This window comes from Panthera uncia, chromosome B1 (genome assembly GCF_023721935.1).
Source record: "Panthera uncia isolate 11264 chromosome B1, Puncia_PCG_1.0, whole genome shotgun sequence".
Classification (NCBI taxonomy): Eukaryota; Metazoa; Chordata; class Mammalia; order Carnivora; family Felidae; genus Panthera; species Panthera uncia.
This window is the reverse complement of record NC_064811.1, coordinates 195035550-195107638: the sequence shown is the minus strand read 5'-3', so window position 1 is coordinate 195107638 and position 72089 is coordinate 195035550.

Genomic DNA, 72089 nt, shown 5'->3' with positions numbered 1-72089 from the left:
GAAATGAACCCACAGTATATGGTCATTTAATTTTTCACAAAGCAGGAAAGAATACCCAATGGGAAAAAGATAATCTCTTCATCAAATGCTGTTGAGAAAACTGGACAGCAACCTGCAGAAGGAAGAAACTGGACCATTTACTTAGACCATACACAAAAATAAAGTCAAATGGATTAAAGACCTAAACGTGAGACATGAAACCATAAAAATCCCAGAAGAGAATGCAGGAAGTAATTTCTCTGACATTGGCCATAGCAACTTCTTTCTAGATATGCTTCCAGAGGCAAGGGAAACAAAAGCAAAAATGAACTACTGGGACCTCATCAAAATAAAAAGCTTCTGCACAGCGAAGGAAACCATCAACAAACCTAAAAGGCAACCCGGGGAGTGGGAGAAGATATTTGCTTTACTTTAAATATCTGGTTTTATTTCCATAGGAAGTTAAATTTACTACAAGATACTCTGTTGTGTTTTAAAGCAAGAAATAAACCAGTCTTCTACAATTAAATTTTGTAGCGGAAAACTATTTTGTTGGACTGACATTCGCATTCCGCACCTGTTCCGCACTCAGCATGCCCAGAACTCAGAAATTGAGGAGTAGAATATGCCACCCCCAAATAAGACTGTAGGACATACCACCCCCAAATATACCACTTTGGTACACTGGATATTTTGAGCTGTAGGCACTTGAAAAACGCCAATGCAGGGAGAAGCTCTCTCTGTGCTCCGTTATCTGTCTGAAGACAGATCCTCCATAAAGAGGATTGTCATAAACCAACTGTCATAAATCCCCTCCCTTGAGTGTCACCAAACCAAGGAGAAGTGATTCTTGTCACAGGAGAGGAGCCTAAAAATTAGACGTCAACACCACACTCATACATACTTTTCCACAAGCCATCACACCTCCCAACTATTCTCACAAGGGCCCCTTCAAGTTTCCTGAAACCCATTTCAGGAAAACCATTCTCCCCTAAAAGGCCAACCTTTCTTCCCCTTTCCCTATGAAGCTGGGATTTATGCCTGAATTCTAAGCCACCTTAGGGGGTAACTCATTTCCCCCTGAGCATCTCTCATACACACATGAAGTATACAAGTTATCAAATTTCTGTCCCTCTCTTGTGAATCTACCTTTAATTACAGCACTCTCAGCCAAGAATTCCAAAGAGGACAGGGAAAATATTTCTCCCTCCCCTATAAAATAAAGAAAATTAAAAGAAAAATAATGATCAATACCTTTTGGATGATATTCTGACATTTTGTTTCAAAATTGTTTCATGGAATTTAAACTTTAGAAAGGGAAACAGTTATCTTTCCAGCCTGACCTGCCCTGGTTTCATCAACACACCCACAAATACAATGTTCTACACAAACACCAATGTTCTCACAACACACAGGCCTCCTGCCTGCAATTCTGATAGATGGGAGTTCAGAAAAAGTAAATAAGAGGTGTTGAAAGGTAACACTGAAATACATTAATAAAAAAAAAGAGTTGCAAAATTATACCATATTTTAGCATTTGATATGCAAGAGACAGTGATAGCCAACATTTGTAAGCAAAGCCTCTGAAAGCAATTACCCAGGGGGAGAAAAAAAACGCAAAGGAAATCATATTCTCTGATGCTAATTGATTTCTTTTCATTCTGTTTCCTAATGTGTCAAATTCAAGGTGATAATAGAGAACAAAAGCTGCTTGATCACAAAGTCATTGATCAGTGAGAGAGAGGAGGTCCAGTACAACCAACCCATCTGAATGGGTTTTAAGTAAATCTTAATTTACAACCAGAACTCGGAAATGCCCGTCTACAGAAACATATTGGAAAAACCTATGTTAAGTAAATGTCAGACTTAAAGTTTAACTAAAAAAACAAAGAAACAATGTTACAAACTTCGAGAGCAAAAATTAACTGCAGGTTTTCTGATATACGTTGTTCAACTTCCATTAACATGTCTGTTTAGATACACACAAAAATCTGAACATGGATATAGAACTATAAACTCCCTTGGCAACTCTGTACCATCTGGCTTCTGGTGCCATCACCCTGTGAGTTCCCTAAAGTCTCCAAAGACCCCAAAATATCATCAGGGGCTGTCTTTGGGTGAAGGGCTGGGTGACAGCTGTATTGTTCTGATTTGTGTTTGTCTCTATTCATTACAATGGGCTTCTAATCAGAACACGTATGTAAAAACAATGCCGCCATTGTTTTAAAGGCTGCATTAAACATTTAATGCCACTAGGTCAATTAAATGACTAATATAGATAAAACTGGGATTCTAGACTTCATAAAACTGGGTATCTAGACTCAGAGGATATTGTCAAAGAGATAACTCAGAGATTAACATCAATCATCCAACGAAGCATATCAGTAAATAAAGACTCAACCATGAGGATTCATTACAAGAATTGAAATTAGAACAAACAAAACAGGATGAAGAAAACAAGATTAAAATACAAATAAATGATGGGCTCCTGGGTGACTCTTGATTTCGGCTCAAGTTATGATCTCAAGGTTCCTGGATTTAACGAGGGAACATGAGGCAGGCCAAGGGGCAAAGAACAATCTAGCATCCCCACCCCCACCCCAGGTGGGATCTGTGTGATATTCCTCAGACACTTCTGGCTACCCAAGAACAAAGGAAAGGGGTTTATGTGTTTGCCATGGTAATGAGGGAAACTAAGGCAAATGAAAAATTAAATTCCCATACTGCCTACAGCCCATTGACAAGTCCTTGAAACTGGCATAGTGACCTCCCTCGAGGAGCTCAGCTGCCTTGATGATGACACTTTGCTGGGGGCAAAAGAGAACCTTAGCTTAACATGATCCCAACCTTGAGGATCCTATAAAGTGTACTTCCTTTATCTCAACTGCCCCAAGATAATTTGGTGGCAAACATACTCCAAGTTTATGGCCCCCCGATAGGCATCTAAGGCTCTTGTGACTGAGGTTTTATTAAATGGTAATAAATAGTGTTTCGCTAGCAACAGCTAGCCCCTTGAGGTCCTGGAAACCTTGCTTCCAAATTTCCTTAGAGATTTTATCCCTGATCCCATCCTAACCTGAGGGTACATCACGAGTTACCAGTCAGGACCCCAGTGCAGCTCTTTCTGCCCATGGATCCTGTCCCATGCTTCAATAAAATCACCTTTTTGCACCAAATACCTCTTCAAGAATTCTTTCTTGATCGTCGGCTCCAGACCACTCCACCATCACCTCAAAACTTCATCAGGTCAAGCCCTGGATTGGGCTCAGCACTGACAGTGTGAACCCTGGCTGGGATTCTCTCTCTTTCTCTCTCTGCTTGTCCCCTGCAAGGGCACTCGCGCTCTCTCTCTTCCTCCCTCTCAGAATAAATAAATAAACTTAAAAAAAATACAAATAAATGAATTGAAACAACTTAGACCTTGAACTAAGAAAAGGTAGAGAAAATGAAAATACGCAAAAATAAGAATAAATGAATTTTATAATGAAGGCAATAGAGATTTGAAGCAACACAATAGAGCCAATTGGATGAGAACTTTAAAATATCACTGAAGTTGTTACTACATAAAATGCACACATGTAAGTCTCCCTACTTTATTGATGTAAGTATTTATTTCAGGGGTGTGTGTGTGTGTGTGTGTGTGTGTGTGTGTGTGAACAGTGGCTCAGGAATACAAACCATTACTCGCAGAGTTTTGAGGCGGCCAGGCCATGATCTCAGCATTCAGTAAGCATCATCTCATTTAATTTCCAAAGCAGCCCCAGGAGCTGTACTTACTGCCACTGTTTTACAGTCTAGCCCCTGAACCCACTTCCTGATCATGCACTTGCCTGGATTCCAGGGGCAGATCACCGCCAGAGAGGATGGACAAGAAAGCAGACTGTTTCCCTTAGAAATTCTGGATCATCAACCACAGGACCCTCGACACCGCCACCAGTGCAATTCCGCTCGATCTCTCAGGTCACATCACTCCTCTCTGTTCCTCAAGGGACCTCTTCCAAATGATCCTCCCCTCCTCACACCTCTGACCACCTGATCTCCACTCACTCTCAGATGCTGACGCCCACCTCTCACTTGAAAGAGAATAATCCATCGGAAACAGCCTCTCCTTCCCAATAGCACATCTGTTTCCCACGTCTCTCTGCCTCCTGCACCAGACGGGCCGATTCTTCCTTTGGGACCAAGGGATTTTCACCCATGCGTGAGAGTCTAACTACTCTCATTTTATCAGTAATAATATGATCTTCTTTGCCCTTTTCCACCAGTATGTTTAATGTTTGTCTCTCACCTGGACACTTTCCAGTGTATTATTCACCACACAAGACACTTCCATTCAGACAATCAAAACCTTCCTCAATTTGCATGTGTCTCTGGTCACCGCTCTGTCTGTCTCCCCACGTCATGGGCAGAATCCCAGCACAGCCGTGCGTGTTTACCGTTTTCTGTTCCACACGGGACCCTCACTCCTCGGCTGCCTGCCCCCTGCCTGTGGGCACCCTCACTCCACGGCGACAGCTTGTGCTAGAGTCCCCGGAGTGGCCAGATCCACAGGACGCTTCTTTAAAGAACTCTTACTGCGTTTTCCTGTGATACAAGTTAAACATGATCACTGTAGAATTTTTAAATAGGCAAATCTGCAAATAAAATAAAATATAAAATAAAGTAATAGGCAGATAAGCAAAATACACACATACATGCCCTCACTCTCCTGATTATATCCTGTTAGGTGATTTCCTCTTGTTCGGCTAAAATTTTAGCGTGAACTTCTTTTCCTCTTAGTAAATACTTTGCTGCAACATCACTTTTCATATCAGCGCAGTAGAGGAATCGTCACACTTCCATTATAAAGAACGGCACTGCCGGTGAGTACTCATGTCCCCGGGTTACTTTCCCATTCTTGGACCACTCTTACATCGCGCCGCAATGCGCCTCTCATCAGAGTCCCTGCTGAGCCTTCCCCCAGGAACACTGTTCCCTTCATGGTCCCAGCCCGGTATACTTAAGTCTGTTCTTTTTCAGTGACTGTTCTTTTCTTTTCTGTAGGCCTAGAGTTCTCCATTCCTGAATGACGTTTCTGTTGCTTCTCCTCTTTCTACTTTAAATTTTCTCTCCAAGCCTTCCATGCACACCCATGTGGTTTCACAGACAAATTTTCTGGCATGTTAAATGAACAGATAATTCCCGTAACGTATAATCTGCTTCCAGTCAGAGGGAAACATTAAAGGTAACTAATTTTAAAAAGCCATGAAATCATCATCTAAAATATTTAGATAACATTGCCTAAATGAGAGAAACAAGTTTAGATTAAACATGTGGCTACTATTTTAATCTGAGCTTCTGTAGCTAAGTCCACAACTCATATTCATCTCATGAGGCAGGTTTTATTTCCAGAATGGTTTCACTTAGGAAACTGCTATTGTAATACTTGCAAAAACATGCTAAATAACAAAGAAACTGCCGCTGTAGTTTCTGTAAAGGCATTCCACAAATTCTGATGTTATTCTTAATTTTTAAGAACATATATATGTTAGGTACAGGAAGATACTTCCTTAGCCTGTAAATTTTCCTCTTCATTGGAGCTAAATTCAATGTAAAAGAAAGAGCAATTCTAATTAAAGAATAAAATAATTATGACTCTGACCATTATAGTTTATGGTGTTTTGAAATTTTAGCTAGGGTATGAGCTTAAACATCAGAAAAGAAATTAGAGACACATTTATCATAATTTAGACATGATACTTAGTAACTTAGAAAACAGAAGGGAATTGACTAAAATTTTAAAACTAATTAAATAATATGCTATTTAAACTATTAAATTAAATAATATGTTATTTAAACTAATTAAATAATCCAATAATATGACCCAATAAAAAATATAGAGGCAAAAATCAGTAACTTCATTAAACACCAGCAACGGTTTGTTTTAATTGGTATCTATTTTTCTATTCTTTTTTATAATAAGAGATAAAAATGTAAAAACCCTAATAATAACATTAAGAATAAATATTGAAGGGTGACTGAGTGGCTCATTCAGTTGAGCATCTGATTCTTGACCTTGGCTCAGGTCATGATCACAGGTTCCTGAGATCAAGCCCCGAGTCAGGGTCTGTGCTGACAGCACAGAGCCTGCCTGGGATTCTCCACCTCCCTCTCTCTCTTCCCCTACCTGGCTTGTATGTGCTCTCTTTCAAACTAAACAAAGAAACTTAAGAAAATCATCGATATTTAAAAAAAAAAGAAAAATACCGAAACTATATATGTGGACATTTTAAATATTTTACCGAGATACACTAAATAATGTTTTAATAAAGTGAGCAAGGATTAGTTCTTTATATGGCAACACTGTAGTATAAATGTGAAGATTCTTAATAGTCTGCATCAATAGCTACTTATTTCTAAAAACATGACAGAATAATTTTTTCTTGAGCTAGGATGAAACTTCCTTAATCGTGAACACAATGAAGAAAAAAAGAACTATCCCAAAGAAGAACTAAATAAATATTTTTGAATATATAGTGATATGAACACAAACATAGCTGTGAGAATATTCCTCCTAATCCTTCCGATAGAGGAAAATCAGAAAGATCTGAATGATCAATGAGAGTTTACTGATGGTGTAAGCTCATGTACATCCAGGTCATGAGATGCATTTTTACAAATGGAAATCATATTTTCGAAGCACTGATTCGGTGCTGTACTCATTATGATACAAATTTTAGGAACAAAATCATCATGTTATTCGATCACCACTCAGCAACACTTTTCCATTTGTTGTTGCGTGTTCAAACAGGACATGCCTATTGTTTTGTGGAATGAGGGAAAAAAATATATTTTTGTTGATTTCAACTGCATTTGGGGACGTCTGAGGACATAATACCCATATTCTGTTGGCTTTTTTTTTTTTTTTGCCTCCCTCTGTATGCCCTTAGCTCTTGTCCCTGGTTAATGCTGATATTGCAGAATTAATGACCACTTTGGGGGAAAGTATGGGGCAAGAGCAAGTAGAAACATTGCAAACATCTCTCATCATCTTCAAGTCACATTTTCCCTGACTCAGTGTTTACTTTGTCTGCTCTAAACCTTTGATTGTTTTCCAGAGTTCTGACAAATTTGATCCTGACAATTTTCTGCTTATTTTTCAATATTTTCAGTCTTTCTCTAAGGAAATGAGAGCTTGGAGCTGTCTACCCTGCCACGTTGCTGATGTTGCTCTTTGGATAACTTTTGAAACACCATCATTGCTGGTTGGGGTCCCTGGGAAACAGATTCAGACTCAGAGAACAGCACGTGGGAAGCGTATTAATGCGTGTTCCGGTGTCAACACCAGTGCGGGAAGAAGAGGTCGCAGGACTGGGTAGGAAGGGCTTGTACTAAACTTTAATAAAATAACTTTAATAAAGCACTCAGGGGTGACACAGGGAACTGTTAGGCTGACGTGGCCCAGCGAAGCTACCTGGACATCAGATGAGAGGAGAGAGCGTGTGTACTCCTGTGTGGGGCAATCAGTATCTGCCAGCTGCCAATATAACTCTCTTCACAAGAGACCAAAACTTAGAATGAGCTAATGTCTGACCTGCCAGCCTGAAGGGCTCCCTACTGTTCAGTGAATAAGTGCTTAATTCCTGAAGCAGGATCTGGACACGTATTATGGTACCAACTCTCACCCATCCCTTGAGCTTCTCACATTTCCTTTTCCGTACGATCTCCAGGAGTGGCAAGACCATTGTGCCTCTCTTCCCAAAGGGCAACTCAGAAAAGCCAGTAGAATGAAATGTAGCTCCCACTCCCGCATCTTGTCCCCAAACCATAGCTGATGTCACCCCCTTCTCTGCCAGCTTTTCTAAAGTGCCCTCACTCTCAGCTTCTATCTGTGGGGTCTGAGTAAACTCATGCTTTGTTCCAGATCTTCATCGTGAGCATTCTAATCCCCTCGTAACAATACTCTTCATAGGATATGATAGAAGCACCCTGTCTCCTCCTGGTCACCAGTGACAATTATCCCTGCCAGGAGAGTGACTCCTTTTGTCTGCTTATTCTTGGTGTAAAATTCCAACGTACCTGAGAAGTCATGTGAAGTCCAGGGGCTCTCACTGAGTTCCCTGGTTCTCTTTAGGAACAAGAGAACCTACAGACCCCACGGTTGGAGAGGGAAAAAGAACAATTACCCCAAATGGCTCACTGGGAGTGACATAAGCAGACCCACACCTACTTTCATTATTGATTCCCAGACCTATTCATGTAACCTATTGGGGGTCCCACACCACATGGTGGTCACTGATTTTAAATATATATTGCATCTCAGAGGATAAGGTCCTATTCTCACAGGATGTCACCTCTGAGCTGTGAATTTCAGCTATGCCGTCTGTAAGATAGCGCATCCCTTTTCAGACTGGCTGCCTCTGGGTGGCCCAGTCTGTGACAACAATGGCGAGTTCAGTTGTCCGGTGCCCACAGAAGCATTTACTTTCCTATAAGGTAGATCCCTTGACCTGACTCAGTGTGAAATGCGTTCCATATTGGTGGCTGAATCACACTGAACTCTTGGGTCATTTTGGTCACTGAGGTCCTAAATAAAGTAGAGAAAAGCAAAGCAATATCCAGAATATGTTTCTTCTCCGGTCAAAAATAAGTCACAGTCTTTTTACAGGTGGAAGTAATTCAATGTAGTCAACTTTTACTCAAGAGCTGGATGTCTTCTCAAAAAACAGTGCCAAACTGGGGCTCAGGGTTGAACTGTTTTTCTTTCAATTTGGACATTAGGAACATCAGTAGTAAATTTGCCTCAATGAGCAGAAGACCACAGTAGTGTGTTCGTGTATGTTGAGCCTCGAAACTACAGCCCTGGAAATTCTGCTCGTGTACCCACTGTGGCAGTACTGGGTCTGCTGCACGACAGAGAAATGCATTATTTTTCCTTCTTTGTACAACGCATCGCAATACAACTGGTCACCAGAAGAAATAACTTAAAATTATCTTGGTATATGTAGTTTCTCAATTCTGTTTTTCCTCCTCCTCCTCCTCCTCCTCCTCCTCCTCCTCCTCCTCCTCCTCCTCCTCCTCTTCTTCTTCTTCTTCTTCTTCTTCTTCTTCTTCTTCTTCTTCTTCTCTCTCCTGCTTTTTCCAACCCTCCATCTCAAGTGATGCTGAGTATTCATTTCAAGGTCTTGGGATGGTGTCAGATCAAAGATACACACCCACACGCAAGACTTCTGTGATGGTAAGTAGCATAAATAAGAAAAAAAGTCACCCACAAAATGTCAGATAGTGTTTCAAGCTATTGCTAATATTATAGGCTTATAAAGTCTTGACTCTTCCCTTGATAACTTTATTAGGGAGCAATGAGGTTTGCTCTACCAGCTCTTTTTACGTATTAATAAAAACACATATGACAAACACATAGTAACAGTAACATGAAAAATAAAGCAGAAGCTATTTGGACAACAAGCAGGTAAAATTAGTGAGTCTAATATAATAGCAAAGTGAGTTTCTGGAGATGATTTGAATATAAGTGAAGCAGGTACCTGAAAACATTCAAAACCCAGGATCCAGACATGAGATAGGTTATTCCTGTTGATTCCATGAACATTACATATTATCTACAACTCTATGTCTACAGACTTAAAAACCTAGATGAAATAGACAAATTCCCTTAAGGATTTAATATGCTAAAATTAACACAAAGGAAAATAGACCATCTGAATGACCCACATCTATTAAAGAAACGTAATCAGTAATTAATAACCTTTTAAATGAGAAAGTACCAGACCCAAGTGGTTTCACTGGTGAATTCTACTAAAAAATTGAAGGAAGAAATGATACCAATTCTTTACAATTGTTTCCAAAAAATAGAAAGAAAGGGAATACATCCTAACTCATTCTGAGTTCAGCATTTACATAATACCAAGAACAGAAAAAGACACCAGAAAAAAAGGAAAACTAAAGGCCAATATCTCCAAAGATCACAGATGAAAAAATCCAAGATGAAATATGAGCTAAATTGAATCCAACAATGTATAGAAGAAATTATACACCATGACCAGGTGAGATTTATTCCATGTATGCAATGCAGGTTCAACATTCAAAAACTAATACAATCTATCACATCAGTAGACTAAAAATGAAAAATTACGTGATCGTACGAGACAGAGAAAATCATTTCACAAAACCCAACCCCCATTCATAATAAAAACTCTTAGTCCCCTAGATAGAGAGGAGAAATTCCACAACTTGATAAAGAACATCTACAAAAAAACTACAACTAGCATCACACATAACATTGAAGAATCAGATGCCCTCCCACTAGGATCAGGAACAAGGCAAGGATGTCCCTTCTTACCACTTCTATTCAACATAGTAGTGGGAGTCCTAGCTAACTTGATAAGAAAAGGGAAAGAAATAAAATGTAGACATATTGGCAGGAAGAAATAAACAGTGGATATGTAGATGACATGATTGCTTATGTAGAGAATCCCAAAGAGTCAACAACAACAAAAGTCCTGGAACTAATAAGTGATGATGCTGAGGATGCAGAATACAAAGTAATATAAACAAGTCCATTGTTGGGGCGCCTGGGTGGCTCAGTCGGTTGAGCATCCGACTTCGGCTCAGGTCATGATCTCACCGACCATGAATTCAAGCCCCTGTCAGGCTCTGTGCTGATAGCTTAGAGCCTGGAGCCTGCTTCAGATTCTCTCTCTCTGTCTCTCTTGGCCCCTCCCCCCCTTACGCATGCGCACTCTCTCTCTCTCTTTCTCAAAAATAAACAAACATTTAAAAATAAGTATAATAGGAACAGTCAGAAAGCAAAGCATAGAATGAACATACAGGTTTACACAGAAATTTGTTACGTGAATGTGACTAGACCTCCCGGTTGGTTCTTATCATGGCACACAAAACAAGATCCTTGAAGTTCCCTTAAAAAACAAAAAAAAGGTGGGGATGCCTGGGTGGCTCCTTGGTGGCTCAGTTGGTTAGGTGTCCAGCTCGCTGATTTGGGCTCAGGTTATGATTTCAAGGTTCATGAGTTCCAGCCCTGAAGTGCAGAGCCTGCTTGAGATTCCCTCTCCCTCCCTTTCCCTCTGCCCCTCCCTCACTTGCACACGCATGTGCGCATTCTCTCATTCTTTCTCTCTCAAAATATATAAACTTAAAGAAAGAAAAAAAAAGAACTCCCTGACCTGTCAAAAGCTCCGAAGTTGTCACTTGCATCCTTAAGACAAAACTGGACACACTGAGCATCAATGACTTTTCTAGGACCCGTTAGAGAAAGGGGGCTTCAGGGAAAGCCACTACCCTGAAACTTAGAGAGACAGGGGAATCAGAAGGTCATGGTTGAGGGGCACCTTGGTGGCTCAGTCAGTTCAGTGTCAGACTTGGGCTCAGGTCATGATCTCGCCATTTGTGGGTTCCAGTTTTGCATCAGGCTCTGTGCTGACAGGTGCAGAGTCTGCTGGGGATTCTCTCTCACTCCCTCTCTCTCTGCCTCTCCCCGACTTGCATGCACCCTCTCAACATAAATAAATAAACTAAAAAAAAAGGGTCACAGTTGAGACCTGCTTCCCTGGAACCAGCTGGGGTCATCAACCAGTGGAAACGCTGAAACGGTAAATCTGATCAATTGCTGGAGGTGGAGTGTGGAGTGTGGACTAGCAGGAGAGGGGGTTTTCGGGGAGGCTGCAGTCTTCGGAGTGGCTCCCTTTTGTGATTTTTACCTCTGGGAACCCTATCAGGTTCTCTTGGTGCAGAGTCAAGAAAGATCTGCTCTTGACTCTGGCAGAGGAAGCAGAAGGGTGGTGCTTACAGAATGCACTTTGCACAATAAAAATGTACTCTCCAGGGGCAAAGACTTTTCCAGCAACTTCTCCGTCTCCTGCCTCCTCTAGGTTTCCAAACTCATCTAAGAAAGGAAAGAAGTTGGGAAACACAAACACGTGTGCAGGTCACAGCCCGGAGACCCAAGAGTTTTTAGTTATAAAATGAGAGGCTGTTTCCCTCCTCCACACCTTATCACCACGCCAGCGGGACTTCAGTCCAACAGCATGGATTCCAGGTGAAAGAACGGCAAGACGAAGACTTTTCCTGACGAGAAGGTCTTAGCTAAGCCCAAAGACAACATGGGAGCCAAAAACACCCACTCTGGGGAAGCGGAAGCCTCTGGCACCAACGGTGACAGTAAACATTAAACAACCAAACTCCTAGTCAAATAAACATGGAATCTTGCAAGAAAGACCTGTTTACCCAAGTTCCTACCCTTTATTACATCATAACCAGCTCTCAACAAGACATTGTAAGGAATGCCAAAACTCAAGGAAAAACTACAGTCTGGAGAAACAAAGCAAGTTGCAGATCCATATTTAGATATAACACTGATTTTTTTTTTAACATCAGATATGGCATTTAAAAGAAAAATGATTAATATGTTAAGGGCTCCAATGACAAAAGGGACAATGTGCCACATGGATAGGTGATACAAGTACAAAGATGAAAACACTAAGAAAGAAACACAAAGAAATGCTTGAAATCGAAACACTAACAGAAATGAGAAACGTCTTCAATGGGCTCATCAATAGGTTGGATTTGACATTAGAAATGTTGCAAACGAGACGAGAGGGAAGTAAAATATCTCACCTGGAAAAAAAAAAGCGCCATTAACCTAGAATTCTAGTGAAAGCATCATTCAAAAGTGAAGAAAAAAGCAAATATTTTCCCCAACAAACAAAAATGAGGGAATTCGGAACCACCAGACCTGCCCTCAGAGAAAATCTATAAAAACTTCAGAGAGAAGAAAACTTCTGATATAGGTCAGAAATTTACATTTACACTAGGAAACACTGGCGGATGAACAAATGTAAAACGTAAACTAAAAACTCTTCAAAATATTTTCTTAGTTGGTCAAAAAGACAAGAGTCCCTTTAATGTAGTGACCATAACAACGCATTAGGTGATAATAGCAGCTGAATTCATGAAATGAATGACAGTGATGTCACAAGGCACGAGAGGGAGGAATCAGGAATCGTTGTTCAAAGGGACCTGAACTACCTATGAAGCGGTAATGTTACTTGAAAATGGACTTAGGAGGGTACCTGGGTGGCCACTCGGTTGAGCATCTGACGTCGGCTCAGGTCACGACCTCACGGTTTGCAGGTTTGAGCCCCGCATGGGGCTCTGTGCTGACAATGCAGAGCCTGCTTGGGATTCTCTCTCTCTACCCATCCCACACACTTGTGCACACTCCCTCTCTTTATCAAAATAAATAAATAAACTTAAAATACAAGAAAAAGAAAATTGACTTATTAGTTAAAAATATATATGGCACACTCTAAGGCAAGATCCAAAAAAAAACCCAAAAAACAAAAACAAAAACCAAAAACAACAACAAAAACTGACAAAGAAGTATATGTGATATGCTAAAAGAGGACCTAATGTGCAATATTATAAGATGCTTAATTAAAACCTAAGGGAAAAAAAAGAAAAAGAAAGAAAATGAAAAGAAATAAAGAAAAATATGCAATATAAATAATAAAAAGTTACAAATATAATAGATATTAATTCAATGATATCAATAATCACTTTATTTTTTACATATTTTAAATACACTTCATTTTTCAGAATAATTTTAAATGTAAAGAAAATAATATAAAGATATTAGAGTTTCCAAATACTTAGAAAAATTGTTTTAATGTTTATTTATAATTTTTTGAAAGAGAGACAGAGTGTGAGTGGGGGAGGGGCTGAGAGAGGGAGACACAGAATCCGAAGCAGGCTCCAGGCTCCGAGCTGTCAGCACACAGCCTGACACGGGGCTCGAACTCAAAAACCACGAGATCATGACCCGAGCTGAAGTCAGATGCTCAACCAACTGAGCCACCCAGGCGCCCCTTAATCAGATTTTCTATTCCAGGATCCCATTCAATTTGTCACATCACAGTTAGTTGTCATGTGTTCTTTTTTTTTTTCCTTTTTGAATTAATGTTATTTCAATTACAGTATAGTTAGCCTGCAGTGTTATATCAGTTTCAGATGTACAATATAGTGACTTGGCAATTCTACATATTACTCAGTGCTCATAAAGATAAGTGTACTCTTTAAAAAAAAAATCACTTTAAATGGGAATGGTCTAAGTAAAGCAATTAATAGAGGTTTTCCAAAGTGAATGAAAACACAAGACCCAACTATACTTCACTTAAAATCAACCCATTTTAACGTAAAGACATGAATATATTAAAAGTAAAAGGATAAAGAAAGATCGACCATGCTAACACTGATCAGGAGCAATACTATATTCACACAAGAAAAAACAAACACCAACTTGAAAACAAGGAAAATTATCAGGGGTGTGGAAGGGCATTACATAGCAATAAAGGGATCAACTTTCCAAGGAGACACAAGAATCTTAAATATATATGAACCTAACAACAGAACATCGAAATATGTGAGGCGAAACTAAAAAACAAATTGAAAGAGGAAATAAACCAGTCCACTACTATGGTTGGAGAGTTGAACATAACTCTTTCAGTAACTGAGAGATCAAACAGGTAGAAAACAGGTCTATAATCTCCCTCAACAACACTATCAACTTGACCTCATTAAAATTTAGAGAATATACCACCCCAAAACAGCAGAATACACATGCTTCTCAAGCTCACAAGGAACATTTACCAATATAGTACATATTCTGGGTCATAATAGCATCATAGTAAATTTATTTTTATAAAAATAATACAAAGTGTTTCCTCAGATCACAATAGGATTAAACCAGAAAACACAAACAGAAAAAAAGCTGGATAATACCAAGATATTTGGAGGCAAAGCAACACATTTCTAACTAACACATGGGTCAAGGAAGTCTTAAAAGATATTTTTTAAGATTTTGAACTAAATAAAATTGAAAAGACAAATTATCAGAATTTGTGAACTTCAAGAAAAGCATGGGAATTTATATTATTGAATAAACATATTAGAAAAGAAGATCTCAAACTTGTAATCTCAGCTTCCACCTTGGGAAAGTAAAAAAAAAAAAAAAAAAAAAAAAAAGAAAAGAAAGAAATTGAAGCCTCAAGCAAACACACGAAATAATAAAAAAGAGAGCATAAATCAATATAACTGAAAGCACAAAAATAATAGAGAAAAATCAACAAAACCAAAAGCTGTTTATTTACAAATGTCAATAACACTGATACGTCTCTAGTCGGGCTAACTAAGAAAAGCACAGACAAGATTTGAGTTACTAGCACTAGAAGTGAAAGAGTGTATTACCATTACTAATCCCATGGGTAATGACAGAGAAACAAGGGAATGCTATAAACAACTCTGTGCCCACAAATCTGACAACACAGAAGTAATGGGCCAATTCCTTGAAAGACACAGACTGCTAAAATTCATACAAGAAGTAGATCATCTGAATCAGCCTATCACTATTGAGGAATTTAATCAATAATTAATAACCTTCCAAAAAAGAAAGCACCATACCCACATGACTTAACTGATGAATTATACCAAACATTTAAAGAAAAAGCAAAACGTGACGCTCATTCTTGATGATCTCTTTCACCAGTCTTACAGAAACAGCACACGCAACCGGGGAACAAGAGAGCTCATACATCAACCCACACAAACATATATGGTCAGGTGACTTAATTTCTCTTTGACAAAGAACAAAAAAATAAATAAACTTAAAAAGAGTTACGTTTACACTCAATGGTGGTGGAATAAGTAGCCATCAATAAGCCAACAGATGAACGCAGACACAGACTGTACAGCTTTCCCACAAATTAACTAAAAATGACTCTACGTGGCCTAAATGGAAAACACAAAACTACAAAACTTCCGTAAGAAAATATAAGAGAAAATGTAGAGGACCTTAGGTTCACAGGTGGTTTCTTTTAGAGAGAACACCAAAAGCACAATCCACAAAAGAAAACCATGATAGTTGAACTTCATTAAAATTAAAATCTTCTGCTCTGTGGAATGCTGTGTTTATGGAGTGAAAAGACAAGCTACAGAGTGCAAAAATATATTTATAAAATATACATTTAATGTAGGATTTATCTTGAAAACACAGAAAGGAATCTTAAAGCTTTTTTTAAGTTTATTTATTTATTTTGAGAGACAGAGAGATAGAGCATGCAAGTGTGGGAAGGACACAGAGACAGGGAGAGAGAGAATCCGAAGCAGGCTCTATGCTGTCAGGGCAGAGCCCGATGTGGGGCTCGAACCTTGAGATTATAACTTGACCTGAAACCAAGAGTCAGACCTAAGTGACTGAACCCCCCAGGTACCCTGAAATCTTAAAGCTTAATAAGAAAAAACAGCTATTAAAGAATGGGTAGAATATCTGGAGAGACACTTCACCAAAGAAAATATGCAGATGGCAGAGAGCCATGGGAAAAGAGAGTCAACATCCTCTTACTATGGAACTGCAAACTAACAGTGACATACCACAGCATACCTAAACCCAACAAGTCCACAATATCCTCTGATGGTCCAGATGCGGAACAGCAGCAGCTCTCATCCGTTCCTGGGGGAAATGCACAGTAGTACCTCCACCTCATAAGACAGTCTGGCAGTATTTTATCAAGCTAAAGAAAAAACCCATACTTGACCATTTGATCCTGTAATCAGTCTCCTAGGCACTTACTCAACAGGTGTGAAAACACAAAACCTGTATGCAGAGGTTTACAGCAATTTTATCCAGAATTATTAAAAACTAGACACAATCAAGGTGTCCTTCAACAAGTGACTAGAAAAAGAGACTGCTGTACAATCATACAATGAAAAATTATTCTGTAATAAAAAATGAGCTACCAAACCACGGAAAGACATGTGTGACATCTTAAATCAAACTGCTAATTAAGAGAAGTCAATCTGAAAAGGTTACATTAGTGTATGATTCCAATTATATGACATTATGGCTACAGAAAGATGAGATCACCAGTGGTTTGTATGAGATTAGGAGAAGCAGGAAGGGCTGCATTGGGGCACAGCAGGGGGTTTTGGGGAGGAGTGAAATTATTCTGTATGGCAACTGCCATGGGGAAGATATGGCACTGTGCATTTGTCAAAGTCCATATATATGTCCCCAAAGTCATCTTGATGCATGCAAATTTTTAAGTCACTAGGAGGTAAGAAGGTCCTAAGAAGGAATGGAAAATGTGGCCAGACAATCCAACTGTGTCACCCATGTGTGACACAAGTCCACTGAAGGCGGCAGAGAGAGGCCGTTCACCTATGTTAACTCTGGAAATGAGCGGAGTCTAAGACCAAAAGCAAAAGGCAACGTACGTAAGCACTGGACGTTAGTTGCTAAAGCTGCTTCCGCGTGATTATGCTACGACCCAGCAATAGCACTGCTAGGAATTTACCCAAGGGATACAGGAGTACTGATGCACAGGGGCACTTGTACCCCAATGTTTATAGCAGCACTTTCAACAATAGCCAAATTATGCAAAGAGCCTAAATGTCCATCAACTGATGAATGGATAAAGAAATTGTGGTTTATATACACAATGGAATACTACGTGGCAATGAGAAAGAATGAAATATGGCCTTTTGTAGCAACGTGGATGGAACTGGAGAGTGTGATGCTAAGTGAAATAAGCCATACAGAGAAAGACAGATACCATATGTTTTCACTCTTATGTGGATCCTGAGAAACTTAACAGAAGTCCATGGGGGAGGAGAAGAAAAAAAAAAAAAAAAGAGGTTAGAGAGGGACAGAGCCAAAGCATAAGAAACTTAAAAACTGAGAACAAACTGAGGGTTGATGGGGGGTGGGAGGGAGGGGAGGGTGGGTGATGGGTATTGAAGAGGGCACCTTTTGGGATGAGCACTGGGTGTTGTATGGAAACCAATTTGACAATAAATTTCATATTAAAAAAAAAAGAATGGATTGATTCTAGGACTGGGGGAGGAAACACACAAGGTGAGCCTTGAACATCTTGCAATAACAGAAATTAAGAAGCACTAAACACACACACACACACACACACACACACACACACACACACAATGATGGAGGTATGTTACAGAGACACAAGATCAAACCCCAAGAATTCTCAATACCCAAAGCCGAAACAATTTGAGAAACAAAATAAAGAAAGACAATAAAGCGATAGGAACATAACCCAAAGTGTACAATGTACATCCATGAATCCATGGTGTAAATAAATGATCTAATTAACTAACAGAGGAGAAGAGATAAATCTGTCATGCACTAAGATGCCAAATAATTTATATCTGGGATATAATTTATACTCTGCCCTTAAGGATATGGAGCATAACTCCTCATCCCTTACATTTGGGCTTTGCACAGTAACTTCCTTCCAGAATAGACTAAAGAAGTGGTCAGTGGAAGAGGAAATTTATAGCAGAGAAACTCGACAAGCACCACTTCAACCAAGTGATCAACTCAACATCTCTATTGATCATTCATACTGATAATGGGTTCTCTTGATACAATGAGAAGAAATGGTGCTTTACCTCTGTGATCTTCTTCCCATATACACATCACCCATGTCTGCTTATGAAGAAAACATCAGAGAAATCTCAAATAACGCAAGTACACCAAATATCTGATCGGTACTCTTCAAAGAGTCAAGGACATTAAAACAGAAAGTTAATGTGAAAAACTGTGAAAAACAGTGAAAAACTGCCAGAGAAGAAAGGAGCCTGAAGAGGCATGGCAAATGCAATGTGGTATTCAGATAGGATCCTGAAACTTAAGAAATACACTAATGGAAAAACCAAGGGCATCTGAATAAAAAATGGATATTTGTTAATAATAATGTATTATTTATTACTGGTTCATTAATTGTAACCAATGGACCAGACCAATGAAAGGTACGTATAACAGAGAAAACAGGATGGGGGTATATAAGCATTCTTTGTACTGTCTTCGTAATTTTTCTATAAATCTAAAACTGCTCTAAAATAAAAGCTTTATTTAAAGACATAACCCCAAGAAACTTTTTTTTTCTCTCAAAAACAATACCAGACAGTAAACAATAAACACTAACTTTTTAAAAAACCCTTACCCAGACTTCTACATTCAGGGATCCTAACGGGCTTTGGCAAGCATATTACACACACACACACACACACACACACACACACAATTATCTCAGTAACTGGTGTAATGTTCAATTAACTAGGGCACAAATCTGTAAACTATAATGGCATCTGACCCTCCCAGAAGCCCTTCCAACTCCAGTCTTCCAAAGTGCACACAGTCAGAAGCATCCCCCCCAATTCTCTGTTAGCCTTTCCTACAATGGATTTCATGAGACCCTGTAGAGTCACTAGGATCCAAGCTGTGGTAAACCACTCCAATAGTTACTCTTCTTAATGAGATCAAATAGCTTAGAATATTTAACAGCCTTAATTCTCTGGGGTGGATTAAACTTATCTTGGAGAGGTATTCCAGAAAAGGCAAAGCCAATAGAGAGAGAAAATAACCATCAGCCATCCTAGGCTCATGTGGGTAAGTCCCAGAGAACTATGGGAGAGATATACCTTGACACCCATGCTTCTAAGCCAGTGCCAGCCACTGTCACTCCTGAACTATCACATGAAAAAATAAACCCTTTTTGGGGCGAGCCGCTGAGTGACTGAGTGAAACGCTTAACTGATTTATACTTGCCTGCGTTGTGTTTTCTAACCAGGAGGGTGTTTACACAACTCTCGGGCATGCCGTCCACATGGCCTTTGCTCGTGGTATTTCTTCTGACAAGAATACATTAACTCAGCTTATTCACCTGATAAATACCTAATGCCTTGTTAAGATTCACTTTACAAATGACTCCCTTGGTTGTACACTTTCCCCAACCTCCTCGCTCCCCAAGAAAAAATGTTCATTCCCCCCACAAACTCTGTACAAACCATTATCCTAACCCTCAGCCCAATTAATTTCAGGAATATGTTTGAAAATCTCCCCTCCTTGACTGTATGTCTACAAAGATCAAAGAATAACATACTTAACTTTTATATCTCAGTTGTCTGATGTAGGACACACTAGGATTACTACAATACGTATTGGCTAAATTAATGAAGGCTAAATTAATAAATTAATGAATCTTCTCATTCATCACAAGAAATAAAATGAGCTGATTTCTACTTGAGCCTTTACCTAAGTTTGTTTAGCATTTACCCTTGTTCACCACAGACACATACACACATGTAAACACACGTGCACACACACACACACATACACCAACCTACCAATGAACAAATGGACTCAGTCACCCTCACTTGCTCCTGAACAAGTCTCCTATCCGGGGGAACGTGGTGTGCAGGAACACCTGTCTTCTTGGGTCCCAAACAATTCTATTTACTTGCTAATTCATCCATTATAGAAAGGAAGAGCTTCTGTCATATTTAATCTGTAGATCCTCTCAATACAGACATGTGATTGGTGAGTAATGCATCTATTTCAATAAACTGCCCTTAGAACCAGTAATTGGAAGTCTCACAGTTTATTAAATGTGACGCTGTGCATACTTCAAATCCCATTCTCGCAAAGCTTTGACGACAAAAATTCCTAAACCCGGTAAAAAGGAAGTTCTGTTCCACAAGCAGCCCATTCATTTCCAGTAATGCTTCATTTTTTTTTTTTAAGTTCCGACACAACAGAATTTGGACAGTTAGATTTTCTTACATTGCTGTATGATCGTTCAACATGTTATTAAATACTGTCTGGTATTTTAAAATAAATATTTTATACAGTACACGATACAGTATCTTTGATCTATTTTACCTGAAACTAAAAACAAATTCACATTAGACCGTAATTAATTTCCCTTGAAAATTTTAACTATGTTATTGTAAATATATCAATTATCCAAAAATGTCAGTAAATTCTAATACTAATTCTTAGCTTGAACACATTCTAAAATCTGAAAGACGTGCTTGCTGTGTGAAGTGAAAATAGAATAAGGATGAGATTTAATTAACCTTGACATCCCTTTCACTATGTCTTAAAAGGATGTCTTTCATGAAATTTTAGATATTATTAAGCTATCTTCTTATCAGTCTCTGCAATGATTAACTCTGAATGATATACACCTTTGGTTCAGATAAATAATCAAAATCTAATGAGTTGTGACAGACATTTTAAAATGGCGGCGATTTTAATGTGTAGTTCATCACATCTGACAACATGGTTAGGCAGATGATATACCTTCCTATTATGATGTGTTGTTATCGATAATTTTGAAGTATTTTTGTCATATATATTATAATCTGTAATACTGAAATAATAATTACACCCAAAGAGTTAATGAGTTATGTGAAACCATTAGGAATTAGCTGCAGAAGGCAAAGACAGACCAAGGGAAGGCACCCCTTGAACTAAGAAGATTTGACAAAGCTACCGTGACTTTGCAGAAACAGAAGGGGATCGGGAGCCAGGAGAGGCTCTGAGAGCATAATTCACAATTCACAAATGCCTCAGATAGGATGCCAAGCTGGCACCACGTATGGATGGATCATCTTTCTGTGTTAAGAACGAAAGGAAGTTACAAGTTACAAAAAAAAATTGCTCTCCTAGCAATGAAGCACGAATTATATCACAAGCAACTTATTTCAGAAACAATTGTGTCTATAGTTTCGAACGTGAGGTTTGGGTCTTAAGGCACAAGCCATGCTTCTTCCTGTGCACCAATTAAGAATAATTCCACATGCACACTCTGCCTACAGAATTGCTTCCAAGTAACAATATCCAAGTACTTTGAGTTCAATGAAGAAAAAATATGCCTTATAATTTGTAAACAAACAAATGAAGGAATCTTGTGAGACTGTCGATTGTCTTAAAAGTGTTAAGGATAGAACCATTAAAAAACAACAAAACACATCTACATGGATAATATACTAATTAGATCGAAAGGGAAGTCACCAAGAGTTAAGTACAGTTTTCCCTTTCAGGTCCCCTAAGTACAGAAATCCCTTAAAAAATGTTACTCTGTGTGTGTGTGTGTGTGTGTGTGTGTGTGCGCGCGCGTGCGAGCATTCTGAAGTAATTCTGGAACGATGCATGTCACCTGCGTTAATAGTTATTCTTGCTGGTTGGTGGAATTAACATTGAATTTCTTGCTTATCTGCATCTTTATTTTTCTATTATAAAGTATTATATAATTATGTTTTAAATAATTAAAAAATATAAAACATTATAAAACATTTAGAAGTAAATAAGAACTCTTTTTACATTACTCAAAGGATTCACTAAATATACTATACTTAGTATCTTCACTAATATACTGAAGATATTAAAATGACTTTTTGATGCCTAAAGTTTGAATTATATAAGATTTCTCTAGGGAGGATGGATTGGGGATCATTTTTTTTTAAGTGAATATGTCTTTTTCTTAATAACAGAAGATTCACAATTTAAAGCTAAAGTTTTTAGATTCATAATTGGGACAGAAATCTGTGTTAATGAAATAACATCTGTTCCTTAACAACCTAAATTATAAAATTGTGGACTCTGTCCTCTCTATAGATATTATTCTTCTGTATGATATCCCTAAAGGCAAGTATGGAGAATATACATGGTTCTTGTAATGCTAGTATAATCTAGATGACTTCTAAATAAAACAGATACCGCTGTCTGGCCAGTGACAGGGCACAAAATCAATGCCCTTTCCAAACTTAGTGAGCCACCTCTCCATATCTTAGACGTCCTTAGGGTGTCTGGGCCCTAGAGATATGTGCACTGGCTGCTGGAAAGCATGAGTGGCCAAAGATTTTAGAGTAATTTATGCTGAAATGATATCACACAACTGTCAAAGAAGCTGCCAGAAACGATGCACACACACAGATATCTGACTCACACAGACACAGGAAAGAAAACCATCCCCTTTCTCTCCGTGTGTCTAAAAAAGAACTAATTTTCATATTCAATCTTCAGAAGAAAGCATCCAGTTATCCCCTTTCTCAAAGAGAGACTGAGCTCCTCCAACTTCTAAGGATATCTATTGCAATGTTCTCTAGGCCACCACAATTCGGGGATGCAAATGATCTCGTGGCTCTCAATTTCTAGAGAGAAGGGAGACCCCTTGCCTTGACTTAAAGGTGACTTACCAACCAAGAAAGCAAGGGTGACCGTTTGCATGTGTACACAGCACCAACACCGCCAAACGCATTCCGTGTCTTGTTTCCTGAAAATATCTGATCAGCACACACATAGCTCTGACCTCTAGCATCAAACAACATGAAATCGACACCCAATGCTTGCAAATAGCTTATTAGTAGTGACAGTCAATTAGCAGTGTTTTTGTAACTCCCCACAGTAAGGAAAGAAATAATCCAAAGGATAAAATCAAATTTATAGGACTCTTAGTACCAGGGTTGGCCAAATACTTAGTCATATTTTCACGAAGTCATCAGGTGGACAAATTCGAGTGGTCGAGATCGGTGTCCCTTCCTTCCTGTGCAGACGTCATCATGGCTGACAAAAGATAAAAAGGCATGTAGGAGGGGCAGAAACGTGCGGAATTCTATGGTAGTCATCACACCTTTGAAAAGTTTAGGGCTGGGAACATTTCAAAGAATGATTTTGAACATCACTTGTAACCACACACACACACACACACACACACACACACGCACACCATAAAACCTTTTAAAACTGCATTACATTTTTGTTCAGTGCCTGACTGGATGTGTAGTAGCAGAGCCGACTTTAGGTAAAGCATTTGTTAAATTCGGGGGTGAAGAAGGGAAGGATGCTGTTTCATCTGTTAGCTACATACCATATTATCTTGCTATACTATTCTTTCCATAATCAACACGTCTATTCCGTGAAGCCTGTAATTCACCCTGAAACAGATTGGAAAGAAATGTCTTCAACATGCTTAGTGTAAGCCTCTTAAATCATTCTTAATTAACACCTAATTTCTATCATGAGCCAAAACATTATTTAATGACTTTCGAGAAAATAAAAGATGATAAGGCTTTTTCAGGATTAAAACCCTTCTTTTTATTATTGCGCTTGTCCTGGGCCTTCACCACCATCAATTTATGACTCTGTCTTCAGAGCAAATGTTATGTCCATAAGTAGCGGGTGAATGCATGACCCAATTGGTCACAGACCATCCCAGTTTCTCTCTGTGGTTTTGATGTTGGATTTATCTAGTACTCCTCTTTCCCTCTCAAAAGTGCCCTGGTTTGGCCGATAAATCACACTGTCACTTTGTATACAGGGTAAAATTCCTAGATCAACTTTGGTGAGCATCTAAATACAAATGTTCAAGTGTAACAAGCCTTGGAACTATCTCCCTAGAGATCAAGGCTCTTCCAGTTTAGGGGGAAATGGTAAGACAGCACAACCATGGGCTTTAGGTACAGGGCTAGGCACAATTTCAAATCTTCTGCGACAAGCTGAACCACATTAGTAAATGACCTCTAACTCCCGGTTTTCTTATAGGGCAGATGATTTGGCTGAGCCAAAACAAAGCAAAACAACAAAACAAAACAAAACACCTCAAAAGGAGCTTGCTCATTGAATATGTCATGTTTCGAGGGATCCTTGTGAGATAAAATTAGCCTAAGAAAATCTGGGACAAAATGTCAAGGAGATTGAGCTCTTTCCTCTTCCAGAATAAACTTTTGGGGAGCATTTCAGAAATATTACTAATTTATTCTCTTCAAATGTTGCTCCAAAGAAAGGGATACTTCTTGTGTTAGAGGCCACCTAATGATATCAGCATTCTTTGCAGATAAGGGGAAGCATCAGGGAGTAAACATCACTCAGAATGATGAATGATTTCAAACTGGGACTGACTCTATCTCTCTAGATCTCAAATTTCTAATTTGGTAAGAAATTCTCTCTCAAAACTATTTAACACAATTCCACTATACGAAATTTCTATTCATTTAATATTTTTTCTTACAATTTTCAAAATCTCAAGCTAATCAAAACCCAATTTCCCTCAACCTTTTACATTTATCTTCTATAAAGGTCACGCTGTGTGTAGATATGGCATAGGTGATAAAAACCAAATGAGTCGCAACTTTCCTACCTTAAGGGGCGTCAGGGATCTGAAGTGATAATATTGGAGGTCTGAAAAAAACTTTGACACAATAAAAATTGTGTTTTCTTTGAAAGTCTTTATAGCACTACTAAAATGTCCAATACTGTTAAAAAGTACTGGAAATGTATATGTGTTTGATTAAAACAGTAAAATAGTTATTAAAGAAAACACTGTATTTGATAGGCAAACACTTTGCAAAACAGGTTCCATGCACAGAAAGCCATGTTAAAAAAAAAAAATCCCTACTGCTTTATGCAAAGCTAGCATTATTTCTGTCTACTCAGTAACATCCCATAATAGGATCCTATTGTTCTTATCCCAGTTCTATGATGAAGGACCGCACGGCCCTCAGCTCTTTGTTCCTATACGTATGTTTCATAAGTTAGGTTTGAGCTTGTCCTGTGTAGCCACCATGGGAGAGATTTTCTGCTGTGTGTTCCCCTTTCAATGAGATCTTCACGGTACTATGGCAAGTACATAACGGAGTACTGTTGGGTTACTCTCCACCAATTTAAATAAAATTAGTTGAATTTTATTGGTACATGAAATCAGTGTATTTGGTTACATAGTACCAAAACTTGGTGGCTTCAACAAAAGAAATTTCTTGGGAGATCAAGGTGTTAGCAGCACAGTGCTCTAGGGAACCCTCTCTGGCCCCGTCCCAGCATCTGGTGTTGGCCACCATTCTTGGTGTTTCTTGGCTTATGGACCCATTGCTCCGGGCACGTGGCCACCTCGTGCCAGTCTGCCATCACCTCATCTTGTCTCCATGCGTGTCTGTCTCTGAGGCCAAATTTCTCCTTGGTATAAAGACAGCAGTCACGCTGGAATAAGACCAACCTAAAGGATCTATTTTAAGTTGACAACAATTAGCAATGCAGCAACTATCTCTTCCCAGACCGCCACACTGGCACTGCCATTTTTCTGAATTTTCTTTTTTTAATCTTGTGGGTAACACTTATGTCTCCTTACTCCTTCTGTTTCAGCCCTCTGATGACTACCGAAGCCAGGTGTCTCTCCAATTATATCCTAGCCATCCAAATTTCTTCCTATCGAGTTTTACTTTACAGAATCTCCTTGTGTATTCGAGATACTCATTTCTTGTTAGCATTAGATAACGCCAATTTTTCTCCCGGTATTACCTCTCTTTTGACTTTGTAAAGATGACCGCTGTTGACCAGAAATCGTTAATTTTGCTGTATTCGTATCCACTGGAGTATTTGCCTGTGAATGAAAATTGTGTTTTTTTTTAAAGCTAATAAATTCATCTCCCCAAAGGGTTATAAAAACATTAATTTTTTTCCATTAGTTTAAGAATTTTATATATTTCAGTCACTAAGTCATTGGGATTTATTTTGAATATGTATGATATGGGGATTCTACCTGAAAATTCACCTTAATTAGCTAGTTTTCCCAATATGATCTACGATTCATCTTTTTCTCAATAATTTGAGGTTTCACTTGAGACATGGTATACCAAGTTCTTCTACTCTTGGTCTCTTCCTTAGGATTTCTAGACCTTTCATTAATTTATTTGTCTGTTTCTGTAATTTACTACATACTGTGTTTTTACTCCAGTATTTTATGTATTAGTATTTAATAGTGATTTTATCTCCTTTGATCTTATTTTTCAAACTGTCCTAAATATTTATGTGTTCTAGGTTACAGACTTTAGGAAAACATAAATTGAAGAGTCAAAAAGATAATAAGATCCACTTTTCAACTTCCTTAGCAAAACCAAGTTGTAGAAACTTTCATTGAAATTGCATTGAATTTAGAAATTAATACAAATATAACTGTTCTTATTTTAGCTAACTTTTAAGATCCTTTAACAGAATTTAAATTTCGCCCCACAAATATCTAGCGCATACTTTGTGATGTCAATTTCTATTTATTCTTTGAGGATTTTGTGGTTTTTTTCATAATATATTTTCTAGACTTTTAGTGCCATAGACACTTTTTGTAAATGGATTACATATCCAGATATTTTACCTAATTCTTTTTAATTTTTTTCTGATATTTGGCTAGTTACATATTTAATTGCAAAATCACATAACCATGTCTTCTGCAAGTTATTTTTATTACAATTTTTCTACTGCCTAATTCATACTCATTTTTATTGCCTTGCCTAGAACTTCTAGTTCTATGTTGACGAACATTCTTTCCTTGATCACAGAAACATTTCTGCCTTGTTCTTAGACATTTCTTAGAAACACTGAGTCAAAAATTTCCGTCTTGCATATGCTCTTTGTTGCAGGATATCTTAGTGGTGTATATAAAAGGAGCTCTCTTCAATTTTAAATTTTTTTTAATGTTTTTATTTATTTTTGAAGGAGAGAGAGACAGAGCATGAGTGGGGGAGGAGCAGAGAGAGAGGGAGACATAGAATCCGAAGCAGGCTGCAGGCTCTAAGCTGTCAGCACAGAGCCCAACACTGGGCTCGAACTCACAAACTGAGATCATGACCCAAGCCGAAGCCAGATGCTTAACCAATTGAGCCACCCAGGCGCCCCTGTCTTCTATTTTTAATTTCTGGCTAGCGCATCCTGTCAGATACTTCTTCAGCATGCATCAAGAAGGTTATGCTATTCCTCGATTCCATTAATTAGGTAAATTATATTGTAATATTTTCTGGTGTATAATTTCTGAAATTCCTTCTGAAGCCATTTTTCTTTTCAGTGACCAGCTATTGTAGTTTCTCAAATTATGAATTTTGGTTACTCGAAAGAGAGCGCCAGGATAGCATTTAGTATTTAGGAAAAGTATTTAGGAATATTATTTAGGAAGTATTTAGGAAAAGAAGGCCTATTGTCACTTTTTAAGTCCTCACTTACAGTGTGAATATTTCTCTTCCCTCCAATCCTGAGGACAGCTCAGAGGAATAATGGCTTGCCAAAAAGCACTTGGAAAATTGTGACTTCTAAATTGGCTCTTTCTTTGCAAAGTGTTTTGGACTTTTTAGGAGGTGCTGTATTAAGACTTTCTAATGAACTTTAATTTGCAAATCATAGTTGACTCTAATTTGCAAATTCCATGTATTAATGTGAGTCAAGAATAGTTAATATTAAGTGTTGCTTCATCAGGTTACAAAAATAACAGGAGAGTCATCAGCGTGGTGTTTATTAATACAAAGAACACTTGGAACACGGTGTGGTCTCAGCAAAACAATGAACACACTCATGCATATCAGGCAGCAAACAGAAAATCCCAAACGCGAACTGAATAAATCCTTTTCAGGAAACCATTTGCCTTCAGCCTGATGAAACTCCTATCTGCGAGGTTGACTTTCAGCAAAAATGACACCCAGTGACCACGTCTGCAATATTTTCTGCTTAAGTCTTTCCTAAGAGGCTGTGGCCCTTCCTTTTCTGTTAACAAAATGTCCAGGGGTTTCTCCCCCCACCCTCATCGAGTGCATTTTATAATATTTAAATAGCAAGATTGTCTAGAGTAATGGGATTAGCCATCACTCATTTATTGAGTGATTAATATCTGTGGCTTACTGGGCTGGGAATCCGAAGGCGGACAGTACTTATGAAACTGTGAGCTCATTTTGTGATGTATTTACCACCTCTACTGGATTGCAAAACCTGTGAATGCAGAGACTCTGTTTCATTCTCCATTTTACTTTCTTGATCTAGCCACGGTCTGCTGCAGTTCTGGAACAGGGCAAGTGCACCATAAATGTACGGTGAAAAAACAGTGAAAGGATGAAGGAAGTGTGAGCAGAAAGTTCAACAAGGATCCAGGGGACACGGTAATGGGGAATTAGTGGACGCAAGGCATTCAGAGTAATTAATAAGGCCAGAGGTCATAGATATAGAAAAGGGTGGGGGGGGGGGAAGAAAAGAAAACATACTTGCAATCAGATTTGATTTTTTTCCTAAATACATTCTAATTCATTAATCTTAAGTCCCCATTAAGCTATCCAATTCTGTCAAATAGTGGTCTAAACAGAATTCCTGAGTTATAGCAATATTAGCTTTATAACAGAGTCTAGTGTATTTATGTTGAATTTTTAGAAGCCACTGAATTCTCAACATTGAATATCCATGAGGGTTTAAATTGCTTTGAAGGCTGGTCAGTATGTCAAGAACACTTCATTGCAGACTAAGGATTTTGCACTTTTATTAAAATCATAGATAAGGAAAAAAACTATTTTTGTTCTCTTTCTTGGAGACAGAGCATGCAAGCAGTGAAGGGGCAAAGAGGGGGAAGAAGGGAAAAGGTGGAGAGGGGGAGAGGGAGAGAAGGAGAGAGAGAGAGAGAGGAGAGAGAGAGAATCTTAAGCAGGCTGCACACTCAGCATAGAGCCCAATGCGGGCTCAATCCCATGACCCTGGGATCCTGACCTAAGCCGAAATCAAGAGTCAGATGCTTAACCGAATGAGCTCAGCCACCCAGGTGCCCCAGGAGCAAAATGATTCTTAAGAAAACAGCAAGCACAAGTCATATCCATTCACAAACAAGAGTTCTTTGGAAGACAAGAAAAGGACCCCAGAAACCTTCCTCAGAATGACAACAGTGCACTCAACTGTGCTTTTAGCTTCAACAGCACCATCTATGGGAGACGAGAGTTAATGTCACCTGTCGGTGTGAGGTGGGTGCATTTATTTTGCTCACCATTTGCTAATTGAAAAACGAGAGGGTAAAATGCTCTAGGAGCCCAAGTGCATCATCTCATTTGGAGTTGCAGCAAACCGCCCTACAATTCTAACCAGTGGTGAGATGGGAAAAAAAACCAGGAGAAGAGACAGTGAATTGAAGGATGTATATCGATTATAAATGCAGTGGTGCCTTCCAGACTTATCTCCTTGTCCCTGGAGACTGTCAGCCCTCCCAGGTACCACATCAGCATTCCTACAGTCTCTGACGGCTGCCTACCCTGGATTTGCAATATCAGAGACGGCACCTGAAAGAAATACAGGGATCTCAGATTTCCAAGTACTGTGTTAAAGCTGTCTTTACTCACCTACTATCTCACCTTACCAAATTTACTTTCTTGGTCAACTATCTCCGAGCTTAACCCTTCTTGTGCATGTCCTCATTTCATGAGGCACTAAGGATTCAATGATGCTTTGAATTCTCTGCATATTACATTTATGCTGATCGTCTCTATGGTTGCAATGAGTTTTGACAGCTATATCAAAAGCTTCTGTTCTTTTTTCCATTAGGTTTCATAGTCAAGAAGACCTTTTTGGAGAATTAGAAGGTTAATCTTAAAAAAAAAAACTTAAATAAATGATTTTATATTTATTTTTGTTTTCTTAACTTCAGTTGGCATACGAACTACGTGTTATCAATACTATATCAGTTAAGTATTCATCTTTCTATGCCATTAATAGCACTAATAAGGAGGACAGACAAAGGGTTGAGTGTGCCAGGAGAGAGCCCCCTCTCCGATGATACCACCAATTAATCACCTGGCTTTTAAAACTAGAGTTGTTCAAATCTGCTCAAAGTCGACTTAAATATACGACACTCAGCCTAAATAGGGAAAGAGAGGAAAATCCTTTATCGTTACATTACTTAATATTTTTCTGAAGATTTTCGTCGTGTAATCTAGACCTAAAAAATTTGGAAGAATACAAATTAAAGATGGAGAAGCAATTGTAATTCTTTTCAGACTGTGTGACTTCATCCCTTGTTACGGGATGAACTGTGTGCCATCCACCAACCCCCACCCCCCCAAAAAAAAGACATGTTGAAGTCCTAACCCACCCCTAAATCAGAACATGACCTTATCTGGAAGGAAGGTTTTGCATATGTAATTCGTTAGGATGACGGGTTAAGAGGAGGGGTAGTGTGGGTTTCTAGACCAACGTGCCCGGTACTCGTAAGAAGATGGCCCTATGAAGACAGAGGAACATGGGGAGAGCACTGTACAATGATGAAGGCAGAGTGGAGGAATGTAGCCACAAGCCAAGGAGTCCCAAAGATGCCAATGGGACACCAGAAGCAAGGAAGTCCAATCCAGGCTTCAGAGGTAGTGTAGTCCTGCCAGAGCCTTGATCTCCCACTTGATTTCCTACAGTTCAGCGCACGGTGTAACAGAGTGTCCAATGCCCTCTTCCTCCTTCTGCACCAAATGGAACCCAGGGACTCAACCTAAGTCTTTTGCACTGAAACTTCAAGAACAGCACGCTCTTCAGTGGGCTTTCCTCAGACCTAGTGCTCTGCCTCACGTGTTTTATGACTTATTCATTGTCACGTCCTGCATTCTAGTTCCATCTCCTGTGTATTATTTATCTCTCTCAACTGAAATAAGAGCTCTTTGAAGACGGAGACAAGGCCATGTGTTTATTCTATATCTCTTGAGAATACTAAGGAAACAAAAAGTAACCTGAGTGATATTCTTGAAAAGAAACCTATAAAGCAAGATTAATCACCAATTCAGTGACCATGCAAAGCCAGAACACTCCATGTCATGGTAGTCTTTTCTGGTCTTAATAAATAAACACAGAGACAAGAAAACTGAATACTTCATTGGCTTCTGACCAGAGCAAGGCTGTCATCTGATTGTGTCTTCAGTGCACCTGCTGCTAAGCACAGGGAAGACGCCCGGCTTCAGCCGCTAAGAGCTGAGCACCGTGGACGCTCTGATGATGGCTTTGTCGCCCAATCCACTCATCTCACAGCACAGTAGGAAATGAGTGAATCTTAAATAAGTAATTTAGAAGCTATTTCAATCCTAGCAGTTTCCACAGCCAAAAAAGCAATGCAAGAAAGTGATGCTAATGGACAGATATGGCATGGGTTGAGTCCCATGGGTAAAGGGACTGAGCATTCTGGGCAGAGCATGGATGGATCTCTGGTCTCGCTTGCTCTGTTGTAATTAAGACAAGTAGGCAGAAAAGAAAAGCAGAAAGAACAGGATGACTTGGAGAAAATTCTAAGTGCTTCACGGAGGCAGTCTGAAAATCTGAAGATTGCAGTGATTGTCAGAAACAGACTACTTTCCAGTCACCTGTAATAAAAAAAGGACTCACTGGGACACTGACACCAAAAGCAAGAGTTGGGGAGGGGGGAGAAAGGAACACAGCAATAGAGAAGTGAATGTTGAGCAGCTGCTGCAGATCCCATTTTTTCTTTTGCTTGTCATTTTCTCTCTGGTTTTTATTTCTAATCTGATACTCGCCCTTGACCAGCCACAGTAGATAAATGGTACTGAGACCCAGCAGCCCCTCACCATTGCAGGCCACTCTGTGTCCACGCCTATGTCTCCCCTTTTACACACATCCACGTGGATACCCTCCTCCACAAGTGTCTTAGAATTCCCACCAGGGAAGAATGAATACCCCCTCATGTCAAACATGTTTCACAACCCTCTGTTCCTCCCGCTAGTTACCTTAAAGCTCCATGAAATGAAAAGGATCTCCTCTTAATCAAACAATGGAGAACTCCTGCCCGAGGCTGCTGACCCCTTAGACAGAAGAAAGAACTTCCTGGCAGGGAACGTTGTTAAACGTCAAAATGATTTAGCAATAAAGGTTGTGGAATCCTCTCCCCTGCAAATCTTCCAATCTAGGATGAATCACGCCCCTGAAAACCTGTTGACACCACAATGACTTTTGAAAAGGCACGGTAGACTGGTTCCGATGCCAAAAATTAACTAGTATGGAAGACTGTCAAAGGCACAAAGACGAACATCTGATTCCTTCCAGCCCCAGCGATGGATCCTCCACACCCAACTTAAAAGGGCTAAATGGAGTTAAGCTTCTGCCTGACTTAAGCAGGTTATAAATGATCTTTCCAGACCAGCCAACCTCTTTCACTCAAAGAGATTATTTTGTCCCTCATGGAAGATGCCCAAATCCTTAGTATGTGGGCTCTGGGAGACTCTAACAGGGATGCAAACTCATTCACCTCTACAGGAGATCTTCAAAGTTTCCGGAGCTGGCAGGCTCCACTGGGGGGCGGGGGGGGTGGGGGTGGGGGGAGAAAGGACATTTCTAATTTCTCTAAGCAACTGCTTCTTTATAGAGTTTCTAAAAACAGAAACCCTTACTCATTAACTCAGCATATGATTAATAAAGAGCAAAATGAGGACCCTTGCTTCTTATTACTTTGAAGAATCAAAGCTAAATACATCAGGCTCTGGGACCGTCCCCAGAAGGCTGAGCGGACCCACAATACAGGAATTTTAGTATAACTAAGAGCCGGCAAACAGGTGAGTTTCGGGTTCCAAATGACAATCTGAAACCTAGTAGTGATGAAATACAGGGCATGTGGAAAGACCCTGGCATTAAGTCTGCATTGGAGCTCAGTCATATTTTACCTCTTGCCACAACTTTTTTCTTATTTTCTCAAGAATGTGCTCTCTGGAGACACTTCAGGAAAATCTGCTCTCTTTGCAGATGCCAAGGCCTCATCAGGCTCCCATCTTTTTCTGCTCTCCTGACTGGGGAGGCCAAACCAAGCTGTGCGGCCCTTACCTTGTAATGTGAAGTCACATCTAAATGATCTCATATCTTCTTACTTTCTACCAGACATCACCCTTGTCCTAGGTGTCCAATCCAACCTGCAGGCACTGGCAATGGGAAGAATAAGGGGAGGTATCCTGAAGTCTTCCATACAGAGAAGAGGTTGGTAATTTACTATCCCAGGACCACAAAGATCGTAAGGGATGAAGCCAGGCTATAAATCTCCTCACTGCCCTTCAATCAAGTCCGGGTATATCCCAAAGTGCTAGATGGGCTTGTTGTTTTTGGTTATGCTCGCATCTTATGTGTCCAAAGCTGTGGTCTCTTAAACATATTTTCTTCAAGTGTTTATCAAATGCTTATTAAGAAGAGAGAAATACTCAGGAAAACAAGATGAAAACCCAGTGTCAAATACCCATGATCCTGTCTAACTTCTGCCATGATTCTCCCTGTAATACACAAATATATTTAAAAATATTTAATGCTTTTCATCTATTTTTTACAGAGACAGAGCGCAAGAAGGGGAGAGGCAGAGAGAGAGGGAGACATGGAATCCAAAGCAGGCTCCAGGCTCTGAGCTGTGAGCACAGAGCCTGACATGGGGCTTGAACTGATGGACCCCGAGACCATGACCTGAGCCAAAGTCGGCTGCCTAACTTACTGAGCCACCCAGGTGCCCCATCTGCAAATATATTTACAAGATTTATCAACAGTAATTATCACACTGGGAGTGACCTTGCCTCCTGAATAGAATCTCTCCTGTACTGTTGTAATAACTGCCATCTGATCACCTACTTTTACAGTCTTTCCTTTCCTCTAACGTCTTCCATCTTCCAATAAAATCATCCCCAAAACTACACTTGATTATGCCATCCTTCTGTTAAAGCCCAATGCCTCGCCAGTGACTACAGCATGAAATCTACGTCCCCTCTCATGAGGTGCAAGACCCATTCCTACCCAGTCCTAACCTCCTTTCCCATCCTCACCCTTGACCATCTCCTTCTTGCAAAGAACTACACCAAATGCTTCACACATCTGTGAGCTCACTGTTCCATTTGAAAGCTCTTGAGGTTTGTACAGACCATAAAAATCCAGATTTTCACCACCTGGAATAATTCTCTTTTTCTCCGTGGTCCAACATAAATGCTACCTATTTTGTGATGCTTTTTCTAATTTCCATAAGCATCGCTGGTTTTTCATGGCTTTATTGACTTCTTTGTGGTACATAATATTCTCTCCTAACAGATTTCGCTTAGTAAATTACGGACTTAAAAGAGTGAGGGGGTTGGGGGCGGGGGGATGAACAGGTGGGGCACAGAGGGTTTTTAGGACAGTGAAAGTATTCTGCGTGACACTTTAATGGTGGATATATGTCATTATACATTTGTCCAAACCCATAGGATGTCCATGTCCAAGAGGGACCTTAATGTAAACTGGACTGTGGGTGTTAAGGACCTACGTTCACTGTGACAAATGCACCCTCTGGTGGGCGATGTTGATAATGCGGGACGCTGCGCCTGCCGTGGGGCAAGGGCCATATGGGAAAGCTCTGTACCTTCCTCTTAATTTTGCTGAGAATCTAAAACTGCTCTAAAAAGTTGTCTTAGTACAAAATGGCTGAATGTTGTGTATCTGTGTACGCATGTGTGCACACGCACTTACATCCTAGACATCCAGCCACATTGTAGGCATCAGTAAAAGTGTGCTGAACAAAACTGTTAAAATGTGCTACATTTTATAGAATCCTACCCTACGTTCCCTCAGAATTCACATCTCCAGGCAAACATGTCCTGTTACAGCAGCATCTTTATCAAGAGCTGTCACTTTACATGCAATGTACTTGTCTTTGCCTAAAGGTTCTATACTTTTTAAAATATTCTTTAAGTTTATTTATTCATTTAGAGAGAGTGCACATGCATGAGCAGGAAAGGGGCGCAGAGAGAGGGAGAGAGAGAATCCCAAGCAGGCTCCATGCTGTCAGGGCAGAGCCCGACATGGGGCTCAATTTCACCAACCGTGAGATCATGACCTGAGCTGGAATCAAGAGTCTGATGCTTAACCGACTGAACCACCCAGGTGTCCCCACCACCATGATTTTGTTTAAAAGAAATACAATTACTGGGGCACTTGGGTGGCTTAGTCGTTGGGATCTGCACTGACAGCACAGAGGCTGCTTGGGATTCTCTCTCTTCCACTCTCTCTCTCCACCCCTCCCTCGTTCGTGCATGCATTCATATTGTCTGTCTATCTGCCTGTCTGTCTCTCTCTCAAAATACACTTAAAGAAAATGCAATTTCTATATTTAAATATAAGAAAAGAGTTACTCTTACGTTTGATTTCTGTTGGCTCATCACTGTTCAAAGAGCAAGATAAACAAACCCAAAATGCCATCGTGATGTTTAGGGAAGAGAGAGAGAGAGAGAGAGAGAGAGAGAGAGAGAGAGAGATCCTTAACAAAATTTCCCTTCAGATCAACCTCATTGGGAAAGCTGTGAAGAAGTAGCTCCCTAAAGGCAGGATGACAAGGGGGTCACAGGGGAGCGAGAAGACATGGACAGACTCCAAGCTGGCTAATCAGGCCCACGTGAGGTCTCACGTGTCCATCATCATTCCAGTTTCTGTTTCTGGAAAAAGAGCGGGGCATCGGGAGTCGTGGTAGAGCCTTCTCTAAGTTTGAGAAGAACGGGCAAAGAGAATGAATTTTCCAAAAATAAAGGCAAAGCCTCCTTAGGTAAGAAGGGTGAAGGGTCTCCAGTTTCAAAGGCTTCCACAGATGAATGCAGTGTAACTTTCTTCAACAATGAGCACAGAAGGTGCAAAGATGAATGAGATCCAGTGTCAAGCTTCTAGAGTAATTAATGTGCCAGTGGGAAAGTCGATTTTATAAAAGGACAGATTTATAGAATGTGGCAAAAGGCTTTAAGAAAGGCCTGCATTTGGGGGCCCCTGAGTGGCTAAGTCGGTTGAGCATCTGACTTCGGCTCAGGTCATGATCTCAAGGTTTGTGAGTTCAAGCCCCGCATCGGGCTCTGGGCTGACAGCTCAGGGCCTGGAGCCTGCTTCAGATTCTGGGTCTCCTTCTCTCTCTCTGGCCCTCCCCAGCTCATGCTCTGTCTCTCAATATTGAATATTAAAAAAAAATTTTTTTAATAAAACAGCCTGCATTTAACTCAAAACTAATTTACAGACTCCTTCCAGTTGGGACAATGATGTAGCAGGTGCTGAGTTAGGGCACCCTCCACCCCAACTGGACATTTTCCTTCTCCAATCATATGGAGAAAGGATTTCTTCATAAAGCAGGCATAGCGTAAATGTGCCTTAGAAATCCTAACAGCTAACCCTTTATTCAAATGTGTACCCTTAAATAAACATAATACCAATCAAGATTTTTGTGTGTGAGAGACTACAAAATAATGCAAAAATCAATCCAAATTGTGGGTTTTCCAAAAATTGAGCAAGTATCTCAAATAGCCACCATGCTATTTAGGGGTGTCAGAACCTTTAGCAAATAAGATGCTTCTTTTCTTTGTGTCAATGGTTTGCAGGGATTTAAAACTTCAAAATACCAACATAATTTCTGTGGATGACCACAATTTGTTCATTGCACTGATAGATTCAGAACATCTCTGTTAAGTGATAGTCTACAATGGTCTCGTTTTATTATTTTCATCCTTACCCATCTACATACATAAAAATGGAATATGCATCTATGAGACACATTAGAATAATTTGGGGACACATCTGTGCCTTGTGAAAAGGTACAATAAATAGTGACATTATCACCTAGTTCTTTTATTGTTCTTTGTAGCTTGTAAAACACTTTTGCATATGCGTTAACTATTTTTTTTCATCGGGGAGTTGCAATAAAATCTACAAAATTCTGAAAATAAACTGTAAAATCAACACATTCCCGATTATCTTGAAGGTTACCTTGGTGACAAAAAGTTTTCAGGTAGGAGCAGAAGTAGCGATAATTTGAGAGTTACCAGATAGATAGCATACTATTTTACGAGTCCTCTTGAAACTGTGGTAAACAGTAATGAATCCCGTACACCTGACATACACAAACTTTATAATACTCTCATGGGCAAGAGCTAGTCAAAGATGAAGTCAGGGATTAAGAGCAGAACAAAAGAAGTCATCCATAAGGCAGAGAAGAAGTGAATATTTTTGTAAAAACAAAACAAAATCTTGAGAAAAGGAAGTCATGACATTCCTATTCCTTTACGACAATAAAAAGCATAACTGTGATTTCCTTTTAGGAAGAAAGGAGCTTTGTCTTGAAATATAAAGGGCGGGGAGCCTGGGTGTTGAAGTCGGTTAATCAACCGACTTTGGTTCAGGCCATGATGTTGTGGTTCATGAGTTCGAGCCCCGCATCGGGCTCCATGCTAACAGTGAGGAGCCTGCTGGGGATTCTCTCTCTCCCTCTTTCTCTCTCCCTCTCCCCTATTTACCCTCTTTCTCCCCCTCTCTCTCCCCCTCCCCTACTTACACATACTCTCTCTCAAAACAAATAAACTTAAAAACAAAGGAATATAAAGGGCCAATGCTATAAACTTTGGCCAAGAGGAAACCCTGACGGAGCTAAATCTGCCAGCCCGTTTTTCCTCTATCCCACTGATACTTACCATCTGCCACACCTACTTAGCCAAGAATCCATCTTGCGGCTAAGGATACAGCGGTGAAACGATCTCTGGTCTTACAGAGTTCCTATTCTAGTGGAGAAGAGCGTTCTATTCTCATGATTCTGAAGGGTGTTTGCAGAAATGACTCAACCACAGCAATTGGAAACACTGAAGTGAATCAGACCATTTCCAAACTAGGCATCTGCGAGATTCTGTAAATTACCCTAAGCATGGCTCAAAGCAAGGTATTCAGAAAGGCCCTGACTGCACACATGTGCGTGCACACGCACACGCGGTATAGGATGTATGTACCCGGGTACGTGTGTTTCTGCAGCAGCGTATACGTACCGTGCGATCTGTTACTTCCACACTCTGGGCTCCTAGGAATTTCTGGCAATTTATGAAGCGCAACCCTATTTCCTGGTGTGCCAGGCTCAGTTTCAACACAACCCTCACAGGAAGCTCTGGGCCGCCCCTGACCATGGAACTTGGAGACTCAAAGCACTGCAGACGACTCACTGCCGTCTCCGGTTAAGATGAAGGAAAAGACCCAAAACGAAATGAAATGCCCTTCACAGTCTGCACCGTGTAAAAAAGGAACCTTGCAAGCATTGGTGGATCTGCGGAGGCGAAAGCTTCTACGTGACAACAGAAGTATTATTAAGGATGACTTAATAATAATGGTGGTATCAGTAGGGACGAGCTTTTGTTGAGAGCTTCACGGTGCTTCCGTGCAGATTTCCATGTATCCATCACAGCAAACTGCTGAGTTGGGTAACTATGAGGATTCCCATTCACAAATGAACACGCAAAATGAGAGAGGCCTTGTCAGGAGCCAGGAAGTGTAGGAGAGGGCTTCTAGGTAGTGAGCTCCCAACGTCTATGCCACAGAGGAAGGCTGGAGTCTCCTTACGCCCTAGACATAACGAAGAGCACAGGCCCTAATCTGACTAGTGGAACATGAAATGCTATTACCCAGTTTTATTTCATATACTGTTGTTTTATGTTGGGGTTTTAACAGATTGAATGGTGATATACTCCCATCCTCTGAGCCCATTTTGTTCCCTTAACGTTTATTTTCCCACTGTGCGTTTCCGGACCCTAACCCCTTATGGTGAGAGGGAAGTATTGTGTTAAAGATATATTCTTCAGAACCCAGAGTGATGGAAACCATCACTCTTATGTTTTCCATTCCAGCGTATATGGTTAACATACGGTGTTACAATAGATTCAGGCGTACAATATGGTGACTCAACAACTCTATGCATTACTCAGTGCTCATCACGGTCAGTGTGCTCTTAATCCCCGCCACCTATTTTACCTACCCCCCAACTCACCTCCCCTCTGGTAACCATCATTTTATTCTCTACAGCTAAGAGTCTGTTTCTTTGTTTGTCTCTCTCTCTTTTTTCCCTTTGCTTGTTTGTTTTTTAACTTCCACATAGAAGCGAAATCATATGGTATTTCTTTCTCTGACACAGTTCACTTAGAAGACAGTCTAGTTCCATCCAAGTTGTTGAAAATGGCACAATTTCGTTTCTTATGGCCTGGTAATATTCCGTTGTGCATACATTTACCACTTCTTTATCCCCATGTCTGTTGACACTTGGGTCGCTTCTGTTTCACGGCTAATTGGAAATAATGCTGCAACAAACTTAGGGTTGCACATCTCTTGTCACATTAGTGTTTTCACTTTCTTTAGGCAAATATCCAGTAGTGAAATTAGCAAATCATATGGTGATTTCATTTTTAACTTTTTTTAGGAACTCCCATATTGTTTTTCCTTTTGGCTGCCCCGGTTTGCATTGCCACCAACAGTGCACGGGGTTCCTTTTTCTCTACATCCTCGCCAACACTTGCTATTTCTTATGGGAAACAATTATTCTTTCTACCTGCTTGTAGCAGATCTGAAAGAGTTGGCAAAGTCAGCTAAGACCTGGAATTGCTAATGTGTCAGAGTTACAGATGTTTGCTTTTGCACTACTTCAACAAATATCTAATGTTCACCAAATAATACCTCTTTTATATATAACTTATTACATAATGTTTTAAATTGTCAGGAGACTCAAATAAGCATACCATTTTACTGCTACATTATTTTACATATTTGAGCAAGTTGTGGATCGATTAGTTTGTAACTGATTTACAGAAAGGAGTCAAATCCATGGCTCTGGAGACAATGGACGTGCCAGAATTTCTGCACTTACAGGGCGAACAGTCAAGGACTCGATCTCCACATTTCAGGATGTCTCTTGACAGTTTACTAGCACACATTTTCCCGTCTAGCCACTATCGTGTGCGTGTTTCTTCTCTGTCCTTCTTAGGTGGTCATTTGTTGACTTGTCTTGGAATTAATAATAATAATAATTACAAAAGATAGGATAAATCTCCTGTGGCATTCAGTTCTAGGATTCCACAGTATATTTTGTGGATGACGAACAATTCCTAGCCTTTAACCTATAGCATAAATCATTTAAAGAGTGGTGATAGGCAGTCTAAATGCCTATTTCACTCCACCCCAGAATTCCATCGTAGAGTCTAAGTGTTTATTACAAGAAAGGAACTCTGCCGTGTACTTCAAGTGCAATGGTTAACACATTGGTACAACCGGAGCATGTAAACACATTCTTTGGAGTCTACGATATTCAAGATTTTTAGCACAGAGTTGGAAGTATCCTTGTTTCGAATCATTTCACCCGTGTGCTAATGTTTTCATCAGGCAATCGGATTGAAATCTAATGGCCATATGTATTAATTGGTGGACCTGACAGACAAGTTGGCTCTAATTCATCTTAATTAATATTGTTCAATCTTAAAGGCCAAATTAGCATTTGAAATACAGATTATATTTTGCTTGTCTGTGTTCAGGCAAGTCAAACAAATCTGAAACGTGGAGAATGTGATTTCTTACTCACTTTATTTGTAATACTATGGAAAATGAACAGAGTAGTTAAGTTGGTCATGTGGGTTTACTTTCCTACTTTTCCTAAAATAACAGAAATTGTACAATCATTCTACCATCAGAGCTTCGCTCAGGCTTTTTCTCAAACTTGGAAAATCTTTCCCATAATTCTTCTCGGATTACAAATTATCAAACCTTCCGAGTCCAGCTGCATCTTCTCAAATCAGATCATTCTAACACCATTTCTTGCCACTCAGACCACTTTCGCTAGTATTTTCTCTACCACCAATTACGGGTCACCAGAAAACATTCCGTGTTGTTTTATTTCATACATATGTGTCTTTTATCCCCAAAGTGATCTAAATTTTTGAGGGCAAGAGTTAAAAAAAGAAAAAAAAAACCAGTGTTTTCTGCACTGTTATGTACTTAAATACTTGATTCTTTTAAAATGAATGTCTATATAGATTTGTAACCTACAGGTTAGCTTTACAGATTCGAAGTACCATCAATGCTAAAGTGTTATTTTTCTATTCACTTGGAGAAGCCTAATCATTCAGAAAATTAAAAGGAGCCTCTGGTTTTTGTGCATCCTTTAGACTTCCCATTGTAAATCCAAAATGTTTATCGGGTAAAACAATTTTTAATCCGAGAAAAACGGAATCAAATATTTTATACTTGAGGACTTAACTTCGAGCCCAAGGTAACCTCCATAGCTAGCTAAGTCATTAAGTTGCAAGTATGCTTCCTGACCACCCCCCTCCCATTTCTCAAGGCCGGGCTCTCTGAGATGCCAAGGATTTCTGCCAGGCTGTCAGGGACCACATGTTCCCACATACTCATGTATCCTCACAGCCTGTCCTCTCCCGCCTTACAAAAATCCTGCTTCTTATTTGTCGGGGTCCATAATGACTGCCCAGCTGGGTCCACTTCCTGTCACTTCTTCTTCATCGGCGCCCCTCCCCCACCCGCCCCCAATCTGCACCTTCTGTTTCATCATCTTCCACATTTCCTAAGGATAGTGTCTCTCTTATTCTCCTCCTTGGTTCCATTTTCCTATCAAGGTACTGAAAACCATGGCAGACAAACTTAGAAGCAGGGCTAGTGTTATGGACCTGAATTGTGCACCTCCCCCCCCAAATCATGTGCTGCAGTCCTAACGGGCAGGACCTCAGAATGTGGATATATTTAGAGATGGAGTCTTTAAAAGAGATTAAGTTAAAATGAGGTCATCAGGGTGGGTCTCATCCAGTACAACTGGTCTCATCCAGTATTCAAACACAGGCTCAGAGGAGGGACCTTGTGAGGATACTGGGAGAAGGCAGCCTTGTGCGAGTCAAGGAGAGAGGCCTCAGGAGAAACCACACCTGCCAACACCTTGGTTTTGGACTTTTAGCTTCTAGAGCTGGGAGAAAACACATTTCTGCTGGTAAAGCCACCCAGTCTGTGGTATTTTATTATGCCAGCCCCAGGGGGCTAACATGCCTAGTAAATCCCTATGGTAAAGCACAGGAAATACACGATCTATGAAATGTAACCGGACACTATAAGAAACAAGAGGTAAATGGGTAGAATGAATTTTTCCAAAGTGGTCTCCGTGATATTTCTGGCCCCGGAGGCTCTTACAGAATCTTGACACGCCCCACCAAGAGGAAGAACTTAAGTCCTTTCCTTCTGAGTCTGGGGATACATTTTGGACTGTCAATTGATGACGTTTAGCAGAAGTAATGTCATAGGAAAGGTGGAAGGGGATAAGGATGCTGCCTGGCTGCCCGTCTTTTGCATCTGTGGAGCCCTAATGAGGCAACACGGTAGCAAGACCTTGTAATTCTTCCAATAATTCATCATGTTCACAAAGCTCTCCCAAGTCTCGCGATGGATTTATTATATTATGAACTCAAACTGGCTCATTGTTTCAGTGACTTCTTCCATAATACATGAGAAATTCATTTAAAAAGAAAAACAGGAAAACCTCTATAGATGTAGAATATTTATACGTGTATAACAATTTCTATAATTTATGTGATCACTCATTTACCATAACTCAGTGGTGTTGTTAGTTTATTCAATAATCCACCAGCCCATTTTCTCTTTCCCTTTCACAATGCTGCTCGTTTCTGTAGGACATCCTGGTCCCTCACCCACACTGGTGCCATCCTCCTCTTGTTGCCCCATCCACCCTCTGTGGTAGAAATGTAACCTTAAATCCTCCCCTCCCTCTCCACCATCAGGGGGAAAGCCCATTACTGTGCTGCGTGCGTCCAAGATTCATGGACGCCATGTGTCTCCATCTTCAGATCATTCTTCTATCATCCCTCCCTCATTGGGATACTCCTTTCTTCTCTCAACTTCACATATTCAAAGCCTACCCATGTCTTGGGGCACCTGGATGGCTCAGTCGGTTAAGTGTACAACTCTTGGTTTCATCTCAGGTGATGATTTTGGAGTTCAGGAGTTCAAGCCCCGTGTCAGGCTCCACGCAAACAATCCTGAGCCTGCTTGGGATTCTCTCTGTCCCTCTCTCTCTGCCCCTCCCCTGCTCATGTTCTCTCTCCCTCCCTCCCTCCCTCCCTCCCTCCCTCCCTCCCTCTCTGTCAAAATAAGTAAACTTAAAAAAAGAAAGCCTACCCATCTCCTATCGCTCTCTCAAAAGCAATCCAGAAGGACGCTGCAGTCTCAGGCAAATTCTCTTTCTTCTCTCATAGTACTCCTTCTCTCATGTAAATGGGTTATGCCCTACCTTGATTACCATTATTAGCCTACATTTCTTTTAATCTTCCTTAGTCTATGAAGCTCTCTGAGGGCAAGATCCAGACCTGATTCATTTTCTTTTTCTTTTTTTTTTTTTTTGTATTTCAGGCAATGCCTAGAACAAGTGCTCAACAAATATTTCCCAATCTATCAAGGAGCTGTAATTAAACACCTTCATCATGCATTTAAAAAGCATGATGCTTTAAAACTCCACAGCACTTGACATATACTGTAACATTCTAACTTGCAAATTAAAAACCTGAAACAGAATTGTTAGCTGATGCCTCAAGGTTATATTAGAAACTTATATTGGAGCTAATATTTGAATTTTGGTTCGAAAGCATCGGTCTGTACTGAATCTCTGAAAGCATGCATCACATAACGCATTAATCGGTGTGTATTCCTAAAGAGTCCTCACCCGGGTTGCAGTGGTCTCCCAGCTTTTTGAGATGGGGTAACGTCATACTATTTCATTCTTCCCTGCAAAGTGAGAGATTCTCTCTTACTCTGAGTTATGACTAAGCACTCATAACATTTCATCAACTTCTGCTTCCAAAGACAAAGAATTTGGGTCTTGAGTAATTACAGCCAACAGCCACGGTAATACAGACAGCGTTTTAGAAAGATAAGTGTCCTCCCTGAACCATTCCCCACGATAAATTCTACCAGCAATTCACTAAACCCACGGTGGGTCATTCTTCAGTAACTGTCTCTTTCTCTCCTTCCTCTTCCTCTTTCTTACTCTCTTTCTTTTTAGAGTTTCCCATTACAATTCATATATGCATGAGCAGAGCAATTCCTTAGTAAGGATTCAATTCAATCATTCTTACTGAGCAAACAATGCCATAATAGATTCTGGGAACACAGGTACCCAAAACACAACCTCTGCCCTCCCGGGTGAGGCAACCCATAAGGTATCACAACAAAGACAGGAGAAATGTAGATGAGACAAATGTAGATGAGACGCCAGGTCCCTCTGCAACCCAGGAAGTCAGGTGGGGCTTCTAATAGGTATTCGCAAATGAACTGGGCCTTAATACAGCGCTTTCCTAGGTGGGTGACAGCGGGAGCAGGGCACTTACCTTGGTGGAGGCTGATAAAGTAGAACAGTGGTTAAAAGCAGATAGCACGCTCACAGAATAGCCTGTGGTAAATATCCCTTCAATAATTCATTTTCAATTTCACGTTCTTCTGGCGAACCATCTGATATGGCTCGAGGGTGAGGCGCGCACAGAGGGGAAGACAGAAGAGGGAGGGGAAGTGATAAATGGATGAGAAAACCATCGGGCACGGTGACGAATCTAGACTCAGATGGAAAAAAAATGGCTGTTAGGGAAAAAAGAAACAAGGATGCCCACAGGGCTTGCCCCAATGGGGATGACATTATGTTACATCGCCAGAAGAGCCAATGACAGCAAGACAAAATGTAGAATGAAATGTGTAGGGTGAGGTCTCTGAAGCCCTTGGAAACCTTGAGTGTGTGTGGTGGGCCCCTGAGAGATTAGTGAACCCTGAGTTCTATGGGATAGACCAAATTTTCTATCAGATTGATTTCAACTCAGCATGGCTGGACAGATGTATCATGACACACGATTAAATCTTTACAACGGAAATATTAATAGTCCCTAATTAATCCCCCTGGCTAGAATATGAAATAATCCACAACAGAAAGTTCTTGGAGGCAGGAGATAAGAGGAAAGGCCCTTAATGCCACACACATGGTACACACCACGGACTCAGAGCAGAGAGTCCAAGAAACAAACACCAAGGAAAATGGGGAGGGAGGGGAAAATGGCCCCGGGGTGGGGTGGGGTCCTGACCGAGGGGAACAGCGTCTTAAAGTTCAAGGCCAACTTTCCAGACAAAGGTAAAACAAAAGGTTTTTTCCGGAACGCAGTGCCATAAGGCAGTGAGGGACCACTGAGGTTTTCCTCTCCAGGTCACCCGCCCATCCCGCATCAGGCGCGACTGAGTGAGCTAAGAGTCCACGAAATCCACCCATGAGAGCAAACGAAAATCCCTGATGGAAGCCCACAATCAAAAATAATGAGCTTCTGAAGCACTTTCCTTGGAAAAGAAGAGAGAAAAAAAGGCTAGTGTCCATGCACTTCCAACAGCAAGGGCTCGGGGAGCCGTGACTTTGGCAAGTCCCCATCCACCCCAGCCGTTGTCACTGGGGTTAGGGGCCGGCCAGCCGCTCTATGCAAGTGGGCAGTTGTTTTTGAAAATGAGTTTGCAGCCTGGTGTAAATAGAAGACGGTTGCAGTCATGTCAGCAACCACAGACGTACGGAGAGCACTGCCCTTTCTCCTACTTTATTTAATTTCTACCAGGCATTTCTATTTTCAGGATGGACAGCTCCATCGCTACCGGCTGGAGCTGTGAGTGCAGAGGGCTGGAAGCTGCTGGGGGTGGGCGCCTCCCGGGAGCAGGCTGGGAAGCAGCATGGATTCGCTAAGAACCTTCCCTCCATGCTCACGGAGATCAAGCTTTATTCCCTGCTCCCAGATTGCCTTAAGATGTTTACGTTTTGAAATTCAGATGTGCCCAGCGTGAGCCATCAAAGGGCACCCCCTACCCCACCCCTCCTAGACAACCTGTTGTCATTGCCTCCTTGTCAAGGGCCTGGGCCAGCAGCCGCTTCTCTCCCTCACAGTCGGAGGCGGTCGAAATGGACTTGTCAGTCGTGAAAATGGAGCTTCCTGCCATGCATGAAAGCAGACGGAGGACGGGGCGGGGGGCAAGAGCATCTTCTTTCCAAGCGCGTGAATTAGAATTGCGCACAGTGTCTGCACAGCTGAGCTCTTACATTCCAGCACGGTTTGTAAAGAAGATTTAGGGGGCGCCTGGGGGCTCAGTCGGTTCAGCATCCCGCTTCGGCTGAGGTCATGATCTCAGGGTTTGTGGGTTCGAGCCCCGTGTGGGGCTCTGTGCTGACAGCTCAGAGCCTGGAGGCTGCTTCAGATTCTGTGTCTCCCCCTCTCTCTGTCCCTCACCTGCTCACACTCTGTCTTTCTCAAAAATAAACATTTAAAAAACTTACAGAAAAGAAAAGAACATTTAGGAAATCATGTATGAACTAAAGGGAGTTTATCTACATGGAATTCAATAAAGGCCACTCTCCCTTTCTGGAGAAATTCAAATGGTATGGGGACCAAGGCATACAAAGGAAGAAACGTCCCTATTTGCAGCAACATGGGTCAACCTGGAGGGGACTATGCTAAGCAAAGTAAGTCTGAGAAAGACAAATGCCATATGATTTCAATCAGTGGAATCTAAAAACAAAACAAAACAAAAAAACAAACAAAAAAACCCTAAGGAACAAACAAAATAAGATGGAAAACAAATGCATAGACACAGATAACAGACTAGTGGTTACCACAGGGGATGGGGGTTAACTGAGTAGTGCTGGGGATAACCCTGGTGGTGGTGATCACTGCAGTGTATACCCAGGCTGGATCATAAAGCTAAACACTCCACACTTGGAGAAAAGAAGAAACAGAACGTTGCCTTTTCCCTGCTCTCTGGGAAAAATCTGCTGTCCCAACCCTCCCGAGAGCAGCCTTACAGAATCAGTATAAACCTATTACCACTTCTCCAAAAACAACCCAAAATGAGGTCCACAGAACAGATTCCCTTTTGGGAACAAAAGGCAGCAGGATGCTTTGAAGCACCGAGGGTAGAAAGCACGCTGCTTTGCTTCTTATCGGTGCCTCTGCAGAGCAGGTGCTTGGTGGGCGGCAGACAGGTCACCTCTGCACGTCAGTGTCACCTACGCCAGCAGGCATCTTTACAAAACAATCTCAGCAACAGTTATGAAACCTTCCTGTGTCTTTCTTCAAAAACGCTGCACGCATTAACTCAGCAAATCCTCACAACAGCCTGTCAAGGGGATCTTATTATCACCCTCAGTTCACATACGAAGGCATTATGTGCGTCGCCCGAGGTCACAGAACTAGGAAGTGGGGAGGCAGTCTGGTTCCGGCGCCCACCCTCTTGACTTCCAAATGACACAGACTCATGAGACATCAACAGCCTGGATAAAGTCGTGACAAGAGAGGATGGAGTATGAAAAAGGGATTCAGTCTGCAGGCTCTTGACTTCAGCTCGGGTTGTGATCTCACAGTTTGTGGGTTTGAACCCTGCATCGGTCTCTGCACTGTCATGGTGGGGCCTGCTTGGGATTCTCTCTCCCTCCCTCCCTCTCTGTCCCTTCCCTGCTCACTCGTTCGGTCTCTCTCTGTCTTAAAATAAGAAATAAATTTAAAAAATAGCACACAGAGACTCAGCCTATTGGTGGAGTAATTTAAGCTCTAATAAATTCGTGTAACCATCTCAAGTTCAACTGACCGAGTATTAGGGACCAACAATACATATCTAATAAGTAGCTGACCTAAAATATTTACAAACATACACATACACACGATTATTCCATATGCAAAATAAACACTGGGAAATTATAAGCTCATCTATCACTATCCATATTGCTATCTGCAGTCCGTCAATTGTCTACTTATTATTTATTAACCATCTATCAGTATGGGTTGATATGCTATAGTTTGTATATTTATTCACATGTGTTAAGCCTTCAGAGCAGCCTGAGACACATATGCGCACTCTATACGAACACTATGAATAAGTATATAATAGGGAGATACTTAGGAAAAAACACTTAAAATTTCTGACATTATGAATATAGGTGTCTCTAAGTTTTGGTTGAATGATTAGAAGGGGATTTGTTTGTTAAAAAAAAAAGCATACTGTATAATCACAACGGCAAATGACAAAAGGTCACTGATAATTGGTGAGTCCTTTTTTTAAAACCACTTCCTTCATTTATTTTAAATTATGGTACAAAATAATATTTTATTCTTAGGTACAGCCTGTTATGAGCTGGATGCCAAATGACACATTTAAAATGTGTCCAAAGGTTAATTACAAATGAATGCTTCCAAAAATGTAAGAAATTAGCCACTGAAAGTCAACTATGTGTTACTATACAGTCAACTAAAAATGGAAAGAACACTATATTAAATTGTGGAGAATGAATACAAATTTGGAGACAATTGTTCATGCCCTTCAATTTTCTCTCACATACAATGAGGTCAATACCTTTGACTTGACTTTTCCCAAATGGTAAGGAGAGTAATTAGTATTTGTGAAGAATTTTTAATACTTTGGTTTAGAGAAAGGTGACAAATAGTGTCTGCTCCTTCAAGTGTTATTTGAGTGATAAATAAGGAAATGGATTTTTTTCTAATCAAAAGCATAACTTCCATCAATAATGATGGAATAATTAAAAGATGATTCAGAAATAACTATGCAAGTAGGTTTTCTCTTCTCTTAGCTTTTACCTTGGAGAAATATTCTATGCAACCTGGTTTCCTTTTTGTATAGAGGGAACCAAACCGGAAGAATGATGAAAAAAGAATATCAGAAGGAGTTATACTACAAAATTACATGGAATGTTGTCTGAGCACTGATATTATTCTCTAGGGAGTTGATGTCTAAACTAATGTTCTCTGTTTCCTGTGGATTTGATTTAAAGGGAAGTAAAGATAACAGTTCTCAAACTATAAGAGGCATTTGACTCACCTACGGGGACTGTTCAAACAGAGAGTCCCAGACTCAGGAAGTCTAGGTGGGACCTGAGAATTTGTACCTCTAACAATTTCCAGCCGATGCTGGTGCTGCTCTCGGAGCCAGTTTGAGAAACACTGAAGAAATCCAATGATTTTCAAATCAGAGCCATGTGATTCCCCCAGAGAGCCTTATTTTTAAAAATGCAGAATCCCAGAAGCCAATCCAAAATGGTGGTATGGAAGATCCTGACCTCACTTCTTCCCACAGACACATCATATCTACCCTTATGTATAGAGCAATCTCACCTGGAAAAGAACTAAGGGCTGACTGAACAGCCCTACACAACAAACAATTGAGGGGTAGGAGAGGGTAGGAGAGATAAAGACATGGTAATGGTGGGAACCCCACTTCCAAGGCAGTGACCTGCAATAGGGAGGGGTATCACTGAGGGACTTACACACAGACTCACCCACCCTGGGCACAGCAAAACAAACAAACAAGCAACAACGAAAACAATGGTTTAAGGGCAACTAGACTATAAGAGAAGGAAATCTATTTACTGACCATACAGCATCTGCCAAATAGGAAGAGAACTGCTGGAACTCTCTCCAGGGTCAGAGGCACAGGTGAGCACCAATGTTTACCTCCCTCCTCCACCTAGAAAGCAGGGCAGGAGCAAGGTCCAAGTGCTCCAGCCAGTCAGCCTCATAAGGCCTCCCCGCCCACGTGTCTTGTATCCCTGGCCCGCATCAACTCTAGTCACCTGCCCAAGACAGCGGGGGCACAGTGGGTGCTGGAGCCCCTAACCACACCCACTCCAGGACCCCAAAGCCCACTCCAACTCCAGCCAACAGACCAAGATGGCCCTGGCAAGGGTGTATCTCAAGACCCTCAGACTGTGTCACAGCAACGCCAGCCAACCCACCAAGGTGGTCCAAAGCAAGCGTGTCCTGGGACTTGCCAACCTACACCCACTCCAGCTGTCCTACCAAGACAGCCAGAATTCACAGCACACTCAGAATTACCCCCAGCCCATGCCTCCTCCTGCTCCAGCTGGCCTGCCATAGCTTCCAGGCAGGCACATGCAGTCTACACAGGGAACACACTTACAAAAGCTATACTTTCAAAAGCAGAAGTAGCTGTTCTATCACATCAATAGAGACAAACACGGAAAGGCAAACAAAATGAGGACGCAGAGAAATATATTCCAAATGAAAGAACTAGATAAAGGCCCTGGGGCCGGGGGGGGGGGGGCGGGAACTAATGAAATGGAGATAAGCTATTTACCTGATAAGGCATTCAAAGTAATGGTCATAAAGATGCTCACTGACCTTGGGAGAAGATTGGAAGAACACACTGAGAACTTTAGCAGAGAGTTAGAAAATAGAAGAAAGAACCAATATGAGCTGAAGAACAATAACTGAAATAAAAAATACACTAGAGTAAATATCTATGCACCCAAAATATAATCACATAAATATATAAATCAAGCATTAACAGACATAAGGGGAGAAATATACAGTAATAATAATAAAATGAGTCCACATAGAAATCAGGGGAAATTAAACACACACACGCACACACACACACACACACACACACACACGGAGTCAAATGAAAATGGAAACACTCTAGTTCAAAATCATTGGAATGCAGCAAAAGCAGTTCTAAGAGGGAAGTTTACAGCAATACAGGCCTATCTCAAGAAACAAGAAAAATCTCAAATAAAAAAATCAAGCTTTACATTTAAAGGAACTGAAAAACAAAACCCAAAGCTCAAAGTTAGAAGGAAGGAAATAATAGAGATTAGGGTGGAAATAAATAAAACAGAGACTAAAAAACAATAGAAAAGATCAATAAATCTAAGGGCTGCTGCTTTAAAAAGATAAGCAAAATTGATAAATCTTTATCCAGACTGATGAAGAGAAAAATGACTCAAACTCAGAAATGAAAGGGAAAAAGTTACAACTCCAGGAATACAAGCAATTATAAGTGAATTACAACAAAAAACTATGTGCCAACAAATTGGACAACCTTGACGAAACGGGTAAATTCCTAAAAACGTACAACGTTCCACGACTCAATCAGGAAGACACAAGACAATCTTAACAGACCAATTCCTAGTAACAAATTGCATTAGTGATCATAAAACTCCCAACAAGCAGAAGTCCAGGGCCAGATGTCTTCACAGTGAATTCTAGCAAACATTTAAAAAAGAGTTAAAACATACCCTTCTCAAATTATTCCAAAAATAGAAGAGGAGGGAATGCTTCCAAATTCATTGGAAGGCCAGCATTACCCTGACACTAAAACCAGACAGAAACATTACAAAAAACCAAAAGCTATAGATCAATATCCCAGGTAAACATAAATCAAAAGTCTTCAGCAAAAGATTAACAGGCCAGATTACAAAAGTACATTAAAAGAATCACCCACCACAATCGAGGGGGATTTATTCTAGGGATGAAAGGATGGTTCAACATACACAAATCAATCAACGTTATATACTGCATGAATGAAATGAAGGACAAAAATCATACTATTACCTCAATAGATGGAGAGAAAGCATTTGACAAAATTCAACATCCATTTCTGATTAAAACCCTCAACAAAGTATGCATAGAGGAGACATACCTCCACATAACAAAGGCCATACATGACAAACACACAGCCAACATCATACTCAGTTGATGTTCCCAAGGTCAGGAACAAGACAAGGATGTTCATTCTCACAACTTTTATTCAATATAGTACTAGAAGTACTAGCCACAGACAAGAAAAAAGTAAAATAGTCACTATTTGCAGAGGACATGATGCTATACACAGAAAACCCTAAAGACCACAAAAAAATGTTAAAACTAAAAAATGAATTCAGTAAATTCGTAGGACACAAAACCAATATACTGAAATTGATTGCATTTCTATGCGCTAATAATGAACTATCAGAAGCAGAAATTAAGAAACCAATATAATTTATAAATGCATCAAAAATAATAAAATACAGGGGTGCCTGGGTGGCTCAGTCAGTTGGGGATCTGAATTAGGCTGGGGTCATGATCTCATGTTCATGAGTTTGAGCCCCGGATCAGTCTCTGTGCTGACAGCTCAGAGCCTGGAGCCTGCTTCAGATTCTGTGTCTCCCTCTCTCTCTCTGCCTCTCCCCCACTAGCACTCAGTCTCTCTCTCTCTCTCAAAAATAAATAAAAACATAATAATAATAATAATAATAATAATAATAAAATACCTAGGAACAAATTTAGCCAAGGAGGTGAAGGATACATACACTGCAATCTGTGACAATGATAAAATTGAAGGCAATACGAATAAATGGAAAGATATACTGTGCTCATAGATTGGTAGAATAGTGTTTAAACTGTCAATACTACCGAAAGCAATCTATATATTCAACACAATCCCCATCAAAATACCAATGGCATTTTGCACAGAACTAGAACAAAGCATCTGAAAATTTGGGTGAATACACAAAAGACCCCAAATAGCCAAAGCAATCTTGAGGAACAAGAACAAGGCTGGAGGTATCATGGTCCATAAGTTCCAACTATACCACGGAGCTAGAATAATCAAAACAGGATGGCACTGGCATGAAATGAGACACACAGATCAATGGAATAGAATAGGGGGCCCAGAAATAAACCAACGCATATATGGTCAATTAATCCATGACAAAGGAGGCTTGAGTATACAATGGGGGAAGACATTCTCTTAGATAAATGGCGTGGGGAAATACGTACAGCTGCATGCCAAAGAATGAAACGGCATGATTACTTTACAACAGTTACAAAAATAAATTTAAAATGGATTCACAACTTGAATGTAAGAGCTGAAACCATAAAACTCTGAGAAGCAAACAAAAGTGGTAAACTCTTTGGGGCACCTGGGTGGCTCACTTGGTTAAGCATCCAGCTTGGGCTCAGGTCATGATCTCGCGGTTCATGGGTTCGAGCCCCGCATCGCACTCTGTGCTGACAGCTAGCTCAGAGCCTGGAGCCTGTCTTTGGATTCTGTGTCTGTCCCTCCCGTGCTCGCTCACTCTCTCTCTCTCAAAAATAAATAAAACATAAAATTTTTTTTAAAAGTGGTAAGCTCTTTGATATCAGTCTTAGAAATATTTTTTTGAGCCAATGTCCTCAAGGCAGGGCAACAAAAACTAAAATAAACAAATGGAATGATGTCAAACTAAGACAATTTGCACAGAGAAGAAAACCATCAACAAAATGAAAAGGCAAACACTAGATGGGAGAAGATATTTGTGAATCATACATCTGATAAGGGGTTAATATCCAAATTTTACAAAGAACTTATACAACTTAATTTTTTAAAAGGCAACGATGGGGTGTGTGGGTGGCTTGGCGGGTTAAGCGTCCAACTCTTGATTTCAGCTCAGGTTCTGATCACCATTGTGAGATCGAGCCCTGTGCTGAGTGTGGAGCCTGCTTGGGAATCTCCCTCTCCCTCTCCCTCTCTCTCTCTCTCTCCCTCTCTGACTCTTTCTCTCTCTCTCTCCACCCCTCCCCCACTCACTCACTCTCTCAAATAAACAAACATTCTAAAAATATAAAATAGAAGAAGGCAACCTGATTTTGAAAAGGGCAAAGGACTTGAATGGACGTTTTTCCAAAGAAGACATACAGATGGTGAACGGGCTCATGATAATGTGCTCAACATCACTCATCATCAGGGAAAGGAAAATCCAAACCATAGTAAGGTACCACCTTACAGCTATCATATTAGCTATTATCAAAAGGCAAAAACAAAAAAAAAAAAACAAAAAAAAAAAACAAAACAGATTCATGCAATAATGTGGAGAAAAGTTAACCCTCATGGACTGTGGGTAGGAATGCAAATTGGTACAGTCACTATAGAAAGCAGTGCGGAGGCTCCTCAAAAACTGAAAATAGAACTATGCTATGACCAGCAATTCCACTTCTGGGTATTTATCCAAAGAAAAAGAAAACACCAATTCAAAAACATACATGTACCTCTAAGTTCATTTCAGCCTCACTCATAAGAGCCAAGATATAGAAACAACCTGTGTCCATTGATAAATGAATGGATAAAGTCTGTATATATACAGATACACATACATACGTTTTCTTTATCCATTTAGCTACGTACAGACACACAGGGGCACCTGGGTGGCTCAGTCGGTTAAGCATCCGACTTCAGCTCGGGTCATGATCTCAGTTTGTGGGCTCGAGCCCCGTGTCGAGCTCTGTGCTGACAGCTCAGAGCCTGGAGCCTGCTTCTGTTTCTGTATCTCCCTCTCTCTTTGGCCCTCCCACACTCACGTTCTGTCTCTCTCTCTCTCTCTCAAAAATAATAAACAGTAAAAAAAATTATATACAGACATACACATACACTATATACATAATATATATACTTACACATACAATACATATATATTATATACACACACTGGAATGTTAATCATAAAAAAAGAATGAAACTTGCTGTTTGCAATAACATGGATAGACCTAGAAGGTATTATGCTAAGTGAAAGAAGTCAGAGAAAGACAAATATAATATCACTTATTTGTGGAAACCAAAACAAAATAAGAAAACAAAAAAAAAATTAAACAAAACAGACACAGATAAGTGGATACAGGAAACAAAATGTTGGTTACCAAAGAAGGAGGTGTTGAAAGGAGAGAAAAGTAGACGAAGGGGATTAAGAAGTACAAACTTCCAGCTAGAGAATAATTCATGGGGCTATAATGTACAGCTTAGGGAATATAGTTAATAATACTGTAATAACGCTGTATGGTGACAGATGGTGACTGCACTTATCGTGGGGATCATTTTGGAATGTGTAAAAAAACTGATTCACTATGATGTACACCTGAACTCAATGGGATAGAGTATGTCAATAAAACAAACACAAAAGCAATTAATAATCATAATCATAATAAATGCAGAATCCTGATCACCACCCAGATCTCAGGAATCAACATTTACAGGGTATATGATTTAATAATCTGCACTGGATTCAAGCTCACCAGATAACCTTGACTCATAGGTGCAAAAACCAGTGAGTCAAACCCTTTTATTCAGAGCTATTGAATCAGGTAGCCAAGAACTGAATTGAGTCTTCTAATTGTAACTATACTTGATGTACATCAAATCTTATATTTGTGGCCATGATGCAGGCTGGTGAATTGTTATGGAGCCTATTTTAATTTCCTAGAAGGCTGCAGTCTTCATCCTGTGGAAAAGACCTGTTATCAGTTCTCCCCTCAAAGTACCCAATGCTTTAAAAAAGACGGTATAGTATGGTAGTGTTTAAAGCACAGACTCTAGAGTCTAACTCCCTGGGTGTGAATCAGGCTGTTGTTTATCAACTGTACTAACCTAGCACAAAGTTTCTAAATTCAGTCTTTTTTTTCTCATCTGTAAAGTAGGGAGAATAGCACCTCCCCATTTAAGGATTAATTAAAATGTGTAAACCACCCTGCATAGTACCGGATATATTTTAAGTATTACATATATATATTTTTTAATATCTATGATTGGATGCTACTAAGAGGTTGTGGTTCAATACAAATATGACTTTTCAAATGTTTTCCTAAAATAGATTACGTTCTTCCAGTGAGCGGTTATTCCTCTCCCAGGTGGCATTCAAATATAGACTGGCCAGCCTCTAGATCTGGGTATTTTAGAGGATGCCTATAATTGCATGAGCATGTGGAATTTCAGGTAACCCAGAGAGGCAGATAGCCAGGTAAGTGCCTGAGGGTTCGCTTCAAATCCTTGGCTGAACTGGCGCCTTGTCCTCTTTGACCCGTCACCTCTTGCCCTCTGTTGAGACTGCCTAATTTCCCAGGACCCTGACAAGTCCTCCATCAACAAAATCCTGAGAGGAAGGGCACCGCGTATCGTTGGAGCCGGCAATTATAAGCACTGTTTGATTCTAAGACTTTAGAGAGTAAATACTTCCCTGAAACTTAATTGTTCCTTCTAAGTTTCATTTGCTTAAGTCTGCTTTCCTCTTAAAATGCAAACAATGCTAGTAACAAACACAAACAGTATTAGTAGTGATAACCTTTAACTAAAGTCTTATCATTTAATAAGACTTTATCCCTGTGGGTGGATTTATAGGATTCTTTCAGAATCTCAGAGAATTCAATCTTGTGTGTCCTATTGATGTCCAAACAACAACAACGACAACAACCACCCAAAAGGCTGACAGAGAAGAATTTGAGGAAGGGAGGATAGGGAAACTATGAACACAAAATTGAAGGCAAATTTCTGTTTTTCTCCCCACTCTCTAGGCAATGTTGTAAACAGCATCGCTGAAGTATACATTTTTAATGCCACTTTTCATTTAGGAAACTAGAAAATCAAGGAAATTAAAGGGAGCTTTAATAACCACAAAAGTAAGTGCTCAAATAAAAAGACATTTTCCTGTGTAAAACCGGGAAACAGGTATATGTGTAATGCCCACCATTCTACTTGGTTTTGTTCAGGCAACTACACCCAAATAGTCCACTCACACACACAAGAAGTACTACTTATCAGACACACGCAGACAGCAATGCACGTGGTCGCATCCTCCAGTGAGGGGACCTCTGGGACCCCGAATGTCTCTCTCTTACTAGACAATAGCCTAGAGCATAAGTCATGAATGGCTCTTGAAAGGCAAAACAAGCAGCAGGAAGCTATGCTGCTAAGGGGCTCGCTGCTAAAGAGCGGCAGGCTACGGCCAAGGCATCGCGGGTGGGCACGAAGGCAGGCGTGTGAAGGGAACTGGGAAGGCCATGGAGCTGTGTGAACGCCACTCAGAACCATCCCCGCAGCGGGGACGGCTAAGCACAAAGTGTTCTACCGCGTGGCGGTCACTGTGCCAGAGACATCCAACATGGGGGAGACTTAAGGGTGTGTCTTTTCATTTAAAAGTGTCAAGCTCTTTGGAGCTTCTTTTTTTTTTTTTTTTTTTCAACGTTTTTTATTTATTTTTGGGACAGAGAGAGACAGAGCATGAACGGGGGAGGGGCAGAGAGAGAGGGAGACACAGAATCGGAAACAGGCTCCAGGCTCCGAGCCATCAGCCCAGAGCCTGACGCGGGGCTCGAACTCACGGACCGCGAGATCGTGACCTGGCTGAAGTCGGACGCTTAACCGACTGCGCCACCCAGGCGCCCCATCTTTGGAGCTTCTGATAGCAAAGTCGGTCATCCTTCCCACAAAAACGTGCCCTCCGGTAGAATCTTCCAGTAGCACTCAGACTTCAGCGGTCTCTCATCTTGGCACCTACTTTTTAAAATTACCCAAGCAAACACATAATATATTTTAACACATAGACAGAAGTGTACCTAGGTGGATATTTGTATGATGCATGTGTAGGCGTGGGTGTGCTTGTTTAAACTTTTTTTTTTTTTAACAACTGTTTAGTTTTGAGAGACAGAGTCAGAGCATGAGTAGGGGAGGGGCAGAGAGAGGGAGACACAGAATCTGAAACAGGCTCCAGGCTCTGAGCTGTCGGCACAGAGCGCAATGCAGGGCTGGAACTCATGAACTGTGAGATCACGACCTGAGCCAAAGTCGGATGCTTAACCTACTGAGCCACCCAGGCGCCCAGGACTCAGGATTTTCTAACAGTGACATGTCACACCCACATACAGACAGGAGTCTAAGCGACGACTCCCTGACTCTGCCCTGTGCCATCTTTTCCACAACTTGGTGGCCATCCTGGGCTCTCTTCTTCCTAAAGGGTTACAGTTTCCAGTAATATAATTCTGCAGAGTGTGTTGCTTGGGCCCTTTATATTTTGTGATCGTTGAACCTTATAAATGTGCTGTGTGAGTGTAATGTTTGTGAGCTTCTATAATAGACTTTTCCCTTCTAGTCTGCAGGATGCCATCACTGGGCTGGAATACAGCAGGGGCATCTGAAAAGGAGAACTAAAATGGATGTTATTGTAATTCAATTAAATTACCTTTCCATCTCTTTCTGGGCTACCTTGTAGCACCAAGGGATCAGCAGTCAAATGAGCTCAGCTCTCAGAACACATGCAGAGGAATTCAATGTCCTCTCAGGCAGACAGTTTCTACCGTCTGAATGATGGAAAAGAAGGAGCGTGTGAAGAAGTTATAAAACGTGCAGAATAAATGCCTAGATTTCTTTGTTCAATGGAGACTTTCTCTTTGCTAATTAAGTAAGCATTTATTAATAACTGTTTTTTACTCCAGTAAAAATGAGAGAAGTCTTTGAGGCTTGAAAGTTAGATGGCCACTGTGTGTCTGCTCTCAGCAATCAGCCACTTGTTCTTGTCTCACTTTGATTTTCCTTAAAATTATGGAGAGTCATATAGATAACCTCTAAGATCACTTTCAATCCACAGATTTTGTTAATTGATGACATTAGCGCTACAGGCATCTATTTTACACACACACACACACACACACACGCACGCACGGGTCCAAAAAACACAAATTTAAGCCCTAAAAACCAATTTCTCAGAATATATCATGATTTTATTTTTTAGAACTATAGAGTCTTTGGATAACATTATTTTTTATCAATACGGATTTTGGAAAAATCCATTGGCTGACACGAATTTTCAGCTAGAGGAAACATATAGCTATCTCTGTGGAGAGAGAATGGCACTATCTGATTTTTCGTCTTCTGGACGATCATCCAACTCAATACCGAGCAAATGCCACGTGAAAGGTGATTTGGGGGGCACATGGGTTGTGATTATAGCATTCCTGTGAATCCACTTCATGCTGTATAGACGGCCATCATCTTTCACTCCACTCTTTTTTTTTTTTAATTTTTTTTTTCAACGTTTATTTTATTTTTGGGACAGAGAGAGACAGAGCATGAACGGGGTAGGGACAGAGAGAGAGGGAGACACAGAATCGGAAACAGGCTCCAGGCTCCGAGCCATCAGCCCAGAGCCCGACGCGGGGCTCGAACTCATGGACAGTGAGATCGTTTCACTCCACTCTTAAAACCCTGAGACATCACATCCTTATGATTCACTAACTAATATTTAGGAAGACACTTTGGCATATAACACTTTTTTTTAGATTATAAACATAAGCAAAATTTCCCTCTGTTTTTGTTGGTTTAATTTCCCTCAGAGCTTGCTGGTTCTTTGCTACCTAGAGCCAGTTGCTGGCCTATTTCCTCCCCAAACAATAAGAAAGAAGGATTTTGTAAGAGAAGCACTGTGTACATTTTGGATAGTCAGAAATTCTGTAGCCCACAAAATCCTCATCTCTCAAATGAACAGTTGGATTAGAGGCTATTTAAGATCTCTTTGTGTACTGATATTCTGAGAGAGCAAAGCTTTATAATCTGTCCATCTGCAAAGCTCAGTCTAAAGTCAAAACGCCAAAGTCCCAAGAGTGAGAAGTAGTCCAGTAGACAACATGAGCACGTAGGGCTGTTTACTGAGACCAGGAAAACTCAGCTTTCTATCCTCTCTGTCTGTCTGCAGTGAGTAATCGGCACAATGAAGGTGAGGGGTCTTGCAAACCCTCCCATGTACGTCTAAATCCTAGCTCTCACACCTCCGTGCCGGGGGTCTTTATCCATTACTACCAGGAAAAGGATAAACTGGTTATAAAGGAAACCCCACACTGAGGTAGCCAAAAGCCATTTCTTTTAATGGAGCCAACCAGATCAGCATGCATAGACCGTCCCCAAGTTAGAACAAACCTAAGATATGACTCATGATGAGGTCCCATTATGAATGATGCGGTCTCATTACGAGGTAATTCACCGAATGCAATAAATGAGTAAACCACTGATGTGTGGTTGACATACCCAGAGCTGTACAGACTTACTGCATACATATACACCTTGATGAGTTTGAATGTAAGTATATGCCCTGAAACCATCATAAACATATCCTTCACCTCCACACGTTCCCTCCACCCTCTTTATTGGTATTTTTGTGATAAGGATGATTCACACGAGATCTAATGTCTTAGCACATTTGTACAATTTTTTTTAATGTTTATCCATTTTTTAAAGACAGAGAATGGGCAGGGAGAGAGGGAGACACAGAATCCAAAGCAGGCTCCAAATTATCAGCCCAGAGCCCGATGCAGGGCTCGAACCCACGACCTGAGCCAAAGTCAGACGCTTAACTGATTGAGCCACCCAGGCACCCCGGGTCTTAGAACATCTTTAAGTACATATTATTCTTTTTCAACGTTTTTTATTTTATTTTTTTTTATTTTTGGGACAGAGAGAGACAGAGCATGAACGGGGGAGGGGCAGAGAGAGAGGGAGACACAGAATCGGAAACAGGCTCCAGGCTCCGAGCCATCAGCCCAGAGCCTGACGCGGGGCTCGAACCCACGGACCGCGAGATCGTGACCTGGCTGAAGTCAGACGCTTAACCGACTGCGCCACCCAGGCGCCCCATAAGTACATATTATTCTTAACTGCAAACACAAAGCTGCACAGATCAGGACTGGAGCTATCATGTACACAAAAGTGCCATGTACATTTGCAGATCTTCACACACTCTCCCCTTCTTTCTGAAGACTCCACCCTCATCTGGAATTGTATCTTCTTGTTCATGTCTGGCCATGCTTCATGAGGTGAGAGTCTCATTGAGCCCTGGGCCTCAGGACCCTTACACCCAACATAATGACCCCTCCACTTCTAGGCATAGATGGAGCATCACATCATAGGGACGGTATGTAGCATCCTCCCAGGCTCCTAAGGGATCAGAAGATATGACTGAGAACTATGGAGAAACTGCCCTGGAGTCAATCTTAGCTAATAAGAGAGGAGACAGAAACAACTTCCACGACATAGCCTTCTTTCTCCCCTCCATGGATTGTTCTGAGCTATATGTGTGTGATTTTCTCCCTTGCACACATTCGAAATCCCACACTCCAAGAAACACACCTGCTGATGAATCGACTGGGTCTCTTCCTGGCCCTCAGTTAGGTGGCAACCAGCATGGAATCAAAAAGGATCACTGCTACACACATTTCCTTCTCCCATACCTCCCCTTTCAACCACAGCCTTACCACTGTACGCTTGAAAATCCCAAATAAATTGTGACTAGAGTGAAGTTTTCCTTGGGCTCTGCTTTGTGAAAGACCCAGGCTAACACAACTGGTGCCAGAGTTTTCTGAAAACAGCCCTCAACACGAAGATGGTGAATAGGATTGCTCAACCATCTGAAAGTGGAAGGAACCCTTCATGGATGGCAAGCGTGTTACCTCAACAGGCTCCAGCAAATACTATAGGCTGGGTGGCTTGATCAACAAACATTTATTTCTCATGCTTCTGGAGATTGGAAGTCCAAAAATGTGGTCAAATTCTTAATAAGGGCCTTTCTGGGTATGTCCTTGCATAGCCTTTCCTTGGTGTGTACATGCAGAGAGAGAGAGAGAGAGAGATCTTGTGTCTTCCTCTTTTGATAAGGGCTAAATCTGCATCCTGGGGGCTTTACCATCATGACCTCATCTAAAGCTAATTACTCCCAAAGGTCTCCGCTCCAAATGCCATTACACTGGAGATTAGAGTTTCAATGCATGAATTTTGGGGCAATACAAACTCACAGCCCACAGCAGTGAACAAGATGGTAATAATTTCTGGCAGGCATGAAAACCGCTTCAGAGCTCACCAGTGGTTAACTGGGATGAAATACAGGTGGGGGCAAATCAGCGTGAGGGCAAGGTGCTGTGGACCCAGCCAGCATGGGGACAATGGCTGTGGGGGGCCCCACTGATGGCACCAGAGAAGGTGCGACACAGGAATGGGAGACAGAGCACGACAGTCCATTGCCAGCTTACAACAGGTGGCACAAGTCTGAGGTCTCTGTGGCATCTTTCAGGAGGAACTTACCTCTCAGCATGTTAGGAATCAAGATGAGGATCTGATTATAACGGGGCAGAGAGGCAAAACGGCCCTCTGCGCACGCTCCGCGTATCTGAGAACAGAATCCAACACTGAGTAGCGGACAATTAAGCAACATAAGCACGTTCACCCACAATGTGGGATTGCGTGTTTTGTTCCGAATCCCTGCAGCTGGCCCTAAGCATTTAAGGAAGCTCCTTGTCATGTGGATTTAATGATGGCTTGTCCTAAATGAGACGGCCTGCCAGAATTTTCCTAGCCGAGTGATGGAGAAATCTGAAGCTGGAAGGAGGAATGGATTTACGCCCGGAGGGCATTCCACTAAGAGTGTGACAAAGGACTATTAAGGGTTGGCTCCTGCATATGTTTTGGAATTTCATGACTGTCCTGTCCTGTCCTGACTAGGTTGACAAAGGTTTGGTCCTGGGGCTGGGATCCCTGCTATACCTGGGGATCTTGGGGCTACAGAAAGACAGAGACAGGGGCAGTCCTGGGTCATCAGAGGTAAAGTGGGTGTCATCACTGCAATGACAGCAAAACCACCAGAGTGGAAACCTGGGTGTCTATGAATCACAGGTCATGATGTGGTAGGAGTCAGACAGATGAACATCTGACTAACAGGTTACAGGATTTGCGTTATCATCAAAACTAGAATGTTACCGCACGGAAACCACTGCTGTGAGAAGATGCTCTCTAGGAAGGGCTGCGCCAGTCCACAAGAAGATCGTGTCATTCCTCTGACCCTTCTGCGAAGGGGCCTGTGGCCATCCTGCAGGGTACCCATGCAACGGGCAAAGTAGACTATCTGGAATTCTCAAGGACAGGCATGAGTAAGGTCTGAGCTGCCAACAAAAACCGAAAACCCAACACAACACCATCAACCCCAGGGCAGAGTGGGAGCTCAGAGAAGCCAGGTTAGTGGATCCAAATGCCTCACAATAGGGTCCTGCCACCAATGTGTGGAAGTGGGAGCTGTCCTTCTCACTATCATACCTAACGACACATTTTTAACATTTCATCTTCCCGTTGCCAATATTTAGCCCTCGGCTGGTCCATGCTTTAAATACCAGGAGAAGTCAACGCAGTCATGCCCCAGGACATCGGAGTTCCAGTAGAGTAGAAGCTGCAACCGTCTCCTGGCCCTCGTGGCCCCTCAGGGCAAAGGGTGTGTGGGCAAAAAGGGGGTTGCTGCACTGGCTGGGGACCCGTTCTAACTCCCGGGGAGAAGTAGGATTGCCACCACACAATGGAGGCAGGCACGATGTCTGGACCCCACACGGGGAGCCTCTTTATACTTCCGCGACCTCACAGTGACCATATGGCGGGGGTAAATATAACAACAAACTAACAAAGGGAGACAAACTAAGGATCCAGACCCTCAGGTTCAAGGTCGGGGTCACCTGGCAATAAACCCTGATTAGTCAAAGTGAGGATAAGGGAAACCTAAAATGGGTAGGAGGCAAGGAGAAAGAAGGTGAAAGTGAGTATTAGTTGGGGCCTCACCCCAAGCACAGCAATGGTGACTGTCGTTTGGGTCACTAAGGTGTGACCCTAGGATTTACAGGTGATAACAAGCAGCCCTGGGCTTCAGGGAGAGGAAAGTCCTCTGACTGCACTTACAGGGAAAGAGCGAAAGTGCATTCATTCCCACAGAAATTGAAGAAAGAAGGCACACATTACAGTGTAGAAGCCAGTCAGGGGGCACAAACACGACAGAGCAGTACAACTGGGGACCGCACAGGACACGGACTGTGTGACCCCTCCGACAATCTGTCTTTGCCTTCTTTCCGCAAAGCCCTCCACTCACACCACTGCCAACACTGCGGGTGCCCTTCTTGGGTTTCCGGAGCTCTGATGTATGGAGTCCCGCCTGCACACTGACCCCCTTCACTTCTGTCACGGACGGCATGCCAGAGGGACTTCTGGCTCCCTCGGTGTCTGCTGGGGCACTCGATGTCACAGTCTAGATGTGCAGGGGGTGAAGCTCGACCAACGTGAGAAGCACAGATAGATCTCACTTGCTTTTTTCTTCCTCTGGGACCACTCCAAGGTACAGGTTCTCTGTGCACGCCATCCTGGAAACATCCCAGACCTAGTCAGTGTCCAGTACTCTGCAGTGACACACGAGCCCGTGGCCGGTACCATGGGCCTCTTCATCTCCTGGCATGTTTCCTTCCCTCACGTCCCCATTTTCCTTACCCGCCCTGTTCTAGCCTCAGGCCTCCCGAATACGGTGCCGACATTTCTTCTGGGTCTCAGGTGCTTTCTTCTTGAAGATTTTCCCAACACACCTAACTCAGAAATCACCGTCTATCATAAAAATACTATAAATAAATGGTAATACCATGATGAACGTCAGTGACATGTGGGAAACAAGAGGAAAAGGGCATATGGTGTCTACAGAAGGAAGTTCCTTAAGGTTTGAGAGTGCGCACACTGGAAACAACTTTGGAACTCACTGAGGTCAACTTTCACATTTCAAAGATGAGCAAGTTAAAGCAATCTTAGATGAGCAAGTTAGAGCAATCTCCGGACTTTTCCTGGGTGGTACAACCACACAACAACACCACTGAGACTCCAAGCATATATCAGGAGTCTTCAGTCAGAACGCTTTCCACTGTATCATTTGGGATATAGCACGGACTAGTTAAAATCCCCCACTATTCCCAAGAGAGAAATTTCTAGAAACAGGTATTTAAACCTCAGTGTCCCTGAAGAAGATGTGGGTACCTCGTCAGGCTGTAACCATACTGAAAATGCTTTAGACATAACTGGGATTTCTGTGTGGACCCAATCATGTGGAATGATAATAGTTCTAATTATCTTAATTTCACTGTCACAAATGTAATTTCCATGCAGAGCATTACACGTTTTACAGAGTTCATTCACTCGCTGATTCCAACTTCCAGTACATGAGCATATTTGTATTTATGGCCCACGAGTCAGTTTTGCATCTGTCCTCTCCCCAGAGCCTGATCATTTCTTGGTAAATGGTCAAAATTGAATTTCTGGAGTTACGGGTTTGAGTGCCCCAGATCCCAGACCATTCTGAGTAATTCCTACGGCCCAGCTTAATTTTTACAGTCTGATAGCCTCGGTGCTCAAGATTACTGGAGGGAAATTAGTGTTTCTAAAGCACCCAAGAGTGCCCTAGTGGACTAACAAAAAAAAAGAAAGAAAGAAAGAAAAAAGAAAAAAGAACGAAACATTCACAAGCACCTAACGTTCTCCTAGAGAGATATGTTCACAGAGCGGGAATCCAAATCGGTAAGATGCTTTGTGACCTTACATACCTCAGCTCCCTCATCCCAATGTGAGGGTTTGGGACAGAGATCTCTGAGGACTGAAGCAACTCTAACATTCTATAATTCATTATGATTTTCTCTGTCATGTATTTTTCCCTTTCTTGTTTCATTCAAGCTCTGTCTCCCAAATTCTTTATTAATTCTGTTTACAGATCTAATTTGAAAGTCACAATGTTTTATTCTCCTCCCGAGAAATATGGGAAAACGTAATTAACTTCCAGGGAATGTTTGGGGATGAGTTGCAGTAGGAGATGCATTGTTGTAGGTGCAGTTGTTGTAGATGCATTGTTGTAGATGCAGTAGGATGTGCCATTGTTGTATTACAGGTCCAATTCAACATGGCGGGTGGGGGTTTGGTGCACAAGGCTTCCCGCCTTTTATGAAAGTGATAAAACCTCTAAAATGGAGGGCTCTCAGACTTTCTTCTTTGTTCTCAGCTGTTACATAATGCATGATAACCTCATATTAATAGGAGCAATTTGGTAAGTCTAACAAAGGAAATGTACTTAATCCTAAGAATACTTGCGATTCAGCTATATTTTTCATAAATGCTGAAATGCTTATGTGTATTTGGGGTTTGGACAAAACAGACTGATTGCACTCTTGATGCACTCTTCAAACCTTTTTATGTGCTGTTCTTAGAAAAGAGGAAGCAAACAAACAGGAGACCGTGGGTCAAGAATGAGAGGAAAAGCAGAAACAGCGAGGAAGGGCAAGAGAATTCAGTGATTTGTCAGCATGTGATCCCATTCTCCAGCCAACGGGTGGGGGGTGAGGTGGCATGTACAGGCTAGACTGACCTCTATAGGTGACAAATCATCAAAATCGAAACCTTCTATCATACGCAGCGCATATGCAGAGTTGACACAAGGCTCTCATGCCATTTGTGTTCCAAGTAGATACGGGAAAGGACTGTCTACAAGGAAATCTGGCCGTACCTGGGCTTTCTCATCTTCCCCTCTGTGCCCTTTCAAATCAAATCCCAACTTCTTGCCGCCCTGTGACTCTTTATCACCTTCTAGTTAACAATAGTGCATACTTTAGTGACCTATAGGAAATTCCTTCCAATGTCCTCTCTTGACAATGCCAAGTACTTCAAAAAATGTCTCTCTGGGCACCTGGGTGGCTCAGTCAGTTAAACGTCTGACTTCAACTCAGGTCATGATCTCACATTTTATGGGTCTGAGCCCCGCATTGGCCTCTGCTGACAGCTCAGAGCCTGGAGCCTGCTTTGGATTCTATGTTTCCCTCTCTCTCTCTCTCTCTCTGCCCCTCCCCTGTTTGCACTCTCTGTCTCTCAAAAATAAATAAATGTTAAAAAATATATATTAATAAAAAAGATGCCTCTCATTCCCTGCACCAATAGAGCCCGTATTTCCTGAGGGTATAAATAATATCACCCAGCCCTAGATGACTGATAGGCATGTGCATTTACAGAAGAAATGTGACTGGGGCAACAGTATCCTGATGTAAGGTCAGAGTTCACATTGGAAAACGTGAGGAATGGTCTGTGGAGTTACCTCCTGAAACGTCAACCCCTGATTTAGACGGTTGGGGTTGGAGTTAGCACAGATCCGCTTCAAAAGGTAAATAACGGGGTCTTGCTACAGATAAACAGATTCTCAGAGAGATCAACACGGGGTTTAATTAAACGAGATCTTCTAGTTCTAGGCACTAGACTTACATGAGACACGCTACTTTCAAGTTCTTGGCTTCTACCCTTGTCATCATGGCTTCCACTGTGCCCTAATTTCAAAGATCAGAACTAACCCAGGGACTGTGGGAAAAGGAAGGCAAATTGAACTTTGAGTTTTAATTGATGGAAAACAAGCAAATATGGAGGTTGATCAGTAAGAGAAATGCTGGTTCCTGGAAGTGTCAACGTGTGATCAGAGGAAATATCTCAAGAGACCCTAGAAATGTTATAAAAGATAGGCTTTTATGGCCCATTTCTGGTTGAATTTCCTGACAGAAATCAGACAAGAGACTTTTCCCTCTTTCCATACTTACAGGCCTGCCTCCAGCACCCAGAACCACCCAGGACCTCATTTCCTTCTCCAGTCTGTCACTAAAGATTGGGGAACCACAAATACCACTGTCTTCTACAGTCCAAGGAATGAGGGAATGGAGGGCAGGCCCCAAATTACTTCCTCGGCAGGTGCCTTGCACGTGCCCACCCGCTGGCTGATGCACATTACTGTAGTTTAAGCGCAGAAGGCCTCCGAGTTCCAGAAGTTCTCTAGCTGTCTGGTCAGTCACCCCCCTGCCATGGTTCACGCATGCTATGCATTCCCAAATGGGTGTCTCTTAACTCAAGAATCAAAACGCAGAGCCAACGTCTTCAAAGCTGCCTCGCTCTCTGCTTCTTAAGTTTGCTTTGCAGAGGTAGAAAGCATCTCCCCGGCTAGGAAACGGAGTCATCTTTTCCCGTTCATTCCTCACCGCCCACATTCAACCTGTCTATACTTCTTACGATCCCGCGGCTACACTCTCACTTCAATCTGCTTTTTTTCATACCAGAGGATGATGTTCTAGTTCAGACTCCCTTTATCTCTGCCCTGCGCTGCCTGACCAGGGTCCTACCTCCTGGCTACTCAGGGCACCTTGGCAGCCCCAGTTACAAATGCAGACTCCAGGTACCTTGGGGACTCAGCCGGTCAAGCTACTGACTCTTGAAGTCAGCTGAGGTCATGATCCCAGGGCTGTGAGATTGAGCCCCACATCGGGCTCCGTGTTAAAGGGGTGGGGCCCCTGTCCCCCTCTGCCCCCTCCCACTTGCATGCACACTCTGTCTCTCAAAATAAACTAAAAAAAATAAACCTTAAAAGATGCAGACTCCCAGGCCCCACTGAATGAGAATCCGTATCTTACCAGGACTCGCAAGTGGTTTCTGTGCACACAACACTTTGAGAAACTTCTGCTTAACAAAAGGGCCTACGTTAGTGACCCTCTCTCTTCCTCCCCCAGGCTGCTGCCACTTACATTTTGAAACACATGTAAGTTCTAGGCTCTAAAATGTTCCAATCAGACTCTGGCACAGGCACGAGGCAGTTAAAAATACAGAGGCTTGAGCCAGACCACCTCTGTACGTACCCCCACTGCCCCGTCTACCAGCTGAGGGCAAATGGTCAAGCCACCCAACCTCCCCTGTGCCTCTGTTTCCCCTCTCTGTGCAAAGGAAATAACTGCGCTCACCTCACGGGGTGCCGTGTGGACCAAATGGCTGGAACGCGGCAGAGAAGAGTACCGGTCACGCGGACTATTGTCACCACCCCTGCTTCGGTACCTGCCACTTCAGTCACTGTAGGCCGCCCGCGCCTTATACAAACACTATCGGCAGACTGGGCAGGCAACACCAGCTCGATTTTCAGCTGAACTAGGAGACAGACATATGCAAGGCCTGCCAAAAGTCCCGGAGGTCCAGCAGAAGCCATGCCGATTCACCGAAGGAACGATGTGCAGGTGCAACGGGGGGACCGGAGGCCCATCTGGCCCATGCTGAAAGCGCCATCTTTTTTTTTCTTAATAGTTTTTTTATGTTTATTTATTTGAGAGAGAGTGAGCAGGGCAGAGGCAGAGAGAGAATCTCAAACAGCTCTGAGCTGTCAGCACAGAGCCCAACATGGGGCTTGAACTCATGAACCACAAGATCGTGACCTGAGCTGAGACGGAGTCGGATGCCTAACCGGCTGAGCCACCCAGGTGCCCCCTGAAGGTGCGATCTTTACTGCAATGAGAAATATGGGTTCAGGGCCATCAGGACCGGCCAGAGTGGTCCCAAGGCATTCACATTGGTTTGGAGAAGAAACCAGGAGAGGCTGTCACAGAACCGACACAGAGGAAGCTGGAAGGAATTGGCCCTTCTCTTCCCTGAGGAGGAAGGAGAGGACCTTGGAGCTTCCCTGCCTGGGCCCCTCCAGAAACTGCTGTGAGCTGTCGGTCAGAAAAGTAGATATATAACTAAACTTTTTCCAAGTATATCAACGAAGACAATTCTGTCAACAGATGGATGAATAGTCTTAAGAAGATGATGTCATAAAGCAATGAAAATTTTCTCTGCCTTTCAAAAACAGAATCTTCTATGTCTCAATCACTACCACAAAGCACCGACACAATAACTCTGTGAAGAGAGAGGAGAGGACCGAATCTGAGCTTGCAGAACTAAGGAAGGAAGAAAAAGTTCTTATAATCTAAGACACAACTGGTGAGACCGTAAGGGGGAATTGAAGATACTGCAGAAAACAGAGTGACCAAAGAGAAAAGAGAAATGCAGGGGAAAAGGGGGGCGGGGGGCACTCGCAGGAAATCATATTGAGTAGAATAAAGACAGGAGACACATTTAAAAAACAAAACCAAAACCAGGCCAAGTTGTGCCCCTATAAACATACCTGGTGTCCCCAAAAAGACTCTATACTAGAAATCCTATTGTGTCCCATGGATCTGTGTCTCTACCCCTGCACTTGAAAATACATTTTTTTTTAATGTGATAAGGCGATTGCCCTTCATTTACTCTGTGTTCACTTTCCTTTTCATCTTTCGAGTGTTCCCTTGGATTTTGTTACTTTTACCCTTTCCATCTGCGTGATACTGAGACGCAGCTCGTTTTCAAAATCTGGTTGTGTGTGTCACCACCCCATTAAATTTATTATTTAACAGAGAGGGAACCTCCGTGTCTTCTGGATGCATGAGAAAAGGTGACCTCGCAAATTGGTTGAGAAAAGGTGGATGATTAAGAAAGAGCATATTTGCAGACAAGTGACTTGTCTTATGAGAAGATGATCCGCATTATCTCAGAATTTACATCAGATAAATTAAAGAGAAGATCAAAGTTTACGAGTCGATATTAAATAAGAGGCTTTAATGTAGAATGGTAGAATGCATGTATAACCCTGGAAAAGTGCAGACCCTTTAATCACTAAGCCAAGTGTATATATGAGGACAAAACAAAGAGAACACCATAAGCAAAGTTAAACAGCAAACAATCTATCAGGAAAAATAACATTTGTCACTCATGTGATCTTAAGGGTTTCTATCCGAACTTCTAATTAACACCTTTGATTTATAATACTGCCTCAGTAAAATCAGGCAAAAACAGTGAATAGTGACCACTAAGCACACACAAAAAAATCTCAACACTCAAGAAAGGCATTCAAATTCACTCTTAAAAACAAAACCGATTATTAAAGTACCCCAAGATTGTTTTAGTTCACCAATCAGATTGTTGAAATTGGGAATATGGGTAGCGCGCTGTTGGTAATGCTCTTGTAAAAAAAGAAAAAAAAAACACCATGTAGAATATAAATGAACCTAAGTCTGGAAATGACAACTGTTGATAATGATCAAGATTAGAAATTCAGTGTCTTTTAAACTCCATAATCCTGGTTCTTGCCACTTACTGCTGAGGTATCCTTGCTGCGAGCAAACGGATGATTTTACATTGTAACAGTAAACGATTAAAACCATCCCAAAGTCAGCGAGAGGCTAATAAAGAAACACACCAAGTACTTCCAGGGCACTCAGCCTTTACAGAAAGTATGGAAAGTCGCCAGGAAGCACATTTCAAGGGAAAGGAGCAACGGGAATGCATAGCGGGCTCCCTTTTGCATAGAAAGAGGGAAATAACGATGTATGTTTATATTTGCCTAAAGAGCCCGTGGAAGGATCCGCGTGAAAACAAATACAAATGGCTCTCTGTGGATGTTGCTGGCGGGGCTGTGCACTGGGCAGACAGGAGAGATGTATACTATGTATTTTTTTTTTTTAACAATATGAGTATATATACTATTCTGTAATTGTATAGTAGCTTTTTTCAGTCTATTTCGACGGGACAAAGCCCAAACTTCTGCACTAAATATCCAGCCTAAGATCAGCATTCCCTCCTAGCTTCCAGCAGCCAGCCTCGCTGAACTACGTTTGTCCCCTGACACGCTCGCTCTGCACACGTGCTAGTGTTCCGCCCCCACGCTCATTCTGAAACACGCTCCCACCCCTCCTAACAGTCTGACGGAACCCGTTTATCCCCCAATACCATCGTGTCCTCCTTGATCCTCCCCTACGAAGGAAGCCGCTCCCTCTTTAACACTCACCTAAAATCTGCTGTATTTCACTTGCTGGACCCATTACGCTCTGCCTTCTATTGTAAACCTACCATTCCGCTTACATTATTAAAACAAAGTCATTTCTGTATGTCAAAACGTTGATGACATGTGCATGAAAAATATGCAAACAGTAGCAAACTACAATCATATAAGGAAATAATTTCACAGCAAAATGAATGATCATGGTCAAATATTAATGAGACGGAGCGCAGTCGAGCAGTTTAGAATCACGGAGGGCAACAGCGCGCTGACCCCAAGGATTGTGTCAACTGTCTTCTCTAGCTTCAGCCCTTTGGCTAAGGATTTTTCCAGCTTCAAAGTATTTTTAGACTTTAAACTTTGCATCCAGGTATTTTTTCCACATTTTTATCACTTCTCTCGTCATTGGGATTTATTAACCCTTCACAGTCACTCTTCGCCCAGAAACATCAGGACGGTTTCCATGGAAAACAGGGGGTGTAAGCCAGGTGGAGAAGAAAACACATCACCCTCACTTCTCAGGGTAACATGAGTCAACGTTGCAGGGACACACAGTTCTCTAGAAACTACCAA